General features: G+C 39.4%; 1 protein-coding gene across 1 annotated transcript; it reads right to left on the bottom strand.

Annotated features, from left to right (window-relative positions):
• Positions 1 to 18530: 18530 nt before the first annotated feature.
• pdlim4 (PDZ and LIM domain 4) lies at positions 18531 to 65312 on the bottom strand. Its single transcript, XM_051401238.1, has 7 exons — positions 65022 to 65312; positions 55117 to 55268; positions 43912 to 43993; positions 31912 to 32195; positions 30257 to 30414; positions 23156 to 23294; positions 18531 to 21166 (listed from the first exon to the last, which is right to left on the bottom strand). The coding sequence occupies exons 1-7, from the start codon at positions 65121 to 65123 to the stop codon at positions 20962 to 20964; spliced, it is 1122 nt and encodes a 373-aa protein (XP_051257198.1). The 5' UTR covers positions 65124 to 65312; the 3' UTR covers positions 18531 to 20961.
• Positions 65313 to 72089: the final 6777 nt, after the last annotated feature.

The raw sequence follows: 72089 nt of genomic DNA, 5'->3' as shown, positions 1-72089 counted from the left end.
GAGAAATTCATAATTAGACCAAAGTTATATTCTGGGAAATGTTAAAAAGAGATCCAAACACACAACTTCTTCTTTAAAATTGGGCATCACTTTAAGTTGCCCTATTTAACATTAAGTATGTAAGCATTTAATAAAAAGTTTATTACACTATAGCACAGTTGTATTGTACACAGATATAAATACATGTTTTAAGTTTTTATTAATATATATTATTTGTCAACAATTGTAAAGATATATTACTCATACATTATGCTTACAACTTCATTATATTATCTTATAAACCATTTATTTAATGTTTATATATCACTTGTAAATACTAAACAGAGAACTTAAAGTAAAGTGTACCCTGATATTGTTCTGCTGCCCTTGAACCTACTGCCAGGGTTGAGCTGCTTGCTCTGTAGTTGGGCTGTTGACATCTTTTGATCTAATCCTCTGAAGTTAACCTGCTCTAGAGCAGGATATCCATGTGTGGGTTACCATGGTGACTCACCCCAGTTAAAAGTAAGCAAAGTTTGTGATACCGGAAAACCTGAGTCAAACCCAATAATAGCCAACACGCATGGCGCTTTGTGATACAAATTGGAGTCTCTTGTGAGAAACAAATAAAGCATGAGAATAATATAAAGAATGGAAATGTGACCAGTTTGACCAGTTAATTAGACCTCATGGCATACTTGACAAAGTAAAGATTTAAGGCATAACTTGAAAGGATGTTTTGCGTTGATTGTTCTAACCTTAACACCCACATGAATTATAACAGTTTCACTGAGTGGTTAAACTCAATTAAATGAAGTTGCAGAGAGGTCAAAATTGCACACTGTATTTTACATTTAAAAAACCCATATCTGTCCAGTAAAACTGCTGGCAATCATGAACAATCCCTCCCACTGCCTCCACACAACACTGGAAAAGCTAAAGAGGAGCTTCAGCAACAGACTCATTCATCCCCGCTGCTCTAAGGAACGATATAGAAAATCGTTCCTCCCCTCTGCAATAAGACTTTCTAATAATAATTGACTCTGAATCAGCTGCTATAACACTATAATTTCCCTACCGGGATAAATAAAGTATTCTATCTATCTATCTAACAGGGATAAAACAATGGTCTATAGCAAATCCTAGAGATTTTTATTTATTTTTTTAAATAAAAATTAAAATACTTAAAAAAGGAAAGTTGAGAGAGTTTTGCAAAACACTGATTTGTAATTAGCAACTGATCAGTACTAAGTACTAATCTCTGGAATCCCTTGCAGTGACTGTTTTTGCAGTTACTAAACTATGGAGATCAAGTAATGTAGTTATCATCTTTGACCACACGATGGAGCCAAAGGCCATAACCAGATAAGGGTAAGAAAAGAAATAACTATTAATATCAGTGTATATCTGGTAACTTCTTTATTCTGGTATGGCTGGTAAACTTAAATCAGCAGAGCACTGTTTCCACTAACTGTAAAATCATGGTAGAGTCCATTTAAAAACATAGGCTGGAATAGACTGTAGAGGATATGGTCTATAATAACTGCAGTGGAAAATGTACTGTACACTAATTGAACATTAGGACTTTAAAAGGTTGTTTTAAAATACATAATTTTCCATTTCCTGCTTCAAATAACCTACATGGACTAGTAAGACAGACTGATCTTCCTTCTTATTTTGACCACAGGGTGGCAATAACATGCTATAAAACACTACTGTCATTACAGGCCTTGCAAATCTAATTTTCATGATTTAAATGTATTATTATTAGTGTAACAACTACACAGTGCTTAATAAATTCAGACAAATTGTGAAAACCTTTACAAAATATATAAAAGCCCACTACACAACCTGAAATATGGGTTGGGGCCAAGATGAAAACAACACCGAGTCTCTTAAACAACTACAGCAACACAAGCAATTATACTAACTGTGCAGAAGGTCAAACACCTAAAAGAAAAAGTGTGCCGGAGTCAGAGCAGAGCCACACCAGCTGCACCTCATCTATAATCAATAGACTGCAATACTTTTCGCTGCCAGATTGTAGCCTCTACACCATCCTGTCAGCTTTGGTTCTGGTCCCTGTGTCCTGTGTCCTGTCACTTGTCAGGTTTACTCTGTCTCCAGTCCCTATCCCCAGCCATCTTGTCCTCTGCTTCCTCAGCCCCAGGTACCCAGCTTCCAGCCCAAGCACTAGCCCCAGTTTTTCGGTTTCCAGCCCAAGCTTCCACAGGCCTCCCTTCCCTTTCCCAGAATTTACAATAAACATTTTTTCCTTCTTTTTCTATCCATCTCCTCACCGTGGAGTGTCTGCACTTGGGTACACAAGTTTAGCCTTAACACCTTTTTTTTATTTTATGTAAATTTTCACATATGTACATTACCAGAAATTGTACCCTAAATAACACAGCAAGAAACAAATATTTAATAACAGGCTGCTTCATTGTTAATCACACTTTTAAGAGTATTTTTAGAGGTCTTTTCATAGCTTTAACCAGACTTTAACCACAACAGTGGCAGATAAAATTTTTTTCCTTTTTTTTTTTATATCATATCCACTACAGTGCCCTTCGGTTTTTTTTTTGTAACATCCTGAGGGTGGATGGAGGAACATTTGGTGGTATACCCAACTTTGATTTTGACAGGTCATCTGCATCACTTTTTGTCAGCTTCTCTTATCATGTCAGACAACAACGACCGGTCATCATATCACTTAGTTATCCCTCGCATAAACAACTCACCACATTTGCACTGTCAGGAAATCCCTTAGTCCTTCAGCTTCCTGTAGTTAAGTGTTTTTCACGGTTTGGCAGAAGGAGCGACTGAGGAAGAGAGAGGGAGATGATGAGAGAGGTTTATCAGAGAGCAATGGGTGAGGATTGTTAACTCTGTGCGTGGTTCCCTGTAACAACTACTCACTCTCACATCATTAATTACCCCTCACTATGCACTGTAGTGCAAACCACATCCTTTTACTCCATTGCAGCTCCAGATGAGTATAGCAATTTCATCTGGATTGTTTTTGTTCATCCTGCACTTGTTCATTGACATGGTTTCTTTTACACAGGTTCTCCAAATGTGTGTTTTTATCTTATTCATTACAATTACACACAGAACATCACATAATCCATCAATGCTTTTACATGTCCTTGAAAAGATTGTGTTACTAATATTTTGAAGTTCTTAATTCTTCACAGGAAATAAAATATAATAAAATAAACATAAACCTGTAGACTCTCTCTCTAAGGTTTACTGTCATACCTGCAGTTGCGTGTTTCTAAAGGGGGATTCCCATTGCATATTACAATCGTCCATCTGTCTTTCTATAAGCACCACAGTACGATATATGCCAGCCCTCACCCACAGCCACAACATTTGGAACTTTACACTTAGGTCATATGGAATACCACTTATGACTTTCCCTACTTTGTCTCCCTGCTACCCTCCCTCTCTCTCTTTCTCCCCCTCTATGTTTTTTATGGGGTGACTGCAGGAGAAAGAAGGAGGGCTTCCCCCTCCGCCTGACGCCCCTGCTTTAAGAACATGTGGCCTGGGAATAATTGGGTTACAACTGCAGCAGTCCAATGAGTTGGCCTTGATTTGGAGAATGACTCCATTTACTTTTGTCTGACTGCCTGCTGCTTCCACAGCTGCAGCTTTTATCCTCCATTCAGACTCAGGACTTTGCTGTATAGATCTGGCAGACAGCCAGATGAGAGAGTGGAACACAATCTTAGCATTAATATACTAACCCATATTCAGTGGGTGAGACGAGAAAATAGCGTGATCCCCTTTCTTATAGGAGGATATCCCTCAGTCTAAGATTATATGTCAAGGTAAAATCTTTTAAAAGCATTCATTATTCAACTAAAATACACTACAAGGAGGTTAAAGTTTTGTTCACTTTGGCAGTCGTTCTGAGCAAAGGGTCCTGTGTCTCAATATAAACATATAGAAAGTCCAATCCTTTGTACAACCTTGTGATGAGAAGACGACTTTACAGTGCACTTATGGTAATAAGTCAGTAAATTAGTTCAACTCGAACACTAATCTGAAATTTGTGCAAATGTGCAAAACATTGATTATCTGAAGACATTATCTTAATTTTCATTGTGTATTTTGTGCATTTCATTCTGGGAAAAAAGGTATGTTTTAATATATATAGATATATCAAGAAACGCACAGACGTATTCAATAATCTTACTGACAGACTAACAGCAAAACCAATGACAATTTCAAATACAAAAGTCACATCACAGTTACTAACTAATCCCTGTAACGGTCAGTTAACGTTACTCTAAAACGTCTTACCGGGGAGTTGAAAGGACAGACATTGACTTCTTCTCGGTGGGTTGACAGACTGGTCTAGCATTAGGTTGTGTTAGTTTGCATTGACAGGAGGGAGAGGAGGAGGTCAGCGTCTGCCAACAGCAAACAGGCCCTCAGTAACTCCAAAATGCCTCTATTTCATTTAAAAGCTGTGTCTTCTTAGCTGGCTTCCAACCTGGAATCACCTGGGTTTTGTTCAAAGATGGAGGCTGTTAGGACGCGAATTATTGGACATCACTAAACTATTTCCACCAAGATATCACCAATAAACATCTTTTAATCCTAATGGTGTGAAAGGAGAGCATATTGAACGACTGAGTAAATAAATACAGACTAGTGCACTGACATATACCAAGCTTTTACGTGTCCTCCTCAAAGGAAAGTTAATTAGAGGCAGGTGCGTCGATGCCATTTTTTTTTTTTTTTTTTTTTTTTTTTTTTACAAAATCTCTGGATAACTCTCAAAATCTCGCGAGAATATGAACTATATAACTGAAGTTGGGTCAATCTCTGAAATTGAATGAATGTATTTTATGTAAATGTATTAATATGTTTTATTTCTCCATCCTGTGTAGAAACACTTCCTGATAGTGGCTGTGCTGAAACTATTTAAATAATATATTTATTTATTTTTGTCATTCAGAGGAAATCGTCATTTTTTAAACAAAATGATTTACATACCTTATGTTTTCCTAGTATTTAATGACAATTTGCACACAGATATGCCCAAATGTGTACATTTATTTATATTCAAGATTTTAAATATTTACTTTTTTCTATTTTACAGAGTGCTTTATTGTAAAAATAAGTCATAAAAGTAGGCTAAATAAAACAAGATTAAATAATTTAGTTCCAGTGTTTAACATTTAAGAGGATCTATAGGTAGAAATGGAATATAATAGTTATTTATGTATGTTTTCATTAGTTTATAATCACCTGAATATAGGAATCATTGTGTTTTGTTTCATGGCCACCCTAGTTTCTCCTCCATGCTTGAAACGGGAGGGTGAAGCGAGACAACTTGCTATGTGCAGCTACACCTAGATGTCACTAAATTCTACACAAATTCTGGACCTTTAACAAGAGATTTAAAAGAGGATACTGAGTTTGTCAAAGTTTAGATTTTGGAACCATTTGTAGGCACCTGCTAGAGGATCTCAAGCAGTAATAATAGTAGTAATAGGAAGTTTTTGTGGAAAACACTAAACTACACTAACTTACTTGGATGGCAAGGTTTGAAGAAGAGTAAGGTGAACTATATTTAAGCTGTGGCACTGAAACCTGATTAACTAAAACTATTCTCACTCACTCATGTCACCATTATTTGTCCAGACATGTCACAGTATTTCTAGTAGGATGGCCCTGGAAATACATTACACTGAACTCATAACAGTGTTTGCAGAGGGAGAAATGCTCACCAACAACATATTTTGCACTGCTTGACCTTCCTTCAGGGCAGGTAGACAATACTGAGGTTGTTTTGTTTTCATGGCAACCTCTCAACAATCCCTGCCTGTTGATTGGTCCGTCACACATTAATGACATCAGAGGTCAAAGTGCAGCAATTGGTCACCAGATATTATCGGATTCCTTTAACAATGTGAACATCATGAGCCAAGGTTGTGGCAAAAAAAATTTCCTTACACCCCATCTTCCTTATCGGAAACCTCTCCACCAATCAGAACCGGCCAAAGCTCTCTCAACTCTCCACTTGGAACACAGTAGCTGTTAGTTTCTTCTAAGCTGGAAGTAAGATTAAGGAGGGTCAAGGTCTCTGAACATTGTAATTAATGTGGCGTTATTCACGTTTGGAATGAGCAGTTGATCTCAGTCAATTTTCAGGGTCAGTCAGACAATGAAGGCTCTTATCTCCCAACAAAGGCTCCTTGGTCAGTGAAGTAGGTGAACACCCTTACACACCCAGCTAAGAGGCACTTAGAGGGGGAAATGCCTGTAAGTACTTAATTTAATAAAAAAAATAATGATAAAAACAGCCATCGAGTCGGTAGCTCAATAGGCCAAATGGGATAGTCATTTAGACAAGCCCACACAGGTTGGAAAGTGCATGCCCACACGCAAACATGCATGCACAAACATGCATGCATACAGTATATGTATGTTTTGCACGACATGTCCTAAACAGATACACATGCATGGAGAAAAACATGCTCTCTTTAATGTAGTCACTTTCTCTCACCCACACACACAACCATACAAACAAACCTCTTTTAAGCCCCAGTCCAGGAAACCATGGAAATGCCAAGCAAACAAGTGCTTTCATTTGGCAGGCAGGCAGCTTGCTGGCTTCCCTCTATAGGAACTACTGTACCAAGCTGCTGTGTCAGATGTATGATGGGACACCCTACAGGCCTGAGTCAACCATTAAACTACAGTAAGGGTTGTGAGGTCACTGACATTGATATAATTGCCCTAGATTTATTTACTTTATGTGTGTATTTGAAAAGTAATACTTCACAGATTAAAGCATAAGTTAAACAAATTGCCAACAGCGACCTATTCGTGATTTGATTTATAAAAATGTTGTTGTGTACTTTTGTGTGAGCTTTGGTGGTAAGCTGTTTTAGTATTTTGAATAAGCCAATATATATATACATATATATATATATATATATATATATATACACACACACACATATATGGGAATAGAATTTAAGGACTAACTTGGAGGAGCTCCTGCGTTTGGCCCCTACCATTATAAATGCTGGCTTGTGATGTTACATGGGAATGCCTTGGATAGCAAATTTTCTGTTTTAGATTGATTTTGATCGCTCGAATCCATGCTCCGCTACATTGCTTCCAACAGCTTTAATATAGCTATTTTCATACTGTTTTCACTAATTTTAACTAACAACATGCTCACATGCTATATAATAGCACAGACCAAGACACTTGGCTGTTGTTAAGGGATTGAAGCATCCATTTTCGGGCTATTTGAAGCATTCTTCTGCTCCATTATTGGCCTCAAGTTGTTGTTCTGATTGTCTGGTTTTGCCTGTGGAAAATGTTCCGCTTTTTGATAGCCAAACCAACACAGAGGACTGTTTTTATTTTCTCATAGTTGAGGGAGATTGATTTGATGATTGAGGATGAAAACATTTATGGTATTACAATTATACTCTAATTTTCAGTAATTGGACCAATGTCAGTGGCTTTTAGTAAAATGCATGGCCACTCTGTTTTAACTCTTGTTGTACGTGTCTCTATTTGATAAACTTACAGCTATATTGAAACCAAAAGGAGTCTATACTGTCGCTGTAGGAGACGGCTGCCTCTTCAGTAGCTCTCCAGTTTTTTTTAGCTCATTTCATTTTCAACATCTGCAGCAAACTGCTGTGGATGTTTTACCAGTCTGTGGTGACCAGCGTCCTCTTCTACACAGTGGTGTGCTGGGGGGGGGGGCATATCCAAGAAGGACACCTCCAGACTGGATAAACTGATAAGGCAGGCCAGCTCTGAGGTCAGCATGAAGCTGGACTCACTGGTGACAGTGGCAGAGAGGAGGACAAACTGCTGGACATTATTGAAAATGCCAGCCCCCCCCTGCACACCGTCATCAGCAACCACAGGAGCCTGTTCAGTGAAAGGCTGCTCCTTCCCAAGAGTAGGACCAACAGACTCAAGAACTCCTTTGTCCCTTGTGCCATCATACTCTATAACTCCTCACTCGGGGGGAGGAGGAAATAAGGTAAAGAGAACAGAAGGAAAAGAGTGGTAGCCATTCACTGTGCAATTAATAATCTAGTCATACATACCTGGACACTATTCTTCTTCTTTTTTTGTGCAATAACTTAATCCACCACTTAAGTGCAATAATTTAATTTAACTGCTAATTTCTGCTAATGTCATTTATCCACTGTATAATAACACAATGCCATATACAGTCCCATATATTTATCTTTATTTATCTATATTTATCCTCTATACAGTTCTCTACATTTATCTTATTTGACTTTATTTTTCCGTGAATTTTATTTTACTTTTATTCTTATCTCTACTTTATATATTTAGCTAAGAGTTTATTGTTTACTATTTATTGTTCACTTTCTATATTTAGCTAAGAGTTTATTGTTTACTTTCTATATTTAGCTAAGAGTTTATTGTTTATCTTATACTGTATTTTTTATACCTCTTTTATTTTCTATTCAAGTGTTGTGTAAGCTGCTGGAAATCCAATTTCCTTGCGGGAGTCATCCCAAAAGGATCAATAAAGAGAAGTCTGAGACGAAATCGAAGTCTAAGGCAAGATTTGAATTTAAAGCAACCAAGTGACGTCCCCACCTTTTTATACCCTGTGCTGTAACATCTTTTACATTTTTTTAATACATTTTCATGCTAGCAGCAAAGAATGAAAAGGCTGAGATATTCTCAATACCCCAGGCAGTGTTCAGTGGGTTTATTGACCTTTCAGTGATAAGCCAGATGAAGCTGTAAGGTAAAACATTTTTAACTCTCCAGCCTTTTGGAACAAACTATAGCATTGGTTTTAAATTAACTTTTTATGTCCTGGAATATAATTATATGTTGCTGTTGTTTGTTTTGTTTCTCTGTAGTCTTTGTTATTGCAAGAGGCTTAAGACTTATCGAAAAACGTTAGCAATCATCTTATAGAGATAGGCAGTCTGCAGAAGTGCAGAATGTCTTTTTAGTGCTTTAAGGGAAAATACTGGAATAGCTTCTGGAATATGTGACTCCATTTAGGATCAGTAATTTGCTTTTAAGTTTTTCTTTTTATATTAGTCTGTTTTTATTCTTACCTAATAATTATTTTCACTCACAATTGTGTATTTAACACATATTTCATTGAAGTTTAATTTTTTAAAATTCATTGAAGTTTAATTTTTTAAAATTCATTGAAGTTGAATTTTTTAAAATTCATTAAAGTTGAATTTTTTAAAATTCATTTTCAGTTCTCAGCCACATCATCATCATGTCTCAGTCATGAGCAAGATATAGATTGGTAACAGATACAGCAGTGTGCTGACAGAAAGCAGAATTTATAAACCTGAGCCATCAATAGCTCCTCTGAGGAGAGGTGAACACCTGCACTAGCCAGTGAACAGAGGCCTCTCTCAGGCACAATACCAATCTTGAATCAGTGTATGTCCATGCTTGTGAAAATGTAAGGTTTCTCCATAGTGCATATTTAAATATGTGTCTGTATTCTTCAGTGTGTGTTAAATGGAGAAGGAGATGTACTACTGTAATATTGCCACTTGTCAGCTGCTTTTTTAAAATGTTTTTAAAGCTTTGTCACTCAGTCAGTCACTCAGATGTCTTGCAGCACTGCTCATCTGCTAACCTGCTCCCAGACCTATGAATTGTCACCCACTTCTCACATTTGTTCAGATCTGCTTGCTTTAATGGTTAGCACTTTATTCAACTGATAAATTAGTTCAAGAGATCCCATCCATATCATCTTCCCTTTGGCATTGTAAAATGCTGTATTTTACCAATAAATCATCTTTTGAAGTGAATATGACTTGAGGGAGAAAGACAGGAATACACTAAGACCTTCTGTTCTTCTTCTCCAGGGCATCAATCAGCAGCATCTGGACCACAGATTCCCCCATTCATCTACAGTTACTGCCAAGGATCTGACTAACTGGCTGAAACTGAAAGTTCACTCCAATGTGATGTGGAAACTGTGTAAATATGAAAATATTATCATTTAAATTGTTATGATATGTCCAATTTACTACAGCTAAAGCAACTGCAGAATTGGATACAGACATACAATTGTGAAATTTCTTTTGTTTTTGACAACAAATATCTTTCACAGTCTCTGTCCCTGTGAGGTTTGCTTAGTGTTTTCAGTTCTTGGACGGTATTTCACATAAAGATAACAAAGATAAAGTACTCGTGAGTGCTTGCCCCTACTTCTTGGTTAATGCCTAACCTGTTATACTGTTCTTTATCTGATCCTTCATCTTTGCCAAGTTTACACAAGAGCCACAGTTTGACATTTGAAGTCTTTTCTCATCTCATCATTATGAATCTCCTTTTAGCTGGATTTCGACATTGAACCCATCTGCACCTTTGAGCTATTTCACCAGAGAAACCAGAGACAACATTAAAATCAATTTCAAGTGCTGTGCTTCCTTCAAGATATTATTCTTGGTGGGGTGAGGTGGCCTCTGAAATAACATTTATATGAAGTAACATTAAACCTCTGCCCTGAAACTAATCAATATTAATGAAATTCTGTTGGCTGAGTGGCTGCCAGCTCCTCAGGGCAGGGCCCACTTTGGCAACTCAATGATAATTGGAAAAACTGGTGAGCTTTACTGTTTCACTTAGAAAACCTGTGGCTCTTTACCCAAAAGTAGCATACGTGGGTCAGAAACCAGTTGCAAAGGCTATTTGTATTTGCTTTATTTTAAAACATGATGAGAAAGTACTTTAGAGCTAATTTGATACACTTCTTCATGTTTGACAATCTATGTGACAAAATCTGGGCCTTCATGGTGCAGTTGGCCTCACCTACCTTTGACTCCAAGTAGGTTAATGGAGTTTTCCAGCTTCAAATCTCAGTTTAATGTGTTGAATTGGAAGAAGAATATGAAATCTTCACTCTTGACTGCACATGAATCAGCTTTTAAGCTCCAAGTTTGAGTCATGCGTCTGAATGTGGAGATGAGCTCATGTTTGCTAGTGACATGGTGTAGCTGCATGGTCTCATCGAGGCGGTCTGGAGACAACCCCCACGCATCTGTGGATGGATAGAACATTATGTCATATTAACGCAACTATAATTACACAATCCCTGTCATTTACACAGTGGTGGGTAAACTAAGTGTGTGTGAGCGGATGGTTTTGGTGTTCTCAGCGTACTTCTTTTTTATGAACTGTTCACATTGTGGTTTGTGACTTTGAAAACTAATTATCAGCTTTTCAAAATAAAAAAATATTGATTATAGCCCCTTTAAGATACAGATACAGATACATCATGGTTTTTGAAGAACTAAATCATTGTCCTATGGGGGTGAATTTAAGCCATAATGCTAAGTTCTGAAGGGTAGGTCAATAGGTTGATTTTGTAAGGCTAATTTAAAGATCAAGTGAATACTCGAGTAGCCTGACCAGCACATGCTCTAAAATGATCTAAATATAAAAATATGATATTCTTGCAAGGTTGATCTCATGATATCTTCTTTTGTTGACAATGTATTCTTACTGGTTTAATATTGGCTGTTCCTGTTTACACTGACCCCTTGTTGACAGCTGTACAGCAAGAGTCTTAATCTTTAAAGGATGTCAGCAGTGGTGTTTCATTCTGAGAAAAAGAAAATATATGACACAGAAATTATGTGTTTGTATGAAAGTCCTTTGTAATACTGCCTGTCTGGTCCTGAAATGTTAAGGTGGAACCAAAAAAATACAAGGAGCTGCCTCTGAAGCCTCTTTGAAAACTTAAAGATGTGTAAGGGATTTAAAAAAAAATAGTAATATGGAATCATATTTTTGTTTTTATAAAATGGCCACAGTGTTTTATTCGGTTAAAAAATCTATTTTGTTTAATTTAGAGGTATTTGGAGACACCAATCCATAACCCAATGGTCTCAAGTTTCTGGCTGCCGTTATGTTCTGACCTGTTACTGTTGTTATGTCTGTGTGCCTCAGACGGATATGAAGAGAGAAAAAAATGCAGTAAGATGGCAGAGGAATTGGTCAAAACTTACTTTTAACTGTTCAAGTTAAGAGATGAATACTGTGCCAGCTGTCAGTGTTTGTGTGATTCATACTGTCCGGCCAAAGGCAGAAAAACAAATAACTCCAGTAGACAGGCTGGACCCACCTCTCTCTGTCTCTCTGATAGAATTATGACTCTCTTTGCTCTATACTTAGAGCCTCAGACGATTGTATCTCTAGTCAGTCTGCTGCATGAGGTCCAGACTGAGTTGTTTAGGGAAATAAAGGCCTTTTTTACTAAGTTAAAGATGTCTGGGAAGGATGAAAGACACAAAGGGCAGAGAGCAAGAGAAACGGAGAGAGAGCTGGCACTTGTATCTTGCAGTGTTTGTCCTATAGTGCCAACTGCTGGGACTTTTCATACAGTCACTATGGTATCCGCTAAAACATGTAGCTGCTTAGAGGGGGTATGTAAAGTTGGGTCATTAAAAAGAGTGCTAAAGTACTGACGGGAAGAAACGAAGCAAAGCACAGGAAGAAGGGGGGAAAGGGGAATGTCAAATGGCTTGGATGAAAGAGAAAAGAGAGAGAGACAGGGAGACAGAAAAAAGACAAGATTTCATTAAAGGTGGCACAAGCTTATTACTGTTGTGATTGATTCAGCTTAATTGGGCTCTTCTGTTTCCTGTTCCTATTTCTCTAGCTTTGCCTAAATGTTCTAAATTAAGAGTCCTGACGGGTTTCCTCTAAGTGTTTAATTATTTAATTAATTATTTTATTAGTTTAATATATTTATGGCAAAATTATTAAGAAAATAGGTGTTGGAGAGCAGCATGCTGGCGAACCACTGTGCAGATAATTTAATGGAAATAGTTCATTTGAAAGTTATTGTTCATCACCTCCATTCTTAGCATCAGCGTTGGCTCCTCTGAGAGTATAGGGTCCAATGTTTTATCATGTCATTTTATTGTTTATTAATCAAAGAAAAACTTAGCATATTAACCAGTTTCATCAGCTTCCTTTATAATTTTGTATTGACTTGGTTTCAGAAAGTATGCATTTGTAATTTATTAAATTACTGAAACAAAGATTTATAAAATCTGACAAGGAATTTCTGATATGTGTTAAAAAAAATAAATGTGTCAGCTTTAAGGAAGATATGCTATTGTTTTTATATAAAAATCCATCCATTACTCCAATCTATCATCCCTTTCAGTTAAATTTACCTCATCCAGAGCCAGGTTTTGGTGAGAGCAGACATGCCTCTAAAACAAGAGCCATCTGTTTGGTTTTTATATACACTTTTACTTAAACAAAGTTGAGAAGGCAGAGATGTGTTGCATATGTCTGAAAACCAATAGCTACTTTAGCTAGCTCTTTTACATACCCTTTAGAATAAACAAAAGATGTCAGAGGGGATTCCTTTACTGAATTACATATAATGTATGGTCTGTACATCTGTAACCATGCCATCATGAATAAATATTGACTGTAAAATAAAATGAGTCTTCCGACTGACTTTCCAACAACAAGTAATTTCTTGTTTGTATATCTTTAGCAATGTGGATTCTGTGAAATTGGCACAAACTTCGAAACACAAATTACATGTTGTTGACACACTTTCCAAGCATGTTATATTTCTTCACAACATAATGGACTTGCTTTTTAGCAGCTTAAGTTTAGGGTGAGGAAAAACTCTTACTCTGACAGTGCTACCTCTGTCAAGGAAACACAAATAACATACTGTATTTTATCAGAAGGAAATATTTTGATATGTTCTATCTTAGTATCAAAATAGTGATAGACACCCATAATATCCAATCCAATCCAATCCAACTTTATTTGTTAAGCACTTTAAAACAACCAAAGTTGACCAAAGTGCTGTACAGGAGAATAAATAAGACATCATACATAAAAGACATAACAGCTCACATGAGGCGCAAAATTACATATAAAATACAATAATAAAATGAATAGCCACGCAATAAAAAGCAATCAAAATAAGAAATTAAATCATGTAAATAAAGTCGACATCTTACTAGGTGTCAAAGGCCACAGAGAGGAGACGGGTTTTAAAAACAGACAGAGAAGAGTTTAACGTGCAGAGGCAGATCATTCCATAATTTAGGAGCAGACACAGCAAAGGCACAGCCCCCTCTGAGCTACTGCTTAGTTTAAGGCACACTCAGGAGCAGCTGATCATCTGACCTGAGAGAGCGGACGGGTATATAGGGGTGTAGAAGCTCAGAGAGATAGGGTGGGGCAAGACCATTCAGGGATTTAAAAGCAAATAAAAGAATTGTAAAATAGATCCTAAATTGAATAGGCAGCCAGTGGAGTGAGGCTAAAATGGGGGAAATGTGCTCATGTTTATGTGTGCCAGTTAAAAGATGTGCAGCAGCATTCTGTACCAGATAAGATAAGATAAGATAAGATACATCTGCCATGTTTGTCATTCAATGTAGTTCATGAGAAACGTATTCAATTGTGAATGTGAAAGTGAAGTTACATATTCCCTGGTCCACAGTCTTACATTCCACCACATTTTTATTGAAATCTGTCGACACACTATTAAGATATCCTGCTATATCAGACAAATTGGGACTAAAAATATAACCTCCTTTCTGAAGAGAAGAAATAACTCAAGTTACATCAGGTTTAGCCATATTCAAACACTCCACCTAAAACTAAAACAACTGAATTGCATGGCTGGAAGTTTGTTGGCATTGAGTGAAAAGGCAAATACATTTTGCAAGTCAGACCCTCGGGTTAGATCCCCTTGACTTCTTCACATTATCTATTTTGGGAAAGCTATATTTCATGTATATTTTACTGATTTTGCACACTTTTCCATAGCCTCGGGGACAGTGAACCTCTCATCAGTGCCAGTTTCTTCTTTTTCTCCAACCTATTCAGGCCCACGCCTGAGAGCTGAGCCACTCTGAGGTCATCCTGTGGGTGTCTCAAGATCAATGACTGTCTCTTTCTAAATCTCCTTCTAATGAGACTCAAAGCAAAGCTCAATCAAAGCTTCATCCTTTCACAAGGCCAACCAAAACATTAGTAGGATTCGAGTGATATACACAAACTGCCATGCAAACAAACCATTCCCCTTTTATCCTTGTGTGTAGATTTTATCCTCATTGAATAAATAACATGGTTAAACACACGTGCATCCATAAATAAAGACAAAACAACCAACCCCTTTTAGAAATTTGCCCATAATTGCTCTGCCAGCTCTTAAGTGAAATAAGTTATTTTTAACATTTTTTACATGGTTCAAGTCAGAGTAAAAGTAGCCAAATTCCATCAAGCTACCTGTTACAATTTTGCATAACAGTGTGCGAACCAATCATTAAAAAAAAAGGAAAGTATGTTTTAAAGGCTGTTTTTTCATCACAAAACTAATTTGAAGCAGCAGATTTTACTTCTGTCGGTTACACAAACATTTGCAAAAAATGGCCAGAAACTGGTTGGCCATCAAAATAAACATTTTCTATTGTGTCACCCAGTCTCATGCAAAATATTGTGTAAGTGTTGCCACATTTGAAGGGAGTCAACATTAAACTTTTCCATAACAGTTTGGAAATGACACGTCTTTAATAGCACTCTCCATATCTGAGACATGCTACACTCACAGACTCTACATGGTTCATAGCACACAGCAAGGTCATAATTTCACCCCTCCTACTGTGCAATACATGCGCAGTAACTTGTGAGGTCATAAAAACACAATTGTTTGCATTACTGCCTCAGTTCTACCACAGCCATTAGAATAGAACTTGATTACAAAGCTGACAGCCCTTTAATATACACTAAACTGTCAGTGTTATCATGAAGCAAAACAGGAGATTATCTCCAGACTCTTTCATCGTCGACCCAACTCTCCTCTAGCCGAACTCTATATTATACCCTCTAAGAACCTTTACTGTTATAAATTTAAAGTTTCGTGTGTTCCTTATGGATCTTTTTGAGTTATGGTACAAGTCTTCGATTTATATCTGAGGAGGAATGGCTAGAATGCTGCTCTGCTGTATGTAAAGTGTTTTATACAAAGGAATAGCCGGCACTCATCCAGTAAGACTCTATATATCATGGCTGTCACAGACAACAGGTCGGTACTGTACGGCCCGGGAATGAACAGTATGCTCCATAAAGATAGGAGGTGTGTAAGAGAGAAAATACAGAGATCAGGTATTGCTGTTATTAAACCGAAGGAGGTAGGGCATTATTGTGGGTCAGCAAGCCTCACTGTGACATAAATTCATTGTTAACTGCAAGAAAGATGTACAGAAAGTAAGTGGGGGAGAAGACAGGTGTTGGATGAATGGCAGATAAGGAAAGTGAGTGGATGATATGCAGCAAGGGGCCACAGGTCGGGATTTGAGCCCACGGCTGCTGCATCAAGGGCTAAGCCTTTGCATGGGGCGCCAGCTCTACCAGATAAGCTACCAGGGTACCCCAACCTCCAAGGCAATTTAAGTGGGGATAAATCTTTTATTTATTGGGATTCCTTATCTAATTATTTATACAGGATTTTTTCCAATTTAAAGACACTATGTCTAGAAAAGTATTGTATTCTTTTGTTGCCAAGTGACATTTATGCACCCTAGTCAAATTAGAATACCTTTTTGTTATTGGCAACTTAGATACAGTTAACCAATTCATTTCTTGGTACAGGCCAATGTGAAGAATTTGACCCCGTTTAGCTTGTGGATTTGGAAGGAAGTTGAGCAAAACTACAGAGATGTGATGGACAAGAAAACTTGAGCAACTTGAAGTGTTTGTCTGTAAAGCTGACTAAAATGTTTATGGATGTGAGAGAAGCAGAACTCTGTATCTCTTATTGCCTCTGTTTTGCTTACACTTCACTGTGTGGATCTGTCAAATCAAATGTATTCACAACAAATTTGAGAGAATTTAATACATTTCATAACCTGTAAACCAAAGCACAATGTGCCTCTGAGGTGGGTATACTGTAAGGGAACAGTTCTAACAGTTCTTCTTTTTATCTTGATTTAACTGAATACTATCCTTAAAAACTGATTTCTGAATTTTGTCTGTAGCATAATAATGAGAATGACAATTACTGTACATGAAGTTTAAGGCTGAGCACAATCCCAGTTGAATGCATATGGGATGCATTAGCAAGTGTGAGTAAAGCTTATTACACAAAGGAGGAGTAACTAACTCTCAGTCCAGACAGCAGCACTTTGTTTACTTCTCCCTCTCCCTTGGCTTATTTTCTTTAAGACCTGTCTATTTCTCCATGCCCTGATTCTCTCACAGCTCACTTAAAATCTGCACGCATTCACTACGGTTGTTGAAAACTGAAGGTGCCAAGTCATTTAATGGGGTATGAGGTGGCCTTTCGCCTGTTACAAGAAATCCCTTGAATCTGTGCCACCTACAGCAACTGTGTATTATAATATTTTACTTTCTGCTCGGGTGTTGATGCACATACAGCAACACGAGAAGCCACAAACGTGAGGAAAATCAACACATTTACAGTGCCATAAATCATAACTACAAAGAAGGAGAATACTTAAGCACCATTGGCCCATTTCCCAGACAGGCATTAAGCCTACTTCTAGGCTAAAGTGCCCGTTTAAACCAGAAATACTCAAATTGGCTTTTTCTGATATGGTTTGTAATAGTATCATCTCAAACTGAACCTTATATATAAATAAATGAAGGTTTAGTTTCAGATTAATGCTGTCTGTCAGTGGAGATGTGTGGTTTATGTGGACTGCCGCATTTTGGACCTACAAGAACCCTTAACTTAATCTATGTAATAATTCAGATTAAAATTTGTTTGAGATGCGCTGTTGTCATAATAGAAAAGCCTATAGATACTTTTATCTCTGATCTCTACGAAGATTTTGGTGTTCTATTCATAAACATTCTTTTAATCCACTTTCAGGGTTTTGTCAGTTTTTACTCATCTGATTTAACCATAACTTGGGCTTTTTATGATGCCATCCAGGTTTTCTGTGCTGACTGCACAGACTCTCACAAATAAGGACTAAAACATATGATTGAAATCAGTCTAATTTATCTGAGTCAAGATGTAGCTCTTAAAAAAAATGCAAGATGTGTTTCAGAAAGCCACTTTTAAAACAAGGATTAACTAAATTACGGTTTACTACTGGTTTAATTTATACTCAGTCCAGAAACAGGCCCCATTAGTTATAGTGTAATAAACAGAGACAGACTTTGTGTGTATTACCTCACACCCTCAACTCTTTTAGCAGGGTGGCTGCTGATATAAAGCTAAAAAATGCGCTTCTCGTGGCAATAAAGTCGTTTGAGATGCAGCACTATGAAAACATGAGACCTGGTTTCGTGTTCCGACAATTTAATGCTCAGATTTAAGGCCTCTGTGAATCTCAGAGGATTTGCGTCGCAAGACACATTTTGTAGCCTTGTGGTCATGGTAAAAAAATACCATGTCAGAGCTGGTGTGTAAAACGAAGACAAATTGAATCCCTTGTGTGTTTCACAGCGTCGCTCGTGAATTTTTTGTGGGAAATCCTGCAGCCCAAGACCAGTGAAGAATGTGAACAATCATGTCATGGTAATGCACTTCTCATTTTATTTAGATTCTAGAAAAAAAAGGCAAATAAGAAGCTCCAGAACAAAAACATGTGTTGGTAGAACAATAAGTTAAACACAAGAAGAGGATTTGTGTCAAAGAAATAAGACACTGGGTATGCAAAGGCACGTGAGTGACATGTTACACTGTATGTTGAATCCCGATAAAACAAATATGTACAATACCAAAGAAACAATGTGGTAGCAATATAATTTTCACATAATTTACAAGATAACTAGTATAGATGGCATACCAGCAGCTACACATCACTGTTGACATCTAGAAAAAATTACGGATATCGGCACGGCAAAATTCATTTTCTCATTCTCATTTAAAATAAAAAAAGTAGTTTTATTAGAAACATTTCTAAAATTAAGAATAAGAACATTCCTCTCCACCCCATTTACTTCACTATACACAATAAGCCAACACTGATGGCCACATATTGCAGTCGCAATGACAGGTTATTTTCTTCTTGCAGAAATATTTTCTGTCAAGAAAAGAAAATACATGCTGTCCTCTCATTTCTCATCTCTTCACTCCCTCCCTTTCTGTTCCCCCTTTCTCAGAGGAAATGTAGAAGTATATTTCATTTGCTTCATGGACTTGGCTGTGACCAGACATTTGAGTTCATAGTAGGAAGGGAATACAACTATGCGCACTTACAACTTCTGTCTTCTTCTCTCTTCCAAAGAGGAACTGTAATGTATCTATGTTGTGGGTCCAAAAAACTAAACAAAGTGAATATTACTCCCACATGTTGTAGGCTGTGGAGTCCCAGTTTACGGGTTTTAAACATTTTTCTGCGGTCCATGTCTCCTGTCTCAAACACACAAGATCATTTTTAAAGTTGTCATCAGAGGTGGAGAGCATATTGATGTTTTTAATAAACAGACCCAGTGAACTCTGGGCTCTTGTTTTTATGAACTGAAATTCCTTGGTGTGAACATGAGTAAGAGCCAAAATTCCTCTCTCAGTCAGGTGCTTGAGAGCACTTTTCTGTTAATGTGCATCACGCCTGTTCAAAATGTCATCCTTGCATGCATTCACTGGATTAGGCTACGTTACTTCACCATTAAAGTCTCATTTCATGCAATTTGTTGTTTATAAATTGAGGTGGTTGTGATCACATCTGGGGGAAATTCTTTAAACTGATTCTCACAAGTTCCATAGTTCCTCACAGAACTTTGAGGATGTCTCCTGCAGTGTTTCGTTTACATTTCAGAGGTGGTGCTTGACTTAGCTGCATACGGAGGCATTTACTACAGGTTATAGTTCGGTAAAACCCATTCACCAAAGCATACTGACGCACATTCCAGACACTACACAATTATATTTACAAATCTACTTATCATGAATGGTTGCTTATTGTTTCACATAACTGAAAACTGAGTAGAAAAAGTGACCATCAAACAGAGATGTTCCCCAGTTTTGTAAAATAGAAAGTCTGAAAATGAAAATGCGTAGATGTAAATTATAAAATGCAAAAGTCCATCTGCAACATGAGTACAATGTGTAACTGTAACATAGTTAAAAAGACAATGAAACCTTTAAACCCCTTAAACCAAAGCTTAAACAAAATATCATTATACCTTAAATGACTTTGCAAAATAGACAGTTTGTAGTGTGCTGTGCTGCATGGGAAATTCTCGTTATAATAGCTAAATGCAAAATTAGTCTTAAGGCAAAAAAACCCCCAACTCCTCTAAACACTTCATCACAGCAAATGCACCAGTCAACTACAATTCTCTTGTGATAATCCATATCACAAACTAATGTTTTAATGTTATTTTAAGGCTTGAGTGCAGGTTGCCACTGGACACATTGAATATTATGCTGGTGATAAGAGCAGATAGCTGGTGTAGTATTCTGATGTAGTAATGTCAAACTGCATTAACATCTAATTCTATTTTCTGCCAACTTTTTTCCATCTGTGCATGTCTTTTTTCTTTGTTATTAAGTGGAATATTCTAGTAATATGCTGTGCTGGTGATGTGGATACAAACGTGCGTATGAACACCTTTTCAAGACCTGAAATCGTTTTCTTGGATCCAGAATTTAATGTAAACACACTGATTGAGAGATGAGAGCTGTCAGGCTGGGAGATATCATACAATGTCAGCTTTTTTAATGGGCCTGAGTTTTAGGGATACACATCAGATTTAAGCCATGTTCTGGCAATATGCTCAATATACATAGCATTTATCAAGTCTGTCAGTGTAGAAATACTAATCTTGGATCACTGAAAAACACATTTCATAGCACTCTCCCAAAGGCAAAACTGATCCAAGATAGGTATTCATGTTTGACAGAGCCTGATAAATTGTAGGCTAGGATACTCAGTAGCCCCATTCTCCCAGATTTTATTTTCCCAGTTATTTAACAGTAAAGCCAGCTCCATCTCTGTCTCAGACTAGCTCCACCTTGGAGTTGGGGTAAACGGCAACAACGTCGTAGCCCTCAGGGGGCTGGACGCGAGCCTTGGCGTGGGTCTCACAGTACAGATTGTCCTCGATGAAGAAGTACCCTTTCTGCTTGAGGTTGACGCCGCAGTCATCGCACATAAAGCACTCAGGGTGATAGAGCTTGTCCCTGGCCTTCACGATGGTGCCACTGGATGGAGAGATGAAGAGAGACAGAGAGTGTTAGACTTATGAAGGCTTTAATTAATTTAAAAATCATTGAGATGCAGCAAAGGATGCAGACACTGCCTACATAGTCTGAAGAGTTTTACTTGGCACTGTTCATAAGCTTAATTCTCAGCATTTAACTTAATATTACCACAGCCAAATGTCCCTTGTTCTTTATAATTTTGCTCTATGTGCCGTAGGACTTTTTTTGATCATATATCATATTTCCCATAAATTTGTCAAGTCCGATTCTTTTGACAAAACAGATATTATTGGATTTGTTTATGTTACAGGACAGATCTATTATATGGTGTAGTCATGAATGATAATTAATAAATTAATTCTAAATTAACTTGAACATTTAAGTGATGCTAAGCACTCTTTTTAACAATTGTGTGATAGTTTAGCTTGAAATTAGTTGGTTGAAATTGGTTTCTGTTTTGATATGTTTTCTGCTGCACCTCAAGACTGAATCTGAATTCTATTTTTATTGCCAGTGAACAGAAAGAAGCCAACCTTATATGTAGTGTAAGGGAAACGTGGAATAAACATAGTGGAGATTAGCAAACTGCAATATGCTGAGTGCAGTCAGTTTTTAGGGAGATGTCATCACAGAGGACAAAACATTAAGTGAGGTGACTCAGTTGTTTATTGAACTTTCAATATTCTGTGCAAAACAGCATTTATCATACTTGATAGAGACTGTAACCATGCAGGCATTTGAATATATTTTATCTTAGTTCTGCAAAGTTTTCAAAGAACACATCCTGAGAGGAGATTCAGGTGGAGGAAAGGTTACACACATTCATACTATCACACCTGGGAGCTGAATAGTACATGTTTATTCTGCTGGCTGGGTAATGATCAGCACGGGTGCATTCGGAAGTTCACTGCTTCACTCAGTCACACAGTGACAGCAGTTGTGAAGGGCGTTGTTCATTCACTGCTCCCAATAAGACTTTCCTTTCTGGACTGGGGTTTCGGGCCAGCGACCATTCAGTCATAAGCCTGCTTCTTTTTTTAACCACTTTCCCCGTCTAACCACATGACTTGGAGGATAAACTCTTGACACAGTGCTCTATATTTGTTTAAAAAGCTGTAAAATTCTCCTAGGTCATAACAGCCTCATTGTGTCCTGCGAGCTCCTACAATGCACTCTTGTTAACAAGTAAGCCGATGACATCATTGCTTACCTGCAGCTGCTTTTATGGAGGGGGGATTACCGGTGCATGTGGTTACTTTGGCTGAAAAGTGTGTGCGGGTATGCTTCTGCTTAATGTTTAGTGTAAGTTTTTGTACGCATCTTTGTATATGTGTGAGTGTGTGTATACAGCATGTGTGCATGGGAAAGGGTGTGGAGGATGGCTTGTTTTAATCATTAAAATGATAAATGGGAATAGATTTTTCTTGAGTACTTGTGAAAAGGCCTGTTAGTGCAGGTCGACCTACGCGAGTTAACCTCTTTGTTTCAGAGTCAGGGAAGAACCTTGTCTCACCTCACATAGTTCGTTTAAACTTTACGACCACAGGAGGAGTGATAAAACCAGACAGAAACATATAATTTCCAGATGGCGATTAAAATAGTTTTAACAGCCAATCTGAGAATAAATCATTCATATTTTCAGTATCACATTTACTGTATCTTCAGTAGTCTGTAATTGTAGACCACAGTAGCCATTACCTTTGTTTCATGGTGTGGCATTTAAATGTAAAAAATAACATTACCTCTTAGTGTTGAAATTAAAAGCTAATTGAATTGAAAAAGTATTTTATGTACCAAATAAATATTTTGGCTATATTGAGTGGTCTTTACATTTCAAGACCAAAAAATATATATCACTGCCTTCTCAAAAGGGGTCTCTGACCAGTAAGACATAATTACACACTTATTGTATGAGGTATTCTATGATGTTATGCAGTCCTCTTTTTAGCATTTAGATAAAAATGAAACCAGGATTTGTGCAATACTTACACAATGCCGTTACAGCAGCGTGTGCACTGTGGAAGCTTCTGAAGACCAGGCATGGGGCTGGGGATGGGGCTTCCCAGTTTGGGGATTGGAGACCTGACTGGAGACTTTAAGTTTCTCATTCTCTCTGTTGGAGACACACCTAGAAATAACAAAATAACCACAGAATAAATAGAGGAACACTGAAAATTACACTATAAATCATCCAGAGGCCAGACCTTACATAAGCATGCATGCCATATATGTAAAACATGCTCCCAGAATCCCAGAGGAGCATCCGAAACATATGTGTGTTTGTGTATCTGTTCAAGCACCGCTAAATTCCAAGTAGTGCTTATCTGGTAATTCAAGGAAAAGACATACAGGTTTCGTGTGTATTCGTGTGTGTTTGTGCTCTGAAGAAAATTCCCTTTGAGTTCCAGGTAGTAAGACTAGAGCGTGGTGGTTGTCAGGTCTATGTAGGATACTAAGTGATACAAAGATGGATTCATATTTCACACGCTACCCTCAAAAGAGGCACCAGGGGTCAATTTCTGTTCTCCACTGAGCTATTTCTCACCATTTCTGGCCATCCTCATAGATGTGTGCTACAGTGCTGGAATACAAATATGGCACAGGTATTCATGTGAGGTTTAGTTTCAAACACATTAGTGTGCCTGCTGGGCAACCTACCAGAACACGAGGAGAGTATCCAGAAACACCCTAACATCAACACATATTTCTTTACCAATGTCCTACTGTACCAACCACTTCGGGGAATACAATGAGCTGGTTCAAGAAAGTTTCCCTCATGCAGTAAACGCAACACTAATAGTAGAATCCTTGTTTGTTTTTTCATTTTCACTTTCAATACTGTGTCATGCTCAAATGGTAGCCCAAGACAATGCGTTAGTGTTTCTGTAAGTTGAGATCACATTTCTCATTAACCTTGTTGCTTGCTTTCACAAACAAGATGTTGCCACTTGACCTCTTCCTCAGCCACTGCATAGCGTTTGTCTTTATGTAATTATTTTGAGAGAGAGATTTATGCGTTTGCTTTCAGATTTCACAATATGCAGCCCAGTTACATGCAATCTAAAATCCACTGAGGACCATTTACTGCAGGATATCAATCTTCATCGTGGAATCAAAATAAAAACATAAAAATGAATGTGGTAATGATTCATTGCTGTGGGAATGCGAAATATAGCATAATCAAGTGCTGTTATAGCCACTGAATAAAATGTTCAACATTATAATATAAGAAGGTATTCACTGTCCTCAACCTTTTCCGTTTGCTTTCACTTCCCTTCAGATCAGTTACTGAATCTCTTTGTTTGTCTCTCTTGTATGTTTCTCTTGTCCCCTCTCTTTGACCTCTCTGTGTCTCTTGCTCCTTCCCTTGTGCTCCATTCAAGAGTCTCTATTGACACTTCCTACAAGGAATTCATCAGTCATGATGGCTAGACACCCAGCAGGGAAAACACCCTGTGTTATAGAGTCAAGCTTTAACCGTCACACCAATATGCTACAATCACACGTCTGTGAAGGACACAAGATGAGTTGATATTCATCTTATTGGTAAAAACAGTTAGATGCATCTTTTTTCTTAAATATAAATGTAAAATGAAAATGACATCAAGGGGATTTTCTTTTAAATTTAAGACAAAGTATATATTAGCCAAAATAAAATGGTTTGCGAATAAAGCTTCATGTAGCTACAAACAAAAAAACAAACAAGAAGATCAGCTAAAACAATTGTTTCAGTATAAAATGTTGATTTATATTGTTACAATTCCTTGAACAAAGGAACAAACAGATAAGAGACTGAGTCTGGTATTTCTGGTGGTAGACAAGGGTTGCTGCCTTCCCACGGATCCCATTTTCTATTAAGAGCGATCAACTCCTACCATCAAGCGTTCCGTTATGCCTGACTGGAATGCATGAAAGGGGCATAGTTAATACTGGATATCTGGAGCCACTCCAGTGGTTCCAAGTGCACCAGGGTAAATCAGTGGGGCAAAGCCGTGAGCTGCAGTATATGACTTCCCCTTACTGATGATGTGCCAGCACAGGCTAACAGGCTAACACGCCAAACAGACCACCTATCACCGTCACTAACCACAGCCTAATTACCTCGCATCTGGCACCTGACTTAAAGCAGTTTCCATCCCTCAGTAACAGTTAGTCTCTGACTGCTCCATGGTGTGTTTAAGAGCTGACATTAGCTCGGTATGTTATTTCTGGGATTAATATCTCTATTACCTAATGATGCACTCCAATGGAAAACCAGTCATGTGCAGCACTCTCATGACTTTCTCACAGAGGGGAAGGTTGACTAATAACCACAGTCAGGACTCAGGAATAGATACAAAAAGCAAAATGAAGGAGCACTTGTTTAGTCTTGCTTCTACATTTTTAAATAGTCTGACTTCTCAGGCCCCATGTAAGCTGTTTGCCAAGTGCAGACAGACACCATATTTTATTTGAAAGACAGTGACAAGTTGGCCGATTACAACACACATCTCGCCCCACACAAGATTTGCGGCACAATGTGTGTCCTATACTGTGACTAACATCAACCAGACATACTGTCAAACAGTCACACACACGTCTCCTAACTCAAACTTGTCAAGAGCAGAGTGTGAAGCCTCAGGAAATGTGAGGAAAATGGAATCACAAAGTCAGAAGATAAATAAACAGCTGTAATAATCTAATTGTAGACAAATATGTTTGTAACGTTTGTCCCTGAGCATGCTGCACATACTTTAGGGTTGTAATTCTCCGAGAGGTTTAAACAGGGTTATATCAAGTCTACGTGACAAGAAAGATAATTGAAAAATGGGCACAATAATCAGATTAAATGTATCAGAAAGACACATTTTTAATCTTTTATGCAGTCAGAGAAGAAAAACATCACGAGAGAAACAAAAATATTGGAATCCTGCTGACACGAAAGCTGATTAACAGAAAATAAATCAATGTAATAACTGAAAACTTTCTTTTTAGTTTTGTTTCACTGTAAACCTCAAGGTTCTACCACAAAGGTTCAGAAAAACAAAGCAATTATTAAAGTAAGCAAATAAAAAGAATATAAAACAAAAATGATATTGACCGTAATGTTTCGTTGTTGACCTACAGTGCTCTCAAAAGAACAATTCTCCTGTGCCAAAAGACAGTTGAAGGGTTAAGCCCCTCACCACTGGAATCAAATGTTTACCCCCACTGGACCAGAAATCTTACTAGGGCTTTAAATCTTGTATCTTTTCATCTCTGTCTTGATCCCTGTGGAATAACAATCTGAATGGAATGTACCCTCTATTTTTCCTTGAAACAGAATTGAATTACTCTGCAGTGCGTTTGAAGGGGGGCCTGACTGATGTGATGTTTATCTACACCCTGTTACTGATCTGAATTGTGGTCATGACAACAGGTAATTCTAATCACATTGTTCAAACTCAAATCCAACTTGGTCCACTGGGATAGATTAATGCAACTTCCCATATAATTTAAGTAAGCTAAAAGTAACAAATATGACTATATGTGAGAATTCTAAGTTAGTACATGTTATAATCCAGAAGGCAATCAATAATTGGAGAGTTATACTTTGAAAGTATAATATTTCCTGCATAGCAGTGATACTGATGGATGTCTACACTGAGGTCTTATTCTGAGAGAGGACACAGTCCGTTGTTACCTTCCTAAGCACTTTCCATGCACTGACAGAACTGGGTTTTGTGGCCACCATTCATCACTTTTGTGACAAGCTGAAAAAATACCCCCAGCAAGCTAATGGAAAGTCACTTCTATGGAAAAAATAATAATCTAAGGCACAGATCGAAAATATTTTTCAGAATTTCCTTCTTAAGATAAACTTCAGGGGAAGTTCTAGGGATGGATGAGGTTTCATAGAAGTCACTGGAATTTTGTTTATTTCTTTTACCAACTGTTGAAGAAACACTCCCCCATCACGGTGTCTCCTGTCTGTGTTCCTCTTATATTTGCCTCAGATCTTCATTGATGAAGGTGGAAATTATAGAATCTCACTGCCAACAGAGCACTCTCATGTATTCACATGTTAACAGTTAACAATTTTAATGTGTGCATTTCTTTAAAATATACAGAAGCAATTCTATTCATGTGTAAAGGCTTTGATTGAATTGGTGAGGCTATTACTACATGATGTCTTAACATGTTACGGAATAACAGACTGTGTCGTATTGGTACAATATTTACAATTTTCTACTATCTATCAACCGTAAGTAATATTGTTTCAAACACCATAACTTAACACTAACTCTTCCATCCACACTGCTATCCAATCACGGCAGAGTTTGTGGAATTCTGGGTAAACTGACACTTTTGTTTACTTTAACTTTAAAAGCCCCTGAAAGTCAACATGGCCTCTACAGGGGCTTTCGCCTTCAAAAGGAGACCAACTATATACGGTGATTTACAAGCCTGACAGCAAGGTATGCATTCAAAAACAGGATTATTGAATGTGTTAAATTGTTAATTTGACTTGTTTCTGCTTTCTTGAACTAATAAAAAAAAAAACAAGAAACAAGGGACAGACTTTTGCAACATTTCTGGCAGGATTTCACTCTCTCACACAGATTAAATGACACCAAACGAGACAGGTAGCTTTTAAAACGATCCCAATGTAAACCCGAGGTCTCTCCCTGTTTCATCAAGGGCTTAGCCTGTCAATCAACCTGCCAGTCTCCCAAGGTGAAAGACCACTGACAGCAGACAAAAAGAGTTCCCTTTAAACCTCTTTAATCAATCAGCAGTGTCTCTCTCCCACCAGCCCTCTTCGTCTGTCATAAACATCTGACTTTTTCTGTAGCTCTCCCTCTCTCTCATTGCTTTGAGTGGTTGAGTGTAATGGTAAGTGCTAAATTAAGGAAACAGTATGGTCTGGCTCGGCTCCAGGCCTCACTGCAGGAGCAGCCAGCGTTGATCCTTGTGCTGTGGATTATCCTGTCACCTCTCACATCAAAGGTAGACCCAGAGATGTGATTATCACGAGGGAAGTTTTTACTCTTTTTCCAGGATAATAATATTCTTCAGAGAAAAGAAAATCAGTGATGGATTCATTCTAAAACCTGAAAAAAACATTTTTTTTAAAAAAGTATTTTATGTTTCACTTTTATAAGAGAAAGTCTTATAATCTGGGTAAATTTGGGTATTTTCTATATTTTCTGTATTGTTAAAAGTAAATATCAGAGGGACACACTAACTGCAAGTTGTTGCTTTGTTGCATGGAAATATTCAAATTAGCACCAAGAAGTAGTCATCATTAGGTTTTCTTACAAAAATATCTGTACCAGTTTTGGCATCCACAACCCACATCAGTCAAACCAGAGTAGAGCCCGACCAATTTTGGATATTTGAGACCGTTTTTAGAGGGACAAATTCACAGATTACCGATGTGGTGGCAGATATATTGAATTTTTGGATGAAAACAGACCTTTTCTGAGTGGATTATGCACCGATTTTGCACCGATACGACTAAACAAAGGTACTCTCAGAAGTACTTTCATTTAAATATTCTTTAACGTGTTAAACAATTCAACATTTACATTGTCGACCAATTCTAGAGAACTCTCTCTCTCTTCGGAGGGGAGGTAATTAAAGTGACAATTAAGAATTCAAACAGATGACTGCATGACAGAATACATATATTAAAACCATTATTTACCTATGCAAAGATTACTGAGCCCTGACACTGCAGATTCATACATTCACAGCTGGTAGCACTCCACTAATAGTAATGCAGGTTAAAGGACACCACTGTTATTCACTGAGCTTGACAAAAACATTAATCATAGTCAATACGGGTCATAAGCCCACTTCTGTGAGGTCCAGGCTATTTCCGCTAAAACATACCAACACTTGGCTTAGGATGCCCACTTTCGCACCTTTTGCCCTGCTTTAGTGGTAAACATGGCACCTGAAAAGAATGTTTTAGTTCAGAGGATAAGCCTCCTCTGCTGCTGTCAGCATCACATGACTCCTCCCCAAGAGCTGGAATGCTAGGCGGTCAAAAGGCAGACAGGAAAACCATATTTCTCATTTTATTGTCCTATGTGAAGTTGTTTTGGCAGTAAATTGCCTAACCAAAACTTCCCTCCTCTGTTCATCTGTGCGTGAGCTATTTAAAGCACTTCATCTTTCTCCTTCTCCCTGTGTCTCTTGTTTTCTCTCGGATCTCTCTCTCTCTCTCTCTCTCTCTCTCTCTCGCTCTTCCTCACTATCCCCTAACCTCTCCGTCTGTATCTCTCTATAAAAGGAAAACTATTCCAGTTGGACAGGGAAGCTCAAAACAGTCAGAAGCTGACTGAGCGAGGCAAGAGATGTTCCTTTGGCTGGATTCATAAGTCTCATTTTCACAGGAGGGAATATTTACTTTCCACCTTATTTATATACAAAAACAGTTTGTGAGAGTTACATAGGGATACCCAGTGGCTTCTCAAGTTATAATTATTTAATTTTCAAGATTCAAGATTCAAGATTCAAGAACTTTATTTGCCATTAGTGCTTGCACACATAGGAACTCTTGTGCGGTTATTTGTTCAGAGAGTCAAGTCAAGTTAAAAAGACACACAAGAAAGACATATAAATCTATAAAAACATATACTTCTCTAGAAATAAAAAAGAAAGTGCATAGAGCATTGTAAATTGCACAAAACCCTATATAGAAGTATAAATTGCATTGTAAATTGCACAGGTATAGTGCACAGGCCCAGGAGACTATAATATAATATAATATGATATGCTATGAGGTAGGTTCCGCTCAACAATGCTAGCCATTCAGGTGGCATTATATCATTGCAGAATAACAGAAATACAGCGCTTGAGGATGTGACTAGGTCGGTGATGTCCCTGTGCAATACATGAGAATTGCTGCTGGTAATGTTACATATTTGAAAATGATACAGACAAATTTGTGGCCATTATTTAAATCCTAGCCTTTCCCACTAGATACCAGTTATAGTAATTTACCTCTTCCTGGGTAAAGTACCATGACACTAAAGATGTAGGCTGCAGTGGACCCACGTGGTTTTTTTCGCCACCATCACACACATGTAAGCAGTAACACACCCACACAAACAGCCCTACCTCCATCCTCAGCCTCAAGGATTCCCTGGAGGTACTTGAAGGAGCCAGACTGTTTGGGTTCAGAGACGGGCTCCACGTAGTCCTGCAGCATCTTGTAGACGTCTGACTGCGTGTCGATACCATTACGCCCCCCAGGGGAATGTATGGGAGGCTCTGGGCTAAAGGAGAACAAGGGGGGGCAGGTTACAGTATTATTGCAATGTGATCTGATGTCTAATGATGTCTATATGTCAAAAAACATAAATTTCCTTTGGTTATCAGTCAAGACAACAAAGAAGTAACACATAAAGGATCCAAGGGTCTGACTCAGGGAAGAGAGTAAATGTGCCAACATTGGGGCCATTTGGTTTGTCTTATTTCTGGCATGACATATGGCCACTGTATTTTTTATTTTATCAGCTGGTGTCATGATGCAATGTTTGACCAAAGCAGAAATGAAAGGAGCTGAAGAAGCCTATACAAAAAGATAAAAGAACAGAAGTTGCCAGACCACCAAAGGAAGAAAAGAAAACTTGACAGAAAAACACCTGAAGAAAGTTAGGCAGGACTACAACATATTTCTTTTGTTTAAACAGACGTCACATAGAGTTTTCTTTTACCGAGACAGCAGAGATGGAAACAGGGGAAAATAGAAGTATACACTTTACACTCAACATGTGATTCCACAGGCATAAAGTCTTAATCACAATAACTCTGCGCCATGTTCATCCATCCATCAAGTTATTCCCAAACCTAACAGGACGGATCTTTCATTTGATACAGTCAAACCTCTGGGAGATGAGCAGGGCTGCTGACAGATGTGTTTAAATCCTGACACACTTAACTGCATGTTTGTCTCTAGACTCCCCTCCAGGAGTCTGAAAGAAGCGCTTCACTGCAGCCTGAGTGTATGTTTGTGTGTGTGTGTGTGTGAATAAGTGAGACCGGGTGAGAGACAGAAAGAAAGACAGAAGAACAAGTGAAATTGTGTAATGAATAAGTTACAGAAAGTCATGACAGTGGGCATTGAGCAGTTTAAGATGGTGTTTAACTGTGTTGTTGTCTGTGTGTATGCGTGTGTGTGTGTGTGGGCCTAGTCAGGATTAACAGTCACGTCCTGGGGAACCCTGGGAGTGCTGGAGAGGATGTTCGCTGGGAGACTAAACACACACATTTATTGCCCGCTTGAGGGGATGCACAACAGCAAATGGCTTTTCCAGTCCACTGGGCCATCTGTGCAGGTGTGTCAAGAGAGCTCTGAAGTCTATGTGGTTCTGTGTTTGCATCTGTTAGAATGTCTACATGGGAGACAGCACATGAACAAATATACTTATGGCATCAAAACATACTGTAAATGTATATTAACATACAATTTCACCCAGTGGTGCTTTCATAATGAAAAGGATAAAGGATTTTAGAAGCGGTAACCTGAGCCTCACTACTATTATACTTGTGGAATTTTCTCATAGTGTGCAATTACACTAACTCTACGAACAGTCATGGAGAGATAAGCCTCAACACTGTCTACTGTTTCTACCGTTCTACTGAAGTTTGTAATGATCAGTATAAACACAGATGGATCGTGTCAAAACTGTAAGTTGCGGTGGGATTTAGGACCCATTTGTTTAGGTTTTTCTCTCCGCACTCCTTTGCAGCACACTCTTTAATCATCTCACCTATGTGTGGCGCTGAGGCTAAGGCCTCCCATCTTGCTTGGAAGAGATCTGTCGCCATTGCTGCCATTATGAGCATAAAGTCCTGCTGGGTTGTTGTACTGAGCGGGCCCAGTTCCATTCCCGTATCCATAGCTGTGGCCGTTGTTGGGTCTGGAGTGTCCGTTATTCAGGTGAGTGGGCTGGGGTGCCTGGGGGGACTGGGGTGCCGGTGGGGACTGGGGTTCAGGGGTATATGAAGGTTTACGGCTGTAACCGCCATATCCGCTGGTGATGGGACGGAAATTCTAAAGAAAAAAAAAAAGAAGCAAAACAGGGACACGTTTAACTGGAAGAAGTAAAAGAAAAGATCACAAGATATCCACTGTTTATAGTATGAAGCTTCTGCAAATACAGACAAACATGGGTGCAATGGTAAAAGAGAAAAGAGCATGCTACATCAAAGAAATAATTACTAATGTTAGGAGGAAGAAAGAAAAAGGGCAATGGACCCATTACAGAACGCTCTATTATGTTTTGGTTCAGGAAATGAGAGTAAAAAGAGGAGAGGAAAGAGAAAACAATCCCACTGGTGCCCTGAGTAGAAAACCACAATTCTTCAGAGGCGAAAATGTGGTTGTTCCCAAATGAGGCTTTGCAGCGGTGAGGATTGAGAGAAAAGCTTTTTCCACTTCATTTCTGCTTTTCCCTCTTTAATAGTAAGGCTTATTAAGAAGGAGCTTGCAACAGATTTCCTGCAGATGTTTCTGTCAAAACAAATTAACTTGTGTGGTTTAAATATTCAAAAATGTTGCTTTTTTTCCCCCCCTGGCTCTTCTATGGATTGACGAGTTTATAGAAGGTGACAGAGCTGAGATACTGTAAAAGATTAAATTATTATCTTTTTGACATGCTGTAGCAGGCTGCCTGCATCCTTGCCACAGAGTCGCTCTGCTGGAGCTGTTGGGAAGAATCTGCTAAGCTAATGTGGGACAGACGCACAGACACCTATACTTACACCACTGTATACTCAGCGAGTGTGTTTATGCTGAGGTCAACGCCCTTCTCCTGCATTTGCACAAACTCCACAGTGACATCACCAAGCCTCTCAGTGTTTACCACAGCTATCAGCACACTTCAGTGATAACGCTCTGTGCCAGCCTGGCTCGTCCATCTCAGAGACTGAACTTTACAGATAAAGTTTTATTGCATGGCTTGCAATGATGTCACCACCTCTGATAGTGTTTCAGTACTTTGAATTTCAGAGATAGGCCAGCACTTTTGAATGACTAAACAGGGCTGCGCATTATCATAACTTTAGACTATAAACATTTCAACTGAAACGAAGTGACTTGTTTACAAGTTAAGCAATGGAGAACGATGGGAGACAGTCAGACTGTTGTAACTATGAGCCACTGGAATGAGCGTGCGTGCATGTGGTGAGATTGTGTGTTGCTGTGTGTGTATCAGGCTAGTTTAAAGTGCCTCAGCCACAGGAGGTGGAGGTTCACAGCTTCTCCAGACAGGACCCCTGTCATTTCAACAGATGGGTCGGCTGGATGTCATCCTGTCCGCGGCCCTCGCATGGACCACACATGAACTGACACGCAGACACACACAAACACACACACACACACACACACACACACACACACACACACACACACACACACACACACACACACACAGGTTTTCTTTAATCAGCACTTCTGAGAGACCTCTTCTCCTCTACACCAACAAGCCCACATCTTGAACTTGGAAAGGCGCTCTGTCATTGCCCTGCCTCCTGCAGTTAAGACAGATGACTTTCAAGAAATTTAAAACCACCTCTTCCTACTCTTCCCCGAAACCTCGGACAGTAAAGATGGATGAATCCAGGAAGCCTCTGAACAAAATGCTAGCAGATAGCCATTCATGGTTAGAGTTCGGAGAAGCGGGCAGGGGAGTCAGCACTCAACGCAGCTTCTCTCCTAGAGCCAAACCATGTTTGGGCAGGATGTCAGAAACACCCGGCTCTCTGTGGCTCCTACTCCAAGTAAACCAGACACTATGAAGCCTGGTTCTCACCACAGGGCCAAATGGGCCAAACCAGATCTTACTCGTTATCTTTAGCCCTATTTGCACAGATGGTGGACCTCATGTTTGATTTTAATCAGAGGTTCCCTCAACCTCTGTGTTTTGTGAGTATGGAAGGAATACTTGGATTTGATGAAATCACTGAAGCCCCAGAGACATTTGTATCGTCTCAATGATATCACTGAACTGGAATTGAAACACTGAACCATTACATTGAAAGTGCTTTCAAAACTTTCTGTAGATTCCAATGTGGACTCCATTTTGGCAGGCATAAAAAAAACATAATCTAGAGGACGTCTAGAGGAAAAAATTCTCAGGAAATTAAAATATTCTGATTAATAATATTGATATGTTACTGATCATCTGTTACTCCTTATACCCACACAGTTTGCTCGGACGCTTACAATTTAATGATTATCTCACTACTTGCTGTACCACCCTACTGCCTAAAACATCTCTATCTTTCCTTTAAAATAACATTTCTGTGGATAGATGGATTTTAATTTCAATAGTGATTTTTTTACCTGTCAGTACCCTTTTGAACTTAGATATCTTTATTTCATCACTTAATTAATCTTACAGCTTTCATTTCCTGAGAACATACACAGAACTGGAAGGGTGAAGTTTTTCACAACAAATCACTGGTCCATACATGTCTTTTTAGTTTTAGGGAAAATCCATTATTCACTATCACTACAATAACTGTATGACTGTCAGGCGAGCTTATTCATGCCTGTGTTCAGAGAATAAAGGAGGCAAGTGGAGGAAAATCCCTGAGAGTGTATTATGTTACACACTCCTGCAGTGGCATGACGGTAAAGACATTTATGACTCCTAATCTGTACAAACATGACATGCAAAGGAGGACAGGTAATCTTGCATGCTAATGTATATCATATATAACATATTAAAGAAAGATAAAGGACAAAGCAAAAAAAACACTCAATCTTGTTTTATTGAAACTGCCACTGAAATTGCCATGAAGAAGAAATCATGTCAATTTTATATGTAGAACCCACTAATTTATCACAGATTGGCAGAATAGTCTGAGCAACACACGACACGCTCTATCCTTACCACCTTATCACTTGTATATTTAGATATTCAGAATTATTAAAAAAAGAAAAAACATGTTTTTACAACTGTTAAACAATCAGGCAGAAATAAATCAATGCTGTCATTAATTCCCACACTACCGAAGCCCAGTTCAGTCCTTTATCCTGCAAAGGCAAATGTAGCCTTTAAAAATAACCGTTTGAAAGGTGTTGTCAGCAGCAAGTACATGTTCACCCATTTTCACCCTCACACTCCTGCCTGACATGGTGTGACTCCTTCTGTTTCAGCTGACACTGAACCCCCTCTCCCCAGCCATTCCTCTTGTCTTTCTTTCTCATAACACTCTTTTCTTTCTGGCCTTGCACGTCTGTTGCGCAGATATTTGCTCTGGGTGGATGGCAGATTTATAAGGCAGCACATCTGGTGCTTGCCTTATAAAAATGCCAGTTTGGTAACATTCAGGACCTGTAAGTGCTTTCAAGTTGCTCTGAAGGTATGGTGGCTTGGTTTATTTTTATTACAAAATCAGTTGTAAGCCAACTATCTCATTAAAAAGAATGATTATGCCTTTTCCCGTCTGGACTACATATAGGTTTAATGGAGATTTTTTTTTTAAGGTGACAGTCACGTTAATCTGGTGTACACCTTATCACCCCAATTCCCCTGGTAACCTTATCTTGTTTTCCCAATGTAGTCAAAACAGTTTAAAGTTAATATGAGCAGCTTCAGGCCATCTCCAACAGAAACTCAACATAACAAGATTGTTGAAAAAGGCCATCTGTGAGATCATCTATTTCCTAATTTTTCTCTCTTGAGAAGAGCTACTCTTTCATTTTCTCCCAAATCTTGACTGCATTCCTCCTGGCTTGGAGGAAGAGACACTTTGAAAAGGGGAAAAAGACAGAGAAAGAAGGAAAAAGAGAACCAAAAGTAGTAACTATTTCTGAAAACCAGCATTGTCTACCACTGTATGCACATAATTTCAGGCTGCCATCAGATTTCACTGACCAGTTTTACAATGGTAATCAAGCATGGCTAATGGTTCGGGATGACTGGCCATGTATGAGTGTATGTGCGTGCCAAAGAGGCAGACAAAAAAAGGAAAGAAAGAAAGGGTAGAAACTTTGCATTTACTTCTGTTTAAGCTCTTATACACTGCGTTATGTTTAACTGAGGTGCATTCAGCCAAGAGGCACCAAGTTCCTCCATTCATCAACCTGACTAAAAGTAACCCTGATTAATAAGGGCTTGAATGGGAAAAGACTGCAGTTTCAGCTCTAGTACCTCAGTCCACAGTCACAGTTTGGTCAGAGAGGGGTAGACAGACGAGAGGAGGGGGGGTTGAGGAGGAGAAAAAGGTGGAGGACCTTAATTGAAATCATATGCCTGTCTTTAACTGAGGACCGAGACCTCAGCCTGCCTGCCTCACACATACACAGATTCATGATAACACACACACACATGCACATGCACACCACCTCCTTCTTTTCTGCCTCCTGCATGGTTTAATCCCCACGGACCATTGAAATTAAGCTTTTCACATGGTGCTCTGCACCACTAACCAAACACAAACCAGCCCTTTATGGCTCCCTGGGCCTGACCCTGGGTGCCTCGCTGGGAGGACAGACGGACAGGCTAGAGAGGATGTACCAGAGAGCTGAAGTGGGGGGCAGGACAAAAAAAATAGTCGTGTTTTTAGGGCTTCTGGCCTTGAGCCTGCCTGACAGGGTAGAAATGCTCTAGGGAATATAGATGTAGCATTAGTATTCATTGAACATTTTCAATTTCCTCTATTAAATAAAGCTATTAAGACACCTTTACTTCCATACTGATTGTGCCAAGTCACCACTGGGTTGCATTAAATTCTTTGTGATGTAGCCAATTATAGCATTATAATACAGCCTGAATGTTTCAGGTGAAAGCAATTTAATTTAATGTGCACAATAAATAGAAGGCAACAACATTATTCAGTTTGGACTAAATGTATGTTGTTGAGAAAGCCACCTGCTTAAACTGCCTTCATATGAAGTAGAGCAAAAGATAAGCTACCACTGCTGGCTGTGCATGATTCAGCTAGTTGGTACATAAATGCTTCAGCATTTTTTGACAATAATAAAACTCTAATCTAATTCGCTGTGAGTTGGTTTAAGTTGTTTACTTCAAGACATAAATAATGTTGAGTGGAGAAAACTAGCAAATATTAAAAGTCAAGACAGGGATTTTTTTTTCAATGTTAGTTTTGATAACAAACATTTAAAGTTTGAGTTTAACTGTCAGTTAGCAAGCAGTTAGCTTGGTTGGCAAATATTCTACACAGTCATAACTATTGAAAAAAAATGTGAGCAGTTTCTACTTTAACAGAAGAGCATTCAATATAAGTGGATGTTTAAAAGTTTATAAGTGGTCCAGTTTGGACCTTCATTCTCTCATTTACCTAAAAATGTAGTATGTCAAGATGGTTTGCTATTGGTCAGTGGAGAATAAAACTATAAAAAGACAAGCCAACTTATACATGTATAGGTCCAGGTTGTTTCAGGGTTTAAGGATCTGTGTCACAGTCCAAGAAAGGCGGCTGAAAATGGATGGATAAGGGTAAAAATCATGAATCTTCCTTTAATCACTGAAAAACAGAAAGACAGTTATTCTAAATCTTCTAAATCCGAATGAGCCTGGATGGCTGCAGTCTCTCTGGACCTTCTTACCCCAGTAGAGAGCACTCTCAATGACCCCGTCCACTCCCCAGCATGCTGACAGCCAAGCAGAGCATGGACGGCTCCATTAGGAAAACCTGAAGACTGATTTGGACATTTCTGGGGATTACAGGCTGATTGAACACAAACAACCAAATAACTGGGGTCACAGGTCTGTGATCTAAAAGGCCTGCTGTGTTAGTGAATGTGGACCTGCCAAAAACACTTCCCAGCAATGCTACACTGGTCTGAGATTCCCTGGCAGGGGTTTAAATAGCAAAGGACCCAGCAAACGTATTTTGGCAACTTAGAAAAAATACTCTAAACCCTTTATTGGCCCCATATTGTTAAAACATATTCATGATCTTTATGGTGTAAATGTTTATACAGTTTTTCAACAAAATATATCATTCTAACTGCCCTAGTTCACTTTTCATCATTCCTCATTGTAAATATGCATCTTTGGCAAATTAAGTTTAAAACTCTTAAACTCTATTAACGTTTTAACTTAGTACTATCTTGTTATTTTAAAAGACAAATTATTCTTAATGACAGATATTGGGAAGCAGTTGTCTTGTTCCATTCATAAAACAAATCTGTATCATGCACACATTTTTTTGTCTGAAGTAAAATTCAATTCCAAGCAGTGAAGGAATTACGGTCTGTAAGTCAGGCAAGGACTTTGTCTGTCAGCTCCTATTAATGTTAGCTTGGAGAATTCGCCTTTGGCTGCCAGCTCCAGGGTTTGAGACTGGAAGCCTCTGTGACGTGTGATCCAAATCTCTCAGCTTCCGCATTGTGAAGCCTCATTCTTTCCACAAGGCCATAGTGCACAGCCACAATAGCTATCACTTTAATAATAGGGTAGCTGCCATGAATGACATTTTGATGTGGCTTGCCAAAAAATACTGTTAGACTCTAACATTGACCAAAAGGCCATTCCCACCTACTTGAAGCTGCCATCGTGTAATTTAAGGGAAGGAATTTTGAAAACCTGAAATGTCAGTAGCTGGTGGTATTGCTTTACTTCTGCATAAAACTGTTCCAAGAGGAGGACCGACAGATGTACAATGAGACAACCATTTACAAGGCACAGGTTTTTTTCTCCCTTAAACCGTCCTTCTCATTGGAAAAAGGTTCAGACTTAAGATATGTGAGGAGGTTTTGAAGTTGGTAGCAGTATCTATAACAATATTTAATTGAAGGGCATCTCGCATTGATGTAATTTCCATCTTGACATTGGCCAAAGTGATAATTCCCTTATTTGACTGCTTACACTTTTATACAACCGATGATAATATCAGATGAACCATCAGTCTTCAGGCCAGTACAAGGATTTGTTGTCAACGACTATGTGGTTTCCATTTTTTAGCCATCACATCACTGTTGCAAATGCAAATCAGTGCACATGTTTTTAACATTGTGACACTGCTTCTGACTGGCTTTGGTTCAGGTTTGGTTTTTCAATGTAAAGCTGGGTTTATACTTGACGCAAAGCATTAAAAACAGCCTGACAGTAGATTACTAGGATGTAGGGATGACAAGTTGGAAAAACTGTGGAACACAGTTAATTAAAAAAAGAGCTTAGTGTGCTTTGATGTGGCAAGGCTATCAACATTCTGGACAGCAAGATGGATAGGCGTCTGACAAAAAGACTTGATTGTGATTGGGCAAAATTGCCACAAAAGACAACTTCCTGAAGCTTATGAAGTTCAACTTGATGATGTGGGCATGACAGAAAAAGTCTGAGAACCAGTGCTGTGGCTCAGGCCTTTCAGTCTCTAATGAGAGGATCTTTAATGCTAAAAGCTACTGATTGGTTGGTGATACAGATCTTCCCTCTCAAGTGCACCCTTATCTTTTGCATGTAATTTGGAAGCTGTGCAAAGTATCTGATTACAATTCATTTGTCCTCCCAGAACACCATGGAGCTTAAAATCAAAATTTGGTTGTCAAAGTTACACATGCACATCATGCTGTTTTACTGATGACACCTTATTATGATCTCATCCCTACCATCCCTCTTTACAAAATTATTTCTATTTCAGGAAGTTGTGTACAACATCCGGTAGCCTGTGGACAGTCTTGCCAAGACATGCACATTGCAAACACATCATGCAGTCTCATTGAATCCCCAAAACTGAAACACTCAAAAAGCTACTGCAAAAACAGTCACGTCAACTGTATCGAGTCATACGCTTACTTATATCCAACAATACAGCATTCCCTCATCGACTTTTATGAGAATCTCCCGTGTTCCCAAGGTGAAAGGAAACACCTCATAGCTTCCATGTGTCACTTCCTGCTCAGTAGCTAATTCCCACAACTGAGACTGGAATTTCCAACAAGGCCTGTTGGTCAACAATAAGTCCATGAGTAATAGAAAGGGAAACGTTTAATACAGAATGTTCTGAAGAATGCCGTCATTGGATTCATAAATATTCAGGAGCAGTTTATTGGGCTCGAGTGGTGGCATTTCTTCTGATGCTCTTTTGCAATTTCTTAGTTAATGTAGTCAATCTGTGGAGTAAAAACACCAATGTAGACTGGGAAAATGTGTGGTCATTTTCCAGTGGGATTGTTTTGTTTATACATAAGTGGACGTGTCCTGGTATGCCTCTTTGGTTTCAGTTCTCACCCTGCTAGCCAAAGTTGCAGCTCACGTCACATAGCGGTAGGTAAGTTGTAGACACACTGCTTCAAATCTTTGCCAGTAGAAACAGAAATTGTGTTGTAATCATCTTCCAGCGATTAGATTCAGTTAATTTTGGATCATGCTGTCCAAACTGGCTCATCACTGGAGTCACTGTGGGCCAACAGCATCACATAGTTCAGTTTGGATTTGGTTCAGCCAGTGTGAGAAAGGCCTGGGTGCATATATTGTTTCCAATGTGTCTGAGGAACAATTGGCATTGTTGTGTGTCAGTGTGGCCATTCAAGCCGTAGCTGAATACGGCAGGAAACAAAGGAAGAGAGAGCCTTGGTCTTTTATGTGACCCCAGGGAGCGGATGTTTCCTCTTTTCATGCTCAGAAGAATCCACCTGAGCGTGACGATAAAGTGGCCCTGACTTGGCAGTTTCCAGTCGTCCAGGTTCACTTCATTAAATGAGACGCCAGGGAACATTTTTAGTGAGGAAGGACTGGATAAGATGTTACAGAGATATAGAGGGAGGCAAACGGGAGACTAAGAGAAAAGAGCATGAGAGAGACAGATTTGCTACTCTCATATTACCTACACGCAAAGGCCTCCTGTCATGCATGTCTCTGTTTGTATAAACAGTTGTAGCTGATGGTTCCTCTCACTCAGGTTTGGTATTTCCTCGTGGTAATCAAAGCAAGACCCAAGCTTTTGCTGAGATTGTGGGATGAAGACTGTTGCAGCAGAGCAGAGAAGGCTTGCTTACTTATAGATTATTAGAACTAAGGATTTATACCTCAATTTTAGCACTACAATTTTGCAATGCGGTTTACGATCTAACGTTTTGCTGCACATCTGGACCTTTTGGGTTAGCCATGGATTCAATGTTTTTTTTATCTATTTCTTATTTAAGTATACAGTTATGTTCGTGCCATTATGTTTTGTGTTGCTTGTTTTAGTGTTGTTAATCTTGAATAAGCCTGTAGTGAAGACAGACACATAAAAATTCACTCGTCCATAAATGTAACACCTGTAAGAAATAATATATCATATATATATAATAAGGTGTCCTGATACACAAAAATAATGGCTAAAGTGGAGACGATGATCATCATCTTTTTAAAATATTTTTTGGGGGCTTTTTATTGCCTTTATGATAGTGACAGCTGGAGAAAGACAGGAAAGGGGGGCAGAGAGAGGGGATGACACGCAGCAAAGGGCCACAGGTCAGATTTGAACCCTGGGCCGCTGCAGCAAAGACCCAGCCTCAGCACATGGGTCACCAGCTCCACCCACTGAGCCAACAGGGTGCCTGATCATCACCTTTTTTAAGTTTATATTTAATGCATGGTTATGTTGGTTTCAGTGAGTGAGTGATTTTTTCACACTAGCTGTACTTATGCAAAATTCTTACATTAGTCTGCTAACATGCTCACAAAATACATGTTTAGAGATAGAACGTTTACCATGTTCAACATCTTAGTTAAGCGTGATATCATGCATTTGCATGTGAAGTACAGGTGGTAAGTATTGGACAAATTATAACAATCATGGCAATCCATCCAATATATACTGAATTTAGTATGGACTGACCAACCAACTGTCAGACTGACACTGCCACCCACTGAGAAAAAGAAAAGTAGACAAAACAAGCAGCTTTGCCAATACAGTAAATAAATGAGGTTTACCCGCAGTTAAACATTGTACACTGACTTAGAACAGAGGTTAAAATGTGGACTGATACTTTCTTTGAGATGCCCTAATACACAGTTTTAATGGTCCACTGACAGCCAATCAGGAACAAGTCATTTCTGTGGTCATGGTATAAATACACTAAAATACCACTTAAGCTTAATATGGTAATTAATCTTTTCAAAATAAAAGTTCCCCGGGAAGCTTAATGTCTGACAGACAAATCATCTGATGAGAATTCCGATCCAACAACTACCCTAATCCCTACCACTGAAAACAATACTTTCCTGTAAGGTGTGAAACTCCCTCTGATGAGAGGACAGATTTCACGGCTTCTTCTTTGCGTCTGTTCCACCCTTTTCAGACAAAGACACCCTGCCACAATGAGGACTGAGAGCTACACACATCAATCCTGACCACAACACAATACTTGACAAATGGACACTCACATGTCTGAGCCACAATATGCTCATTGTCTGACTGTTTGAGTCACATAGTCTCCATATTCACAGCATATGGAACACACACAACACACACACACACACACACACACACACACACACACACACCTCCTATTCTCTCTGTGCTCAGAAACTTGTTGGCTTGCCAGCACTGGAAAACTTGGAAAAGATCATCTGCTAGAGTTCATCATGCCTTGAATATCCGTTTGGCAGCTTGTGCGATTGGAGAACAATCGAGATACTATTTCCAAACCATTCCAGTGAACAGTGGGACGTATTATCTCATTTATAATCATGTGAATGATAGTGTACATGCAATTTACGGATAAAGTGTTGTGCCTGTTTCCATGGATTCTGTTTATGATATAAACAGACTAAAAAGACTTGGGGTCTCACACCCAATGAGCTGTACTTTTAAGTCACAACCCCAGACGTGAATGATCCTCTCCTATGATGTGGTAGGTAGCAAAGGACCCTAATCCAAAGCAGTAGATTTCAAAGTACAAACCGAGTTTACCCTAAATCAGACCAGAGGAATGTGCTGCTGAGTCACCAACACCAGCCACCTGTTTTATTATTGAACAAATTTCCCCCTGGGGATCAATAAATTATTTCTGATTCTGATTCTAATATTAATGTGGCTGGTAGAAGTGCTAGTCTACAGCATTCAATATGCATAGTCAAGGTTCACCCGAATCACCAGAAACACATTTCTTTTTCCCTGAGTGGTATCTGGATATGCAAAGTCCCTTTTTAGGGGGTTAGAGGTTTTGAGGACAGTTTTCAGAGGAATTGATCACTTTGAGGATTATTCTAAATTCTTGATACTTGATTATCTTTTTTCATTGAGAATTTGAGTACTAATGAACAACTGTGGTATTGCATTTTGTTCACAAATTCAACGACTAAGCTTTTTGAATGTTACCGCTCTGACTGGCTTCTTCTCCATAGCAACAGATGAGACAGAGAGTCAAAACATGATTTCATAGGACAGAAACATTTTTAAATGGGAATACAAAAACACTTCTGACACCAGTGAACCACAACACTATTTGATGAACATAGGTGCATATATAAATCCATTGGTGTTGTTTTATTATAATAATGAGACCTGCTTGTCTCACTAGGCCAGAGACAGACGATCGTATTAAATGGTGGTCCAAGAGTCAACATAAGACTTCACCATCTAACTTCTCTGATTAGTTCTTTCTCTCATTTGTGGGCTGGTGAGTAATTTTAAGACTGTTTTCCAGCCATGGCCTGACCAAAACCCAAGCACCGAAACTCTGCGTTGGTAGCATGAGAAATTCAGGCAGATCAGTCCCGAAAGCATCCCAGTGGGTGTGAATTTGAATCTTAAGAAACCCTTGTGACTTGTGCTTTGGTAAATCCAGAGTAAACAGTGGTTACCTGTGAGTCAGGCTCCATGTAAGGGCTTGTCTTGCCATCTTCACTAACTGTTGGCGACCACACTCTGTCTCCTGATCCCGACCTGAAAGACAACACCCATGAGAGAAAGAGAGAGAGTGTCAGATAAATCTTTTTCCATCAAACACCCAAGCACTGAAGCATATAGTCATTTCTGCTGAGAAGCATTATTTTTCTTGCTGACAGGTTTTCCAAAGAAGATCCAGCCTATGAAGTGTAATTATTGAGTGTAAATGTCTAAAAAGACATTTTAAAAAGAGTGAAAGTAGAGACACTATTTACTTTTAATCCTCTTAGAATTACTGTAAACTGGGGAAGATGACGACTTTAGTGTCACACGATATCCCACTAACTGCTGTCCCCTTTATGTGCCAAAACACTCACATAGCTGCAGTTAACAAATCCCAAACTGTACTGGTAGCTTTGGGAGAGTGAGTGCATGTACATATGTGTGCGTGTGGATGTGGATTTGTACATTTGGCAGGTTTTCGCATTAGGAATGGGATAAAGCTACATTCCGAGCCTGGTATGAAGATAAAGTCATCATCGCATCATAACTCCACTGTATGAACTATCCAGTTTTTGGAACAACCCACTGCATTTTGGGCCGTGAATTCTGCAAAAGTTGTGATAACTGAATTACTGGTATCTGAGGCTTTCCCCCCTCCAGTATAGATTACCAGTGATGGACTCCAGTTGCATTTACTTATGAAAAAGTATGACTTACTGACTGGCAACAATGATAAAATACATAATTTACAGCACTGCTGATCGGTCCTACTGTGCATACATAAGCAGGGGTCCACATGATTTATTTCCGTCTTTAAAAGGCAAAATTACATGCTTTGGTGAAACTAAGGGTGTGCAAAACATTGGATTAATCCCCAACGGCATCCCTAACGGTTCACTTGCATTCTTCTTTTACTTTCGAAGTGATATGTTGAAGTATTGATAGTTTGCATGTCATATTAATATCCGTGGGGAATTCTTTGGTTCTTAGGATTGGCAGGTTTTTGTTGTCATGGTGCTGGCTGTAAAGTGGGAAAGCATCCAACTACCAAAAGGGTAACACAAGGACATCATATAGAGTAACTGAAGGACAGCGTGTCTTTGTGTGTGCAGTTCCTTTCACCCACCTACCCTCTATCCTTTCACACTTCCCTCCACAGAGACATAAAAACCATTAACCGCAAGTATGTGCGTGTGCATGGATTTGTCAACCCCACAGTTGGGAGAGTTGACGTCTAAAGAGATGAGGTCATCGAGCTGCAGCTGGCACAGCGTTGGCTGAGCTGAGGCAATGCTTCAGACATGAACCATGGAGGTGTTGCTATCAAGGGCGCTCTTATGAGGCGGCGAGTGTCTGGTGGACAAGCTACTGCGTGGGATGACCTGCCCCTCCTCCGCTTAATCCTCCACAATCCTGGGACAGAAACCCTTCGTGTTTTCAGATTGTTTGGTTTCGATGGTTACCGCACAAACAGCCTATTGAAACGTCTGAAAGTTCAGTCTAAAGTGGCCTATTTGAATTGACATTTTGCAAGACAGAAACATGGAATTTACCGTCCATCCATAATAATGGAGATGTGAACGCTGAGGCGTGAGTGGAAACTGTGAGAAACAGACAAGCTTGGGATTTACAGTGTTAGACTGTTGCACTCATTATACTGTAGGTCAGTCTGAAGAGGGGTGTCAGCTACATACTTGAAATCAAAAAAAAAATTCCACTTGAAACATGACCATTTGGACTTTTGGCTGTTGTTTCAGTTATAAGGCTTCATGCTTACAACTGGATGTAATGTAACACTTCAAACATTGACCAATGGACATATTTTTCATTTTTTGTTGATTTCCTCCAGAGGGGAAACGGTTTTGCATCTCAAATGTAACGTAACATTAATAACCACAGCAGACACACCATCTGCTGCACACGTTTGATCGGGGACAATGAACTGTATTGTTATTATGTGTTTGCCACTTTAGCGCGTCCTGCACTATTGAGTCAGTGTGTGAGGGATCAGGACCATCTGGGAGGGATCAAGATGCTGCTGTCCACATCAGACAAACTGCTGCTGCACATTCATCAACTTGTTGATCATCTCTGTAACCCTTTTCTTCTCTCTACCTCTTCTTCTTTCTCTCTCTGGTTTACCTTTCTATTTTTCTCCGTCTGTTTTTCTGTCTGATCCAAGGCTTGAGTAGTAAAACCCCTAGCCTGGAAATTTGATGATATATTAACCAGATCGCCATGATCTGTGAGGCTATAGGAAACTAGCTGTTTTTGATTAGAATCCAGTTGCAGACTGAGTGGCTTTCTCGTCCTTACTACTACCTCCTCTGTCTAGCTGCTATGCCAAGGAGAGCTCCGAGAGGACAAATCTGTGCACTCTGTCTTAATACAGATGACAAATGGGACAAGGGTGATAGTCCAAGGCTCATTCCTTAAGTGTTGTCTTTGACTTTCACCCACCAGCTCACCTTCTGCTCTTATTGTCAAACAAGACTGAATAGAGACAAGTGAAGGAAAAAGAAAAGTCAGAGACAACACATGAGAAGCAAATTTCTTAAATACATAGACATGTTCTCTTTTGGTAACCAATTTCCTCCTTCTTAAGGGAATTTAAAAACCAAGAGAATTATAAAAATCACATAACATTGACAGCAAAGACCATAAAAGTACTGCAAGAGAACTATAGAACTATAAAAAGGAAAGAACAAGGGGAGAAAAAACTCAGCCATGGAAGAATGAATGTGAATGGGTAACAGACAAACACAGATAAAGGTAAAAAAAAAAAAAAAAAAGAAAAAAACAACACATACAGGAAGAGAAGAGGATGAAGAAAGTCTCAGGTCATCTCTATGACTTTCCTATTCTTTCCTTTGGTCATATTTTCCCTTGCCTGACCTCCCCCTGCCAGGTTTAATTTCCTGATTGGGGAGATCTGGTTTTTGGAGCGGTGGATGAGTTTACTTTGGCTGCACAGGATCACCATGTTCAAGGAGGAGCGTGAGACAGACGGCTGAAAACCAAGTGCCCTCAAATTAAGATGCGGCTGATCACGGAACATTTCAGGGTTCACTTAGAGTCTTGCCTCGTTGCCTCACTCTGTCAAACCCAACTGAAAAAGAACGTCTTTCAGCCCCTATCAGACATCAGACATCACTAGAGCAGTTCATATGTTATTTTGTAATGTGAGAAGAGCTTAAATGCTTTCTCCTTGGGGAGTAAAGGGATCACTTTTTAAAGAAGAGTTATGGGGGTCTCATTAGCAGACCTGAGGGGGTCACTTGGAAAAATCCGCAGCTGGGTGATGACAAGAACAGAGCAAGAAGGAAAAAAGTTAGGGAGGTTTGAGCCCCCCCTCCTTTTCTGCAACACAGCCTCTCAATTGCTATTCATGTTGTGTTTAAAACAACCACAAAAAAGAGACCTTGGGAGAGCATGAGAGAAATTATGTGATGAAGGGATGAAGGAGGAGAAGGCAGTGGGTTTTGGTAGTGGAAGGGCGTGTGTGTGAGTGTGAGTCGGGTCTTTTGGAGGTTTCTTTTTGTATTTGTCCCAGCTGGAGTCCCGTGTTCCTTTGGTCCCATGCAGCCTCGTGCATAATTCCTCAGCTGTGAGTCACAGGTCCTTGAGTCAAATTGAGACAGCAGGGGCGAAATCTTCTAGTGGAGCAGACTGACTCTGTGTCTTTTCTCTGCCTGTTTTCTCTGATTCCTCCTGAATTCTCTGGCCTGTGTTTTGTTTTGATTTTGCTCTCAAGATTGTGATCAGATTTGTATTCCTCCCTTTGCAAGACTCAGATATGCAATCATACTACATGCATTACACATCACCTAAACCACCGGATCTTTGCGTTACCCCCTCACTACTGCATGTCTGACCTTAAGCCTTCCCTACAACTTAAATCAATCCCAAACTGAGATCCAAATCCGAACCTGCTGGTTAATGGGCAAAGACGTGGAGCTTGGGTGGAGCTTAGGCGGGCTCAATGATGCCTTATTACTGAAAACAGCAACCTGTGACGGCACCCACCTGTCACTCAAAGCGGCCGTGCCCCTAATTATGTACAACTTTAAACCTTAATATAACTGTGATCCGTGAGTTGTATCAAAATTCAAGTGGTTGTTTGGGGAGCTGCAGTTTTTGTTACTTCCTTGTTGGCTTCATTTGCCAGCCACAGAAGTTGTCACTTGGTTATCACGTGACCAACTTTACTTATTCAAGAGTAAAGGACTCTTTCAGTCACAGATGAAGACTGTGAGAGATGGTTGAAAGCTCTGAAAAAAACTCAACCTTTGGACTACTTTAATTTATCAATGATTTTGTTACAATTATTTTTTAGATTAACTTATGTTAATATAAACTAGAAGTGTAGAAAGTTATTTTACTGGCCTTGGTGGACCTTCCACTGACATCATTCATTCCGAGGTTTTAAAGGTTCGGCTCACCAAAATCATAAAAAAACTTTTTTTTAAAGTTATGGCTACTGGTTAGCCAGATTTCTATGTACCGAGGTTTATGAGGATATCTACCTTTTTCGTCTTCTGTTGCCCCAATAAAATGGATGTGAATGGATGTAATTTATGATGCTCTATTTCATCTGTAGAGAGTGTAGTTCCAATGAAAACTCTTCATAGTTCAGGTCAGTGAATCATTGCCTTATGTTGTTGTTATGTATGTGATATTTATATAAACTATGTAAAATATGGTTAATTCAATAAATTTCCATCCTGGAAGATGGCTCCCATTGTATTGTAATAGAAGCAAAAACCTGAGAGATGACAAAAGTTAAACTAGATGTTTAGATCTATGTCTTTGTGTTATCTGTGTGACATGACCCCATGAGCACTAAACCATCTGCTGTGCAAGCTTCATTCCAGCCTGGACTTAATCCTAAATTTCCTTTTCAACAGTACGTAAAATTGAAACAAGGACAGCAGGGTGTCCTTACTTCACAAGATTTTTTTCGAGTAAAAGAACAAGACACAAAGTCAGAGTAACACACACAGCTCAGGCATCATGACTCATTTCTCAGCACATTTAACTTGCCACCCCAGCAGGACTCTTTCCGAACAGCCTGACCAGCGTTGGAAACACACATCTCAACCACCATCATCTGTCTCTCAGGCCTCTGAAACCACATGGATTTCTCCAATATGCTCTGGCAGAAGGAAGGAAACTGCAGGGTGGAAGAGAGGAAGATGAAGAGGAGATATAAAAAGAAGAAATAGTGGATGAGTGGGATTTAGGTTTGGAGAGGGAGACGACAGAATGGTACATGGAAGTCAGTGACAAGGGATGTAAGGGATGAGGAGGTCAAAGGAAGATGATGAAAAGAAGAACACAAGGAGAAGAAAATGGAGGAGAGAAGGTCTCCTCCACAGCTGGTTCATGTATCCAAAGACTCTGTTTAGGTCTGAGGATATACAGGCCAAGCCAGGCAGACATGACATACTCCAATATGGACCCTGTGTGTCTGTCCAGGTCCTCTGACATTACAGTAAACTTGGACAGTGTGTGTGTGTGTGTGCGCGTGGCGGGGGTGGCGGCCATTTTTCCTCCCCAGCGAGACAACACAGCTCCATTTGATCATCAATGCCAGGAACTAACAGAAAGTAGCAAGGGTGTTTCACCTCACAGTGGAGTGTTGACAGGCCTGCATCAGTAGGGAGGCCTGATGGAAAATGGAAAGCTGTGGTAAGTGGTGACCTAAGAGTACTCTTTTGTGTTTACTTGTCCTTGTCTCTCCTTCTTTCCTGCAAAATTTTCTCTTTCATTCTTTTCTCTCCAATTCATTCGCTTCCTTTATTCTCTCAGCTCTTTCCTCACTTGACTGAAACATAAAACCACAAATCCCCCACGTATTGTTCGTTCCATTTCTGCATCAGTCTTCTTCGTTGGCGGTGTATAGATTAGTTTAATGGAAAAAGCTAAGTAAATGATGGTTTGATAAGAATAAAAATTATGTAAAACATTTGCTTTGACCTAAATAGTCACTAGATCTCAACACAACTGAACACCAATGATAGATATGTTTAAGGCTGAAACTGTTCTGGATACTTTATGTGGCCCAGAACCTCACAAGGATACTTTTATGCTGTTTTTCCTTTAATGTGTCACCCATTTGTAGTTTTTTTCTACTTATATAACAGACCAGACACAAATACTAGAGTTTAATATAGGAAAACAAGACTAAGAGTCTACAGCCATCCTAGTGGCATTGTGAGGCTGTACATTAGCACAGCTGGTGCTTTTAAGTAAATGCTGACATGGCCACAATGAGAACGCTATGATGTTGACGTTTGGCAGATATAATGTTTACTATGTTCGACATCTTAGTTTAGCATTGCACAAAACACAAAGTACAGCTGAGGCTGATGGGAATGTCCCCAGTTATTTGGTCATAAACCAAAGTATTGGACAAATTAAAGGTTTGGCTTGATAACGGCGGTACATGAAAAGCGAGAGGATGACCAAAGTTCCTACAATTAATCCTGAGGGAGACACAAATGTGTGTACCAAACTTTTTGGCAATCCATCCAATAGTTGTCAAGACATTTCATTCAAAACCATAAATGTCAACCTCATGGTAGCACTAGAGGAAAAGCCAGGGGAGTGAGTCTGGGAACCATTAATGGTTTGCAAAATTTGGTCTTAATCCATGCAATAGTTGTTGACATATTTCAGTATGGACCAAACTGGTGGACAAAGTGACCAATATTGCCATCTCTAGAGCCATGCCAATAGCATAGCTTTAAAAAAACTAGTTACGTTATGTTTTGGAATCTTTGCCCCAACATCAAAGAGCTTATAGAATTATACAGAAAAGTTTGAGTATGTACTGTATTATCCTTAGCCTCAGTTGACCATGTAATGCAGTTACAAGATGTGTATGACATAAAACTCAGACCTGATCGTAAGCAGTTCAGACAGATTTTCCTGGAGTTATCGAAAGGTATTTTGGAAAATGTAAGAAATCACTATCCGTAGTAAAAGACAATGCAGTTAATCACAGCAAGTATTAATGTAGGGAAGCACCGATTAATAATATCTAAAAATACATGAGCATTTTAAGGTTGACTTTTCCTTCAGTGACTTCTTTGTGGGGGAAAAAAAAAATCCACACAAACAACTGCAGCTGTCAGCCCAATTTTCATGAGGTTTTTTTATTTCTTATTCAGCTTTCATGAGCTTCTTGGGGCACCTTACCAGAAAACCCCTGATGCAGAGCACTCTTAAAATGCTCCATAATAGGAATTATGAAAAATGGGAGTTATGAAAGTAATAAATGCGAAGACATTACAAAGAAACATTCTTGTGTTACACAAGACCTCAAGCTCAGATGCATCCAGTGTACTGTAATTTTGGTTCACAGCAGACGTGTAGACTCATATATTTGTCCATCGGCAGCAACAGAAAATTACAGGTCTCTTGTTTCTCCCCCTATGACTCTGTGACTGTTTGGAGTATTTTATGGCGTAGTCTTTTAATGAGGGCTGAGGACTGTTGTCCTCTAAAATATTATTTTCTAGTTGAGTCAGCATGGATTCTTTGAGTCACTCCCATTTCTTTTTTTACTGCAGTATCAATGGTTGCACTTAAATAATCCTCAGTTATTCCTGTAGCCCACAACTGAAGAGTGTTTCCAATAATCCCCAAATCCCATATTTCACATCTCTTTCAATAACGACTCCCTAATCTTTTACATATGAAAATGACATCCCCATTGTCTGGATAATTATTAACATATTCACCAATCAGAGAACAGACTACCATGTGGGTGCTTTTTCATGGCTGATAGAATTTCGGAGACATTTTCATAAGTTTATCAGTAGCAGCCAAAACCGTGACCTCTTTTATCCGGCTTTTGTGGGTGGCTTTATTTTGTTTGTCTGCTCAATCATAGTGACCGTTGCTGTTTATTAACACGACTTCCTGTGCAGCACTTTTCCTGAGAAAAAGCTAACTCACACTTGGTGTTTAACACCAAATGTAATGCTTTAATCCCCCTGGCTATAGTTTGAAAGAAAGTGCTTTGGGTTAGACGTTACCCATACCCAGCCTTGATTTATAATTGACTTGGGAGAATGTGGGGGAAAAAGTCCCTCCACCTCCAGCAGGAATATTCAAAGATTATTTCAAAACTTGTGGTACTGTATGTCCTCTATCTCATGAAAAGAAACTCAACTCTGAGCTTCACTGTGTCATCTGTGTAATTGAATTTCCAGCAATGCGCCCAGCAGAAAATGCTGGCTGTAAAACAGCATTCGAGGCAGGGAAGAGCCCATGTGGATTTCTTGCTAGGTTTTTCTGATTCACCGCTCTTTCCCTTTCCTCTCATTGCCTTTCTCCCTGTCCACCATTGTTATCCTTCTCCCTTTTTTTAAACACTTTTCTCTCCTGTCTTGTCATTTTGACCAAATAATCCTAAACCTCTGCTTGAACCCCAGTTGCTCTTCCCCCCCTTCACCAGCAGTTCATTTCAGCTCTGTGCTCTGGAGCCAATGGTGCATGCCAATCTGTCAGACATGCCGTACCCTCCTCCTGTCCAGCAGCGCGGCAGTTCAGGCTGTAATTATTCAACCAATATACTGCGGAAAGGTCACATTCCAGCAGTTATGTGCTTTTTCTGCCTCTGCTGTGTTGCTATCTTGTCAGTTTAAATGGGAAATTAAGGAGGATGGATGAACAGCATGGCTCTGTCTGGTGGATTACTTGTGGTTATAATTCAATTACAAGGGATAATTATAAGAGAGTTAAAAGACTTCAAATCTGTGTTGACATAATGGAAAAGACATTCAGCCATACAATAAAAAGCTTTTTGCATTTACCCCTTACGGTAGAACTACGTCACTGAATTTGAATTGATTTTGATGGACAACAACAGAAACACTGTCAATCACCGAAACAATTTTAACTACTCATCTACTCTACTCTCTCATTACTGTTGACAAGAATTACACCATTTACATTACACCAGTTGAAATTAAGGTCAAGATCATAGGCTTTCCAAAAACAGTATAAATATTTACACCTAAAACAACATGGAAAATTATGCACAAGACATCTTTAATTATCCACTTGGGCGTAGCCATAAAAAAATGCATCTGTGATTAGAATATGTCAGTCGGTAGTATAAATGTGATAGAGCTCCAGTGAAGTAGGGAAACACAGAGATGCTCCTGCTTTTTATCACTCTGAATTACTTCTTACATTCTCTAATGTGTTAAACTTTGACTACTTAAAGGGAAATTTAAGCTGAATTTGACTACATTAGGGTGCAAGTGGTTTTTAAACGTAGGAGTGCCCTTATTTGTGCTTGTGCTGCTGTAGAGGAGCTCCCCTGGTCTTTGCGCTGAATACTACTTTATGTATCCTTGAATAAATTTACTATCCCTCTGTGGACAAACCACTTAACGCTCAGCCGCTCAGCTTGATATATGGATGGATGGTTTCTACTACAGGCTGGGGGGAAAGGGAGGGCTGTTGCATGCTAGAGTGCATACTATAAAACACAAATACAGAGCAGAGAGAGGGAGAGAAAAGTGCTTCTCTGTCTGAATTTTTAGTTCCTTCACGTGTGAATCTTTGCTTATCTGACGGGTGTGATTACTCCGGGAGTGATTCTTATTTCCACTGCATCTGCAAGTCAACTTCATACTCCAAACCATTACAGGAGAGAGGCTGTGTTGTGTGCTGCCCTAAAAGGAGAGAGCTGAAGCACCAGTTGGCAGTTGTCACTTGTAACCGAGGCTGAAACCACGCAGTGTTCTTCATCTGAGAGGACAGGATTCAGAGGTTGCCAGATGCGCTCTGCACTTTCCAGAACTCTGGCAACCCAAAGTATCCATCTAATAGAAATGTGGGAAGCAACTGACATTTCAGTTTTTCCTTGGTTATCCCCCATCTCTCTCTCTCTCTCTCTCTCTCTCTCTCTCTCTCTCTCTCTCTCCGTTATTAACTGTTTAGATGGATGATTTCCACTGTGTTATGTTGACAGAAACATGTTGCTCCTGTCCTCCGCCTAAGGCCAAATCATCCATCCTCACATACCAGGTCTAAAAAATTATTCTGAAGAGGAGAAGATCATTTTCCACCTCATGAAGTGGTAAAATGCGCAATATTGACCTGTGAAGTCCATTTGTAAAGGTCACTGTCTGACTCACTGTATGTACAAGCCTCATTGACTTTGACAGCGCTCTATAGGAGAAGAAAGTCGATCATTTAAACTATTGTAAACCTGTCATCTGTCCCTATGACTCGACTGTGCCAAGCTGAACAGACCCACCAGAAATAGAAACAATATGTGTTCCTGGACGAAAGGCAGTAAATGACCTTGGTCATAAAACATCGGTCAAGTTTCTCAACTCAATTGATTTAATGAGGCTAAGAGCAAAAACCATAAGCAGTCTCTGCTGAGGGTCAAAGCAGTGAGGACTGATTAGAAAGTGACTAATGTTCAACATTTCCTGATATTCAGTCATCCTCTGTGGAAAAAGGGCTGAATATAAAGTACATATTCAGAAGAAACAGCCACTAATAAATCATAAGTCTGTAAGCAATTACAGTAAACATACAGTAAACTACACTCTAATGATGTAGTAAACTAAATAAATCTTGCAAGGTAGCTATGTTTCATATGCATTATGTATAAGATTTTGAATATAAACATGTGCAGTACATGTGCATTTGAACTTTTTCCTGAGTGTGTGTGTGTGTGTCCACAATTCCAAAATTCCAAACTTGATGCAGCAGAACCAGAGATATCATCTTCCATGCATTCTTCGAGTCTTTGGCCCCAAACGACATTGACTCAAGTGACATCACTTGAGGTAATTTATCAGATTTCATGCAGATTCCTCTGGAGCCACAAAAGGTTTTCTACAACTTTTTTCACATATGCAGTCGCACTCCCCAAGACCTGTACACACTTTTGATGTGTTAAACGAGTGGAGTTCTGTTTTAAGGCAACTAAACTACTCAGTTGAAGTTAAGGAAAGATCTCAGGCCTAACAATCTATCCTTACCTCCTCCATAAGTGGTGCTACAGCAAGATCGTGCTAACAAGACCACAAGAGGTCGCTTATCAGAAAAATCTACACATACTGTAGGTCATTCTAAGGGTTTGATCAAATGACCAATGTTGTCCTTTTTCTGGTAAAGACAGTCTCGTATTTCTGTACCTGGTGATGTTGAGTGTGAGCTGCTGAGTGCAGGTTTTGATCCTGTTCTGAGCCTCCATGTGTGTCATGAGCTCTGTGCTGTCGCCGTTGATAGCCAGGATGGTGTCACCTGGACACAGGTCACCTTGGGCTGCCTTGCTGCCTGGTGTTACCTGAAGATAACATTCACACATACACACACACACACACACACACACACACAGACACACACAGACACACACACACACACACACACACACACACACACACACACACACACACACACACAGCGATTCAAGCACACCAAAGGAAAGAAAAGAAAGAGCTGTTATAAGTGGTGTCAAACCGTCAGTGATGAAGAAAGACAAAAAGAAAGAGAGAAAAAGAGTATTAGCGTGGGAGTGTCAACGCAGAGGCCAGATTCAACAAAAGCAGCTTTCTTTTGATTTATGTAATGTTGCCTTGGGCAGCAATCTAGGTTTACATTTTCAAAAGCCAGCAACAACGACACTGGGAAGTGAGAGGCCACTCAGAGTTTTGGAGGAGGTGAAATATTTGGAAAGAACTGAACAGTTTTATACGCCTGGCCTTTAGAAATTCAGTAAAAGACGAACAATGTGCAATTTTATGGTCGCTCAGCAATTGCATCAGACTAAACCCTCAGTGAATGATTTGAAGTGCAGCTAGTTTGACCAGAGTTTGCATAGGAACCTTGAGCCTCAACAGCGGTCTCTGTGTAATGTTAGCTTCATTTGCAAACATCTGCTCATATGTCCATGTAGCTTTTTCTCATTTGTCACTTGGACCGTTTTGATCTTGTACAACATGAAGTACATCCACATCGCTTTAATTTGGAAGATTATCTTTGAGCCGCTGGACGGTGAGCAGGTTCCTCTCTGTGATCCCTCATTCCAGAAACACACTGGTCTGTGGATATTTGAGCCCCACAGGGAGGCAGAGGGGTGAGGAGGGGAGAAGGGAAAGGGGAGGGCGGGGGTATGTTTCACCTTCACAGACACACTAAGTAACATATGATAACAATTTTCCATTATTACACACACACATACAATGTCCCTGCTATTTCCCGGCCTGCCTCTGACCGGCCGTTTGGTTATGGCTGACATAAATAAAAAGAAACTACCAATCAAATTCTCCATCATCAAACCAGAGTAAAACAGTCACCGTCATATGGCAGCAAGCTGCAGAGGAAAATACTTTTTACTAGCAATGAAACAAAAATGTAATGAAATGTGAACAATTGTCATCATGTCTCCGGTCTTCTTTGTTGCGCTCCATGTGCTGTCAAGCTATGACACGTATGAGTATTACTTTGACTGTATTTTTCCAACTATTAAATGTGAGGAGATATTCCGCAGCTGGATGCAATTGCTATAGTCACAATGTTTTTGGAGGATTTCTAAGCAATAATCTGACATTTTCATGGCATTCATTCATTCATTTACTGCTCCAAACACAAAGCCTTGAGTAAGGTTTACATATCTATCAGCAGAAAGTGCAGTTCATATTTTTATTAACACAAAGCGAACCGCCTACTAGGGCTGCAACAGTTATTTTCATTATCGATTATTTTGATGATTATTCTCTCGATTAATTGTGTAGCCTATAAAATGGTGAAAAATGACCATCGTAATTTTGTACAGCCTAGGTTGATGTCTCTCATTTTTTGTTCTCAAATAAATAAAACAGAGAAATTTGTCAAATCATCACATTTGATAAGCTGAAACCATCAAATATTTGGCCTTTTTGATTCAAACATTTCTTCTTAAAAGATAATTTAGGTGTCATAGCTGAAGAGCATTTTCATTAGCGAATTGTTTCATCTGCTGACAAACCAAATAAAAAGTGAACAAATAAATAAAAAAATATTCTTTTTTTTTTTTCACAAATCTGAAACCAAGTGTTTAGATTCCAGCACTTTGTAACATATTTGGAAGCTAAAAGGCTACAATGACTACCTGTATTCATAACTACAAGGGGAGCAGAAGATTTAGGATGATTTTCCTGTTAATGAACCCCTTGCAAGTCAAGTGTCGGTGATTAATCTTTGTCCTGTCATCAAGGTTTTAAGTGGATACCTCTATTTGAGCTCATTCTTGTAATGCCTAATAAATTGACAGCTGCACATTTAGATGTATTGTTTTTGGAACAGTGAAACCATGCGTTAAAATAACACTTACATCACTTAACAGATATTGGTAACCTAATCCAACATGAAGATATTATCTTCTGAAAGTCTGGCATAATGACAGGACCCGGGGAGAGAGAACGAGAATCTGCTTGTGCAAGAGAAGCAGCCTCACTAACTGGGAGGAGCGTTTTAAGAGCAAAGGCACACAAGTTCACGCTCCATGAAGTACTAATAGCTGAGTCGTGTGGTTCAAATGTGGAATTCCTAATTTACAGCCTCTGACCGCCCCAATGTTCCTGACTCAGTTCCGGTAAGCTGAGAGGTCAGAGGCATTGTGGGAATGTGTGTAAATGTGTGTGTCTCCGGGAAAGTAAACTCACCTAAACTGACTTTATTCATGGCATAAGGCAGAAGGTAAATTAAAGAGTGAGACTTTAGAAGCAAAAGCATGAATAAAGGTTTTTCTGGGGTAGTAAATGTAACAGATTCTTCTTCAGTGCATTTGTTTACAGCCACTAACTGGAGGTTATAGTTTACCCACGTCATTTAGCCTGACACACATTTTAAATGTTTGTGTGCGTGTGTCTTGGATTTGTGCCTGGGCTGTGTCATAGTGGACTGAAGTCCATGCACCCCCAACAAACACACACACACACACACAGACACACACACACAGAGTGAGTTATATTACCCCAGGGTCAGGCCATGAATAGTCCTGCATGAATCACACAAACACACACACACACACACACACACACACACCCACACACACACACACACACACCCACACACACACACACACAAATGCAGTGGTATGCCAAGTGCCACAATGGCATGACTGAGGCCTTTAATGGAAGACAAACATTCCTGTCTGTAAGGAAATGTAAGGATGGTGTAGAGTTACGTGGTTCAGACATCATCATAATGTGCTATATTTACCCTGCAGGTGAAGTGAATTAAATCTATGCAGCTTTGAATTTTCTTATTTCCTAATTAGGTTTTTACTCTCTGGCTTGTGCAAGTGGCTTTGAAAACCATACAAACTTGTTTTTGTATCCCTAACGTTTAATTTTTGTCTTCTTACTTACATGAAACCACTTGTAGTAACAAAAGCTAAGTGGTCCACTTCTACTGGCGTCATTTTCTGGCCAAAATAAAATGATCTAACTCAAAAATGAGAGATGAGAGTCGATCTGAAACCCAATGGCGTGTGTGACTGCAGCTAATAAAGAGCTATCTTGGTGCAGGCTGACGATGGAACCAAAGCTGTTGTAGGCAACAAAAAGTGGTTTCTAGATCACTGTGGAAGGGGAGAAAAAGAGAATAAACTAAAGAAAGTGATCCAACTTTGATAGAAATAGTAACTTAGCATCACATGGTAAAAATTAAATCCCATTTTCACCCGGTAAACCGACCTCAAGCAGCTGCGGACATTTTCGGAATTTGTTAAAAACAGCAACAAAACAGATTTGTTATAACATCTGATAAACCCCTCAGTACTTGTATTCTTTTCAATGACAATACAGTTGAATCTAATCTAATCTTGCTGGTAACAGAAAAATGAATCACACCACTTAATGCACTCTAAATAAAGGTTTCGGGAGAAACGTTTCAATTCAATTTGAGTTTGTTTGAGGTGACGCAAAAATCACAAGATAACTCTAAAGCACTCTCTTTTAAAACAATTAAAATTGCTTTATTGTCAAGCCAAAACGCGACAATAAACAATAAAGGTTATAAATAAATTCTTCCAGAGTGCTTTGGAATTTTCTTGTGATTCTGTGACCTTATATACTCTATGTCTTATTATATAAACGTACAATGTTAAGCAACATGTTTTTTTCTTTGTGATGAAGGTCACATGCCCCCATAATGGATTTGATGGTTATGGTGCAGAAAGCTACTTCCCTGCTCGTTGGGAAATCTAAACAGTCACATCATTTCCATAAGGGGCTGCTCCACAAACAGTGACATAGTTAATTGCTAACAGATAAAAGCGGTTAGCAAATGACAGCCTCACGTCACACAGTGTCATCATGTGGCACGCTGAGGCCTGATGAATGTGTGGTTTCACTGTGGGCATGAGAGTGAAACTGAGCACACTGAAGGAAGGAAGGAATGTGTGGGAATGTTTGAGCAAGTGCATGTATGTGCACTGTCTACGCGATGAAAGCGGCAGCAACACTCTCACTCCAGTGTTAATCAGCCTCAGTGCAAAGTTTTCTGTCATGTCATCACTGTTTGTGTCTGCGCATCCTGTCTTCCTCTTTTATCCAAGATCCAAGCCGTAAAAAATTCAAAGTGCATTTGCTGAAAGAAACCCCCTGACCTTTTGTGGATTTTTTTTCCTTTATCAGTGATACGTAAAACACATATTCAAACAACTTCTGTTCTGCATGGACATTTACGTTATCACACAGTACAGTTGTTTTATTATTATATTAGTAGACAGGTTTTGTACTTTTAATTAAATTCAAGGGAATTTAAGTGTTCCTTTGTCTGATTATATTATAAAGTGTAGTTAATAGTTAACTCATATTGAAATATAGCCAATTAAAAACAGACAACACAACAGTTACATGTAACCTAGATGCCTAGATATGTTTTGACCAGCTAATCACCACTTACTGGCTGGTTATTTATACGCTTTAAGCAAGAAAATTGTATCACTTCCAAATGTTTTTCTCATGCGTGAATTCCACAGAGACGCTTTCTGCTGGGTGGGAGCGCTGAGTCGCACGTCTGAGAGAGAGAGACAAAGAAAATAATTCCTGGCAATGTGTCAGACGCCTTTGTTTGCTTGCTGGACCTGCGATAGGAACCATGGTTATGACCTTCGTGACGGAAAGCCGTTACATAGCCTGGGGTGTGAGGTTTTGACTGGAGTGTGATTATCACACTGAAACAAAGAGACTGAATCTGCCAAGACCAATAAGCAAGCAGCTGATGATTTAATATGTGGACTTTAATGAGAACACAAGAAAATGGGACAGTCACATGTGATTAATTGCAGTCTGTAATGCATTTGTGTAGGTGTAGGATGAGAAATTATATTGCTCAACAATATTAGTCATCAAAATGTGTGTAGAAATCCCTTTAAATCTTATGTGTAATGTGATTAGTTATAATTCTGACTGGTTCAGCTTTCACTGAAGAGATCCCCATACGTCTTTCTCACCATGTTATGCTTTAACATGTTGTGAATGATCAGAGGGCATCATAAGAATCACAGTTTAGATTCTTGTCAGCGAATACATTGGAAAAAAACATGTTTTTTTTGTGGCAATACAAGTCAACTAAGATGACATGAGAGCTTACAAGGAAAAGCACATGACTACTCATGTAGAGTTGAACTGCAGGATGCTTTTTTTAATGTAATAAATGTACAACAAAGTGACCTGCTGATTTCCAAGTAGTCCTTGTTGACCAGAAATATACTCATCAATCACAGAGAGTCAGTTTTGTACATCAGATAAACCAGATGAGCAGGAAAAGCTCAGCAACAACCCAAGGACTTTCATTGTTCTCCTGCCCTACTGTTTCTGGAACTCCATAGTGCCACTGACAACAGGATATTCTTCGAGAGTACCATCTGTTTATCTTTTGCTCAGTTTGTTGTGGAGATGCAGCTCATAGCATCTATAATTCTAGCCTGGAGAAAAAGAGAAAAGAGCTGCCAGAGAGAAGCCTAAAGCTGACAATTAAAAACAGCAGTACCAGATGAAACAACCCATGTGGCCTTAGGTCACATGTCCTGTCTCTGGTATGTGGCGGACAGACGTACTGAGAGATTAACGGGTACAAAGGACAGTCAGTTCATTGGAGGTGTAACTGAATGCAATCTAAGTTATATTTGCTCTTAATTCATGTACTGTGATTTAAAGGCCCTTAAAAAAGTTTAACAAATTAAATTAAATAACTTGATATGACTAGAGGATTCTCTCTTAACGCTATCACATCTATAACCACTCCATCACTGTCCCCCCAATCACCGACATTGAAATCACTTAAAGAAGTAAGGGATCTCTCTGCAGCCTGGATGGACACGAGGAATGATTACAGCGACTACATGGACAGAAAGCGATCTGTTCCAGTCCTCTAAGTTAGACTCTGATCCCATTCAGATGGAAACACAAGAAGCCATGGAGAAAACAGTAAGATCATTAATGTAAGTTACTCACGGTATGTAAAATGAGCTACAGATGGGGCAATAAACTGTTAAAACATGGATCTTCATAAAGAATAAGCCTTTCTGCTAAGTAGATTATGTTTAGAGCTCAAACAGTTAGTCAATAAATCAATAAAGTTATTTTCCCTAGTTCCAGATTCTAAATGGTGGGGGTTTGCTTATTTCTTTTGATAATGAACTGGATATATTTGATTTAAGACAGAAAAACAAGCCATTTGAAGACACCATAACAGGCAAAAATACAATTACAGGAATATGGCCAGTGCAAAAACCTCTAAATGCACAATACAAAACAATAGTTGTCTCAAAGCTGTACAGACCAATTCCCACCATGCACCCTCAAGACAGAGCACACAACAGGGAGCAGGGTATAAAGTGTCAAAGGAGAAGGTGATTCTGCGCACTGCTCAGGTAATTATTTACCCAACACTCAGTTGTGAATTCCTGTCCAGAAGCCGAATATTTGCCAGTTGGCAGGACTGACAAGCATCCTGCGTCACCTTCCGCCTGGACGTCGGTTTGACATCGTTTCACAAAAGGGCTTATACCGCAGCTGCCATATTCAACGCATCCTCTCTAAATGCTTCTGCAGTTACATCAGTGATTTTTATTATGGTTCTGTTTTTCCACCGCTCATTCTCTCGTATGCACACTAAGCCATTTAACAGCCTATCACTGCGTGCACACACACACTATCAGGGCAAATGTTTCCAGAGTCAAGTAGACACACCATTAACTGGCTAGAGTCCTAATGGGCTGGCAGGGGACTAATGGGCTTATCCTGGAACATTATCACCTTAAGCAAAAAAACAGCTGCTGCCATCAGAACTTGTTTTCTGGTATTTACAACTTTCACTGCCTCCAAGTGCAGGTGTTTCTTGGCATCCACTTTTATATATGCAGAAAGACGTGGCGGAAGAGGGGAGGAGATCTGTCAATCACGCAAAGTAGAGGTATGATTCCAGATACTCAAAAACAACTATGAGATCTGGCCTTTGGGTTTTGTCTTAAACCTTCTCTTGACTAGTTATACAGAGCCAGCAGACACTGTTACACCATTCAGGGAGTTCTGGCTTGTAAGAGGTTTACATGATCCTAAAATGTCCCCTAAAGAGGCATTTTGGACACTGAAAGACATAAACTAAACTTTCTGAAACACTCTTTCTCTCCCTCCATGTATCTCTCTCTGTCACCATTCAACACATTGTAATTGCTGTCTTGGGCATGCACTGTACAGCAAGAATGCAGCAAGCATGTGATGAATAGCCAGTTTAGGAGATACTCCAGTATATCAGCAGCAATGAATCACATCATGCTTCAAACTCAAAATGCAACCAGATCCCATGAGGTGAAGCGAGAGGATTTCTTTCCCACCATTTTTATTTTTTTCATCACTTTCCTCGGAATTATATCCCCATTTATTTGCTCACGTAAACCAGCATATTAGACACCAGGATAAAACAATTATCGAGTTCTGCCAATAAAACACATTTTGTATTGTCAGCGGATGTTTCAGAGCATGTGACGTCAATTGGACATTGAACTGCTCTGTAATAGCTGGTAGAAAGCAAAAAAAAGTGGCAGTGTAATGCTGGGTCTTGCTGCCAAGAGACTGTGTGTATTTATGCCTCTGACATTACATATTTTGCTAAATATGCTTGTATCTCACCAGCTGCTTCCTTCTCTAATTTTCAAGCCAAGATTTAAGAATTAGCCAAAACTCCCCTATCTACTCCGTGCGAGCGCTGGTTTTTATTGCCATCTTTTCTATGTACTTTCTGTAAAGTGCAACCTGTAATTAATTTCACTGATTCCATCATCATTGTGTTATGCAATGCTCAGAATGCTAAATAATTCCCTGTGCATGCCATAGTTTTCAGATTGGCAGTCATGGAAGTATGCACCAATTCAGAAATTGTTGAATCACTGATATTGAAACCAGTTGTATAAATTAAAGAAGTTAGGAAGGTATGCATCACAAAACCTGAACTGATAGTGTAGGTTTTTCCTTTTTCCAAATGAATTCTGGACTTGGTCATGGTGGAAACTCTGGTTTCTACTACTCTGTGCACTCATAGAGACAAACTCAAACATGAAGATCATCAAGCGTGAGGTGAGTAACTGTCCACAGAAAGCTGCGTTCTCCAATGAGCCTCCACTGAAAGAAGACATTGAGGTGAGGGACACAAGGAGTTGGGAGTTTACTGATGCCATATTTGATGATCTGGATTTCTAATGTTGCAAAATTCCATCACTCTGCTTTGGAGAAGCAATGTGCCAAAAGTGAGTCTTAAATATTAAAACCACAAACCTACAGACGAACAACTGTCAAGACTTTGCACACAATGTGAGTCAAAGTATACCTCATTGTTGCATCACAACTCTCTTTAGAGATATACTGGTAGGTTTAAGAACAGAGAGCACTTCAGGTGACCTTCGGGGAGTTCATCTGCTTCTCTCAAAGTCGTTAATAGCCCTCCATAAATCTAAAAATTACACCTCTAGTTTGAAGTGCTAGGGCCCTGTAGTTAAAGGGTCGGTTTGGGGCTGGTGATACAGCTGAGCACAACACCTGGAATCCCTCAGCAGCACCAATGAGCTCTGATGAAAAACAAATGTCAGCACCCCCTCCCCTCCCCTCCTTCTGCAAGCCCTGCAGCAGGACCGTGCTGTGTTTACCCTGGCCAGGATGAACTGTTGGCTACTGCCAGATCCACTGCCAGCACACTGACTCTTGACCCATATTCTGAGGGTCAGGAAAGTTCATGAAGCTTTGTTAATATTACCACTACTTTAACTTCTACTGCCACTGCTAGTAATATTAAGAATAATTAAATAACACATAAAATAATACAGTAATTATGATCATTTCCTGAACGAAGGATGTTCAAAAGGTCTATATGAGACTGCCTGACTACAGCCTGAGGGCACTTACTGACACATGGTCAAAATTTGGAAAAATAATCATAAATCAAATTAATTTAAAAAAGTAAATAAATGAAATACATTCTTAAGAATGTATTTAATTTATTTACTTTACAATATTAAGGACAAACTCCTTGAACCAATTGACATCTTTGAGGGGGTATTAAAACATTGACATTGTAGTTTTTTTTTTCAAATTATGAAACAAGTATAACCATATTGTGTTGTTTTTTCTCCCATCTACTGAAAGCTTACAGTATAATTGATCTGGTCGGCCAATTGCAATGACTCACTAAATTGTACTGGCAACTTTAGCTGCCAGGAATTAGACCGAACCGTCTGTCAGCTTTTAGAGTAAAGCTCCTGTTCATACACTGTAATTACTGCCGTTAGGGTTAACAGACCTTGGCGACCTCTTATTAATTAATTGGGGCCAGTATCCCAGCTCACTCACTCAGTCACTCAAACTTTCCCTACTACATCCTTTGCGCCTGCTAATTACTGTCACTGTGCATAAGTAGGGAACGGTAAAGTCAGTGAAATGGCTGTAATAAGGATGATTATGATGGTTTCAGGTTGGAGAAATTTGCCAAGTTCCACTTTGCGCGCTGCTCAATGAATGAATACGCAATCGAAGCGGCAGACAGCGGAGTCGGAACCTACCCTGGAGATGGTTAACGGCGTGCTGAAATCCCGTCCTCCCACCAGTCGAAACCCCCAAGGAGAGGGTCCCTTTAGTGTCACGGTCTGGGGCATGTTTGGCATAAAGACAGCGATAAAGGAAAAGGCTGGATGACAATGGCAGACAGAGCCGGGTCAGCGTCCTCGGTTCCTCGATACACGAGTGAAGAGAGAGAAGGGGAAAAAAAACCAGGCAACGTGAAGTAGCAAGAGTCCTCTGCCTAGCTGCTAGGCAACGCTGTCCCGTCTGAGAAAACTTTCCTCCTCTCTTGATTCAACTTTAAATAACGAAGCCGCCTCTGACGCGGGATGACGGGCTGTCCTGCCCGCCTTCAGCCGGTCGATGCGGAGTGGGAGGGGACGGAGCTGCACTGGGGGGGGGAGACCTGTTAGGGCTCTGACATGTCAGCTGTCAGAGAGTCACAAAGTTCACAGTGGGGGAAAAGGATCGTTTATTTAGTTAAAAGTACTCAACAACAATGTAAAAAAATGTTACTTAAATAAACATGTAAGTATAATCAGGCAAAAAGTAAAAGAAGTGCAAGGAAGTTTATTTACTCAAGAATTGTACTTAAATATCATTTTCAGGAACTTGTATTTTACTTAATTAATACAAGATAAAGCTACATGGCAGTATGTAAAATTAGCCACACTTTCACCAGCTGCAACATAAACATTATGGGTACACATGAATGCATCAGTATTATATTCATTCACATTCTGACATTCTGTATTTTAAGTATATTTTGATGCTCATACTTTTGCATTTTTCTCTAAAGCAGCAAAAAGAAACTTTCATTTTGTGTGATTATGGCGGCCCCTGTGGACAAATGCGGTAGCGTTTCCACCATGGCAAGAAAAAATATAAAAAATAGCCAATTTTCTCACTGATGGTCTCATGTGCTCATATACATCATATAGTGGCATTAATGTTAAACTGAGACTGTTTCATAACCAGCTAGAAACTCCTTGTTGTAGGTTTAAGTACAATTCTGAATAGAGGACTTTCACTTATTTCTACATGCTAATATAGCTACTTTTATACTTTTATGAGCAAATGTAACTTTATATGTTAACAAAAGTCATACACTATATAAACCTTAAGCCTCACCAGAAAACATTTAGATTTAGTCATTTGTTAGTCTATGTATTAAAACGTAGTCAAACTGATAGCTGATGAATATAGTACCTACTGTATATACTGGCCAGTAATTAAGTGATCTTTTGAATTAGACATGTATCCATAGCTTTTATTATACCTTCAACATTGCTGCAAGATTGTCTGAAACTTGCTCTTTAAAAAAATAAGTTTCACAAATAAATTAAGGACAAACAAAAGGAGCTACACTTTGTCTTACCTTTAAAAGTAATTTGAAATTAACAGATTTACAGGAGATATACAGTCAGGCTAGTCGCTCAGTGAAGCTGTACTCGAGGTCATGGAGCTAAATGCTAACGTAACGTCAGCATGCAATGCCAGTCCTGATGTATACTAGATATAAATTTAACCATGTTAACATTTGCTTATTATGAATAATCACATACATAGTCTGGAGGGTCGAAGTTGATACAATCGGTTCTGTGGAGGACATTAATATCTGTACCAAATTTCTTGGAAAATCCATCCAACAGTTGTCGAGGCATCTCACTCAAAAAACAACAACCCAACAAATTGACACTGCCATCCATAGAGCCTCGTGGCTAGCGTGACTAAAAAGAAAGGAAACCATAAAAATGGGCTCACATAATATGCTGGCCTTTGGGGATTGTAGGATAATCTGGACATGCAGTTAAAACTAAGGCCAGTCAATAACTCAGTGATCAGGGTCTTAAGAAAGAAGCCACAAGGCCTGAGTATCATCCTCAACAGTGAGGATGTTCTGCTGTAATTTGGATGCCTCACTGGCAGAAAAGACCTCTCCCATTAGTCGGTGGATATCATAGTATCCTCTCTGCCCCACTTCTTGATTCTTTCCTTTCCCCAGCCAATTACAGTGTGAGTCACTGAGCTGGAGTACGATATTTCTACTGCAGAGGGAATGATCTCATAGACATTCCTGGGAATCTGTCTTTCAGACAACTGCAGGCATGTGGGGCTCTGTCTGTGGGTCTGAGTCAATTTGAGTCAGACACTAACCTATCCCAGTGTAAAACAGTGGCACTGATGTCCAACCAATTAGATTTCAACATCAGCTCTCATCATCAGTGCATCATGAGTGCCAGTGTTTCAGAAGCCTTGTATAAAGTTTGTACAATGAGCTGCTGTGACACAACGCTGAGTAAGTAATAATTTGCTGCAATGATGAAATCCACGTGATTGCTTTAACAAAAGAAAACAAACGAGAGAGAATATGATCAGATGATGTCTCTCCAAAGTTGCTGTCAGATCAATTCAGTAAACCTAGAGAAACCTTCTCCCAGGACATCAGGATTCACACAAGCACAAAATAACTGACAAACAATCAATCACAGGCTGACATTTTAATTGTTTAAATACAAGTGGAAAGTAAGCACTTTATGGCCACATTTTGACAACAAAAGTTTAGGAAGAGCATTTCAGAGTAAGAAGAAACGAAAGAAAAAAGATATCCATACAGTCATTTGTATAGACATGTAAACAAAGCTAATAATCATGTTTCAGAAGGTGTCACTAAACAGTATTTACAGACAGCTTCTTTACTTCTAACCCAGGGTACATCAAAGGATGACTAACCAAAGAACAAGAAAGGATGAGAGGGCTATAGTCTGCACTGGAGATTTATTGAACATATGAACAGGCTGACGTTTCGGATATGAGTCTTCTTCAAAGCCTGTTCACAGTAAATCTAAGTCAAACTACAGAGAGCTCCCATCTCTCTGTTCTTTTCTCCCCGGATGGTCATCATTCCACATACCCTTGGCTATGAAGTCCTTTTAAATCCCTACAAATCTATTTACTCTCTGATTTTGCCTCTGTGTTATGTAGCCAAGACGAACCTGAAGGGGAAACAGGTAGGGCAAGCGGTGTCGTAATCATGAGCTGTCTGCCTCCGTCTGGATTGTCTCGGCTGTCTGGGAGAATGATGTCATCTAAACTGTTGCACAAATGTTGATTCCTCTTGCTAGTAAATAGAGTCTAATAATTATTGATGTCATCAGACAATACCCAGGAATCTACAATAAATTTATTTTCATGAACTGAGCAAAAAGTTTACTGACAGAAATTTATTTTTAATAGAATACCATCAGTTTTTAACATTTTCATTGGCCCAAAGGCCTTTCAACACAATTGCAGTTGCACAAGTTACTACTTTTACAGAATTGATACAATGGGTGCAGTAAAACCAAAATAACACTAATATTAATTCTATTTATGAGAGTAGTATAAAAAAAACTCTACATGGCAAAGTGAAATGATTGTATGTGGTGTAGCTGAAGGGCACATAATTTAAATGAACATTGGATTCAACGACTGTGTAAAGCAAAAGGAGTCACTTGTAGTGACAACCCCACAGATAATTATAACCTGACTCTGCTGTTCCCGTCAGCTCTAGCCTCTTTCAGCTCATGGTTTTGGTTTTAAGGCCAGCAACTTCACTGTTTGGTTCAGTCTCACTACTTTCACCAACCCTGTTTCCAGCAGCAACAGGCAGCTGTTTTCTGGGAAAAAGCTCAGATAAACCCACAGCATGCTACTCGCATAGTACTAAATGGCAGACAGACAAAGTTAGTAACTTGCTGGTGAAGACAGTGGATGCATCTATAGCTAATGAGCCATGTCCGTCAGGAGTTGGTGGAGACCAAAACAGCATGACAGCTAAAGTTGGACTTGAATTTTATCATGAATTCTAACATTTTTACATGTCTGACAAATACGTGTAAATAACACTTTAAGTTAATTTATCAGTATTGTATACCACTTGTTGTGCTGCCCTAAAGAGGCCGTAAAAAATCAAAGTTAAGTTTGTAATTAAAACCCAATTTTTATCATTTTAATAGAAGAATCTCATTAGGTGCGGGGTTTAGAATCACTTCTACAGATGTGACTCAAGTCCAGAAGTCGGCAGCAGTCAAATCATCAGATGCAGCTCCAGATTGGTAACATCTTTGCTGCATTAATAAAAAAACACAGCTTCTTTACCCTGTTTTCCAGCTCACACAACATTTGGTAGCTAGCTCTATGTCCCCTGCATTTGTAATGACACCGGCTGGAAACAATAGTGCCACTCACTGAGCTGTGCCCGGAGCGCCCCATGGGGAAGCAAATAGTTGTAGGGAAATCATGAAGCTTAATTTCTGTGGTTGCAATATTGCTGAGTCAGAAATGAAAAACAGATGATATCACTGAATGAGACCACCACAGGCCTAAAGCTATCTCATAAGAATGCAGATTTACACACTTACCGTCTGCAAGTTGATGTGATTATAAATAATTCATAGAGAAGAACAACTGATACCGAAGGAAATACTTTATATGAAGAGCATATCCGCTTCTTTCACAATTATTTATTTTATCATTTTAATCCCTAAATGTTCTTCTCAAGTTGCTAAATGGGAACCAGTTTAATGTGTTTGTACTGAGTAGGTCGTACAGGTAAATCCCTTTTAGTGTATGACTATTTAAGCACTAGCTAAAGAGTTTCTATCATTTCCGGACCAAAGTACTTGCTTTATAATTGCATTTTAGTTTAGTTTGAGTTTGCCATGCTGGTGAGAAAACTGTCAAAAGCGTAAAAATCATAATTTACACAGTTATCTATCATCAGACTTGAAATTGAATGGCCACGTTTCTTGGCCACACACATTCACACTGACCAGATGCTAGCAATGAATATTTAATGTGATGCTGAAGCATTACTGTTCTTGGAATAACAAACAGATGTGAATGGATCTTCAAGTGCAGTCCATTAATATAAGATACAATCTAACAAGAATAATGTATTCACTCACTCTTGAGGCAGTGTGCTGACACAGAAGTAAGAGAGAGTAAAAGTTGAGTTAAAGGATCAAATATTTTTATTTTATTGTTTTATGAAATATTATTCCTATGCTTTAATGGATGAAAAGTAATTCTTGGTTGAATTTGCACTTTTTGCACTTTGCACATTTACCCATAGTTTAACTGTCAGTAATAACTTTTCTTATTCAGTATCTGACAGCTGACTGAAACAATGCCATAACTGCAGCTGTGGTATTAACTAGGCACATTGACCACAGTAGAGAGTCACAAAAAGGAAGTTTGACATCTCTTGAAACTGCAAAACAGACACAGGCAAAGACTGATATTTGGCTGATAGAACAGGAACTGGTTCCGCTCATTAAGTTTGGATAACAGATTTTTCCTATAACATTTCTAAAGAATAACGTTTTCCAGGCACATGCTTGTCATAAATGAGCATGAAGAGGTACAGTACAGTAGGTGGTATGTGGACATATGTTCTCAGGGTGTTTGCATGTGTCTGAAACATGCTATTATGTTGTTTTTTGCTATGTGTCACATCTCATCAGGGGCCCAGCATTCCTGTTTGGAGATGTGGCAGACCTGTTTACATTATATATTTAACATTTAAGACCTCTAGGTGACACACCAGAGTGACTTACAATGAGTGCAGCTATGAACACGCTTGAAGTCCTTGTATTATAAATATACAAAGGAGAATAAGGTTGGAGGTCAGTAGCTGAATATTGAGCATAAACTGGAATATGGATCTGGACTATGACCTGGAGGTGTCTTTAAACCTTAATGGCCAGTGCTGTGCTGAAAGATCATTATGTCCGCAGTTGATCTGAATAAGGACTTCACAAGTTTTACTTAGGCTGTGTTAGTTTCATAACTATATGTAACAAACTTTCAGTAACACTTTGTATTCAAGTGCACATATTCACCATTAACTAGTTGCTTTATTATTATTATTTCATGCAAAAATTTCAAGGACCCTGACCAACTTTACGCAGTACGTGACCTGTAACACCAGAGGGGAAAAGACCTTGGATCTGTTGTATGCCAATGCAAAGGAGGCATACAGCGCCGCCGCCCTGCCCTGAGGAGGGAGTTGAGGAGGGCCAAAGACTGTAACAAGAACAGGATAGAGGGGAAGCTCAACAGACCAGCACAAGAGAGGTGTGGGGGGGGTCAGTAGGTTCAGTGGAGGGGACAAAGGGACGTACCCCGCCCTCCTCAACTCACACCTTGGCTACCCCACCCTCCTCCATTCACCAAAGATCTGGAAGACTTTCCGCTTCGTTCCTGTTCCCAAAAAAGGAAGACCCAGCGCTCTCAATGACTTCAGGCCTGTAGCCTTAACGTCACATGTTATGAAGACCTTTGAGAGACTGGTTCTGCAGCACCTCAGCCCCTGGTTTGCGACTGCCTCGACCCGCTGCAGTTTGCATGAAGGGGAAGCTGAAAGCCATCATGGACAACCCCTCTTATCCTCTCTACACTGAGCTCAGGCAGCTCAGGAGTACCTTCAGCCACAGACTGACCCAGCCCCGAGCCTCAAAGTGGTTTGGAGGCTCGTTTGTACCATCAGCCATCAGACTCCACAACGCCACAGCACCCAGTACCTCCAACCCCCGCTGACTAAGACTCTAACCTACAACGCACAAACTTTTTGCACCATTTATATTTAATTTTCCACATGTACAGTTTAGTTTTAGTCACGCTGCTCAAATATTTGCACACCATTCCTACTTGAATATGCATGGTGTATATACTTTCATTTATAGTCTTATATTTTCTATTATATTTTGTAATATTTTATTTTGTGATATCTTGTTGTACCTTCCCTTTTGTACTCTCTTTTGCACTACATTGCCCTATGCTGCTGTGTCAATCTTGAATGTCTCCTAAGGGGGATCAATAAAGGAACATCTTATCTTATCTCATCCCAGCTCTGCTACAGCACAAGCTCTCCCAGCTCACTGTGCCTGACTCCACCTGCAGGTGGATCACAGACTTCCTGTCTGACAGGAAACAGCATGTGAAGCTGGGGAAAAATGTCTTTGACTCCCAGACCATCAGCACCGGTTCCCCCCAAGGCTGCGTTCTTTCTCCTCTGCTCTTCTCCC

The sequence above is a fragment of the Dicentrarchus labrax genome, unplaced genomic scaffold, assembly GCF_905237075.1.
Source record: "Dicentrarchus labrax unplaced genomic scaffold, dlabrax2021, whole genome shotgun sequence".
In the NCBI taxonomy this organism is placed as follows: domain Eukaryota; kingdom Metazoa; phylum Chordata; class Actinopteri; family Moronidae; genus Dicentrarchus; species Dicentrarchus labrax.
This window is presented reverse-complemented; position numbering and strand designations above follow the sequence as displayed.

Excerpts from the sequence above, each read along its gene's own strand:
- pdlim4 (XM_051401238.1), bottom strand. The coding sequence starts at position 65,123 with ATGCCAAACATGCCCCAGACCGTGACACTAAAGGGACCCTCTCCTTGG. Across the intron at positions 55,269-65,021 it reads CGCCGTTAACCATCTCCAGG|GTAACACCAGGCAGCAAGGC; the intron begins GTAGGTTCCGAC and ends TGTTATCTTCAG. Across the intron at positions 43,994-55,116 it reads CTCACACTCAACATCACCAG|GTCGGGATCAGGAGACAGAG; the intron begins GTACAGAAATAC and ends GTTGTCTTTCAG.